The sequence below is a fragment of the Platalea leucorodia genome (genome assembly GCF_965183815.1).
Source record: "Platalea leucorodia genome assembly, chromosome: 2".
In the NCBI taxonomy this organism is placed as follows: Eukaryota; Metazoa; Chordata; class Aves; order Pelecaniformes; family Threskiornithidae; genus Platalea; species Platalea leucorodia.
Window position 1 is genome coordinate 101,446,470 of NC_138824.1, and position 71,642 is coordinate 101,518,111.

Consider the following 71,642-nt stretch of genomic DNA (forward strand, 5'->3'; position numbering starts at 1 on the left):
ATGTAGAGTTAAAGTTCCTGAAAGCCTTTCTGGCTGTGCTGTTCAGTGGGACTTTCTAGGACTTTCTAGCTGGGCAGCCAGTAGATGCGGATTTGCGCTCTGCAGCCAGCCAGCCTTCCCCGATGCCTCCAGGACCTGCTGGGGAGGGAAGACACCGAAGTTACCAATATGGAGAGATAAAAGAAAAATGTGGAGCTGGTGGGCGTTCGCATCCCTAGTCCCTTGGTTGGCCGTGGACTCCGGTGTTCCCTTTCTCCCTAAGATGCTCACTCCACTCCCTTGACCGGAACCTGCTAAACTCCTGTTCCTTCTCTTACTGTCTTACCTTATTGCCCTCTTCTATAATCTGTTTGTGTTCACCACAGGCCTAGACTGCTCTCCCTCAGTTTTCCCTACTTCATTCCTTAATCGTCCTGCTCTGCTTTGCATTTCTTGTCTAAAATATTTTTCCAATAACTCCCAGGTCTTCAAAGTAGTCTGTTTTACTCATCACTTTGCCAAACCCCTTGCCACGCTGTGCCAAAGTTAGCAGCATACTTCCGTACTTTGCAGTTTAAATCATAACACAGTTAGAAGTTCACCTATTATTTCAGTGATTCATTTTCATTGTACTCTCCACAAGCTTATCTCGAGATCAACTCTTCTCTAAATTATTGCTTCTCTGAAGAGGCAGTAGGTGCCATGTGCTGCCTGGGGTACCTGTGGGGCCAGGCAGCCTATGTGGGTACAGCCAGAGGCTGCACCTTGTCCCCAGGCCTGTTGGCTCATTTTACACATCCCAGCGAAGCTGTGGCTTTTGTGGCTGAAGAAGAGGGCTCTCACCTACGAATGCTTTGCTGTGAGGACTCAGTTTGGAACAGGAAGGCTTCTGAAACAACCCAAACTTCAGGTCAATCTGAAGAAAAAAATCTGAACTGCTTTTAGGAGCTCTTAGGAAAGGCTGAACTTTAAAAGTAAAAGTCAGCTTTAATTCCTCTCAAGTGGCGCTGAGATATCTGACCTTAGCCATGCCTGGCCTCGGTGCCAGTCACGACTAGATTCCCGACTGCCCTGCAGAGCAGTAAGAAGGAATACAAGATGTCTGAGAGGTATTTGTATGGACTAACCTCGCCTAAAAAGAAGAAGTAGCCTAGGGTTTTTTTGTAGTCATCAAGGAAAAAGATGCTCTTCCAGAGAAGGATTCCAGGCAGTTGCCTTCTGGAGGAGCTACTGTCTTGGGAGAGCCCGAGGGATTGGCCTTATGGGGCTAGAGTTAGAGTTCCTGAATACATCACCCCTTGTCACTTAGTCCTTTTATCTAACTGTAACTGATTTACTGGGTCTTAGCCCATTAAATAACAAAACACTGGGAAAACCCGAAATCCCCAGGAGTAGCTGCTTAGCAATGTGTGAGTAATGGCTTAGCTGGGTTTTAGTCAGGTTAATATAAAATGAGGTGAACAAAATTCGTCAGAGGTGAGAAGTCAGAAATGAAAAATGAGCCAGGCTTTCCCTTTTCGGAGTGGTGTGAATTCTTCCTGTCCTTGTTGCACTGCTCTCTATTTGCGTTTTGTATCACGTGCCTGAAATTTTACATAAAGTTCCTTCTATGTGTGGAGGAAGAACCTCATTTGTCTGTGGCGGCTTCCCTCAACTGCTATGGATCATGTTCCACATTTACCGCAAGTCAGGTCTCCGTGAGCACCACATGTAGGAGCTCTGAAATACAGTTTATCACTATCTTTTTAGTCATAAACCCTCTTCTGAGGTCAGAAGAGTGGAATTTAGCAAAGAAAATAGGAGTCATCCAAGAAATGTCTTGCCTTGTTCAGCAAGCTAAATCTGTCTTCTAACAGTCCCTGTACGTACAGCTTCCCCCGTCCTCACGGTGCATTGAACAGCCTCGCTGAGGTTTCTCAGGTGCTCTATGCGTTAGCTACAGGCCTTACCCCTCTCCCGCCTGCTCTGTCACTACGTGCACAAAGTCCGTCTGCTTACTCAGGGGGCTTCTGTCTCTCTCATCACTCCAGTATCTGAACACTATAATCCTCATTTAAGAGCTGAAGGAATTATAAGGATAACGCAGCTAAACTATTTAACCTGAGGTGAGAAGTCAGCAATGAAGCATTAATCACAGTCCTCCACAAGGTCAAATCATTATTTAACATTACTTTTGAATTCCTTTATAAACAGGAATACAAATGATGCTTTGCTACACTGCACAAATGCCCGTGCTGGATGCTTATATGACTGAAGGGAGAGCAGACAAGCAAGCAGACATCAGCGTTAGAGGATGCCCTGACTACAAGGTTAGCTCTACATGAAGTAAGACTTCTGGCACCAGATAATCGAATCAAGATTTCCCAGAATGTCTCTCTGCCCTTTCAGGATGATCTTTATTAAATATATTCTGCATTGGAGCCTTCATTTCTGTTCCGTGTGGCGTATAATCTCCTAACTTTATTTACCAAGTTAACTGCATTAGAATAACACTAGCAATGGTGTAGTCTAACAGCTCTGTCAGCTTGATGCCCTCAGACAACTGGAGCGTGGTATGATTGAGGGTTGAACCTTTGCTAGGATCCTGCAGGTCTTTGGACTTTCTGGAAACTTTGGTGACCTATTGAGACGCAGAGCTGGGGAATTAATTCCTATTTCATGCTAGTCATGGTGCAGCTGGAATCTTAATATATTTTTCATTTTGGAATAAAGGCTTTTTGAAAACAATATAGACAATATGTTAAAGATGGGCTCACATTAAAGAAACAGCTGGTTTAAGTTCAAGACATCATGTTCTATATCAAAGAAAAGCTAAACAAAGCAGTCAGGACAAATTCTTCCTTCCCCCACGTGTCTGCATGTGTTGAAAGAGGAAGCAGTATTCTGAGAACAGTCTTTCCCTCTCCTCTCGCGTGATAGTAAATTGGTATTTGCAAAGACATAAGGGGAAACGCTTCCTCTTTTCAACCGGGGGAAGCCAACCTCTCGAAATTTTGGAGACTTATGTTCTCACACCCGTTCTTCCTGCTTTGATCTAAAAAGAAGGTATCTCTGAGTAGCCAAGGTTATTTTTTTTCCTCTCCCCCAACCTGTAATGAACTGGCACAGCACATGGGACTGCCTTATCTGTGCCTTTATCATAATCTTTGAACCAGCCGATTGATTTCAGCCCCATTTGCTAGACGGTAACTTCCTGCTCGGCCATGAACATCAGCCGATGGATAGATGAAAGCAGCTCTACTGGAAGAGTGAGGAAAGGGCAGGGAAATATCAACCTTTTTCTCTTCTGACAGGAGCTGGCCAGCCAACTAGCACATGCATTGGTCATCTGAGCTATACTGTGTGTCTTTTGCCTTTCTGAAAGCCAAAAAAACCCCAAAACAAAACAGAAAAAGCTGCTACTGTGGACGGAGGGTTAGGGAACACACAGGGAGCTGAATTTTTACAGTGGAGAGGTGCACCAGACAGAGGACATTGGCTTTCATTAGGATCAGAACTCACAGAGCAGCTTTGGTGAGAGATGAAAGCACCAGTGCAGCAAAATGCCTTAAAAAACCAAAATGTAAATGCTTCCCCATTTTTCCATATTCCACATTAAACCAAAATATGATGAAAATTAAAAAGTACAGACAAAACGTGTGCAGATGACGTATAGCTGAGCGGTACAAAGACTCAATGCCTGTTCTCCTTATGTTTCCTTCCTGCAACAGTTCCCAAGAAGTGAGTATTTATGCATTAATTAACAAACCTCAAAACTATAGCCAAAAATTTTGCAATTCCCACATCAAGTTATGATTTACAGACAACTCCACTCGCGGCAAGTTACTTTTGCTGACTGAATTTAATTTTTCACTCTTATTTTGATGTAATAACACACACAAAATAATTTGTGTCACTCAAAATTAGCACACAGTGCAAAGGTCGCACTTTATGACCTGATGTTGGTGTGGACATAGCCTTCATATGCACAAACACGGCTACGCAGGCGAGATTGTATTACGTAGCACGGGAGTCACATCAATCTGGATTTACTTTTTTTCAATTGAGAATATGTATCAGTAGATATATAAGATGAACCTACCTTTTAACTCCCACTTTCTTCTTCGCAAAACTGCGAAGTTTTCCACAGACTTCAGCGGACTCTGGATTAGGTAGGCAAAATTTAATTAGCCATAGAAACTGCAGGGCAGAGGCTCAGGGGACTGAGGAATACCTGAACATAGAGGGCTCTCTGGCAGTGCACTGGTACGTTCCCATTATCCTTAGCAGTGAAGTACGAGTAACACCTTGCAATGCAAAACACACTGAATATCTGTGTTTGCTTTATTCATACCAAGTTCATACTACCATAACAACTTTACAATTTCACATCAGGTAAAAAAATATTCAATAGAAAGATTTTGCCACTAGGGATATCCTTAAGAAATACACACAATTTCTCATTAAAAAAAAAAAAAAATCAGATCAAGTCTTTCTTTACAAAATACGATTGTCTTTTACAAACCTGAGACAATATGCCATTTTGATTAGCTTTTGCAATAAATAGTTCAAAGTTAAATTAACTACTATTATATATATATATTTTCTTTTTAAATGAATGTCATAATACAGTCCTAGGTATTGCTACAAATTAAGAGTGAGCCACTACAAACAGTGGCAAAAATTACGTATCATTTAATTCCTCATTTATAGTCAAGTTTCTTGTGCTTTAAAAAAAACAAGACGACTCTGTCAACAAGTCCGTGTACACATCTTCGTATATGAATTTTTACTGTCTTAAGAATGCAGCAATAAGAAGATAAACTCAACAGCCCATTTGCTTTTCTTTTGGTCTGAGTGAAGCATGAGGAGTGCATTTAGGCCTTTTCTGAAGCTGGCAGTATTCTTTAATCAGAATCTTGTTCAGAGTCCTGAAGGTGCTCTGTTGTCTTGCTGGCCTCATCCCCTGTCTCATCACTTTGATTTCTGGATTCTTCTGAAATGACAGTTAGCTTGTCGTAAAAGAGATGTTCTTCTTGTGGGAGTGGAGAAAAAAACTGCGAACCACTGGGAGGCTTGCTCAGAAACTGTGAGGGAAAGAGGAAACAAGAATTAGGCTGCACCAGCCATCCATCCTGTTTGCCTGGAAATATGTTTTATATTGTTTTCCACACATCGATTGGCTTTCTCAATCCTTAGAAGTCCCAGAGTGGCGACAATGTAATAACCTCTCTGCTCGCTTTAACATCCTGTGTAAGGCTTGGAAGCAAGTCAGAGGTGCCTTTATTTGGAAGAAGATACCCCAGGGCTTAGTGACTTCTTTGGAATATAAACTTCCTTAAAAAACCAAAATACCTAGGTTTTGTTTGGAAACAAAAACTAAAAACAGTGACTTGACTGTAGGTGAAGGAGTTCACAGAGAGATTCGTCAAACAGCTCCAAAAGATGTGAATTGTTCCTGCCATCTCAGAGACCTGTCTGCTCAGACAGCAAATAGTGACGCTTTAAATGTCAACATAAACCATAACCATTTAGTCAAGCAAAGGAGAGGGAGGGAGACTGGCGGCGCTATGCAGTTCAGTGAGAACAATGACTTAATTTGAGTACCGAAATATCACAACTTCCTCCCACTCCCTGTTCTATTAATAAGATGGAACTGGCCTCAAAAATCAACATGGACTTCGCAGGGTGTCATGACTGTATTTTGAATGTCAACACGAGAACAGCACACCTACTCAACACAGTAATGACATGTCAAACACTCATTTTGGCAGCTGAAGCGGCAGTTCATTTTATTGGTAGCGGCTGGAGGAGTACAACTGCGTTTTGTTCTTCTGACCTGACCCCTGTCTATTACTTTAGTGCATTTTACATAAGAAACCAGCTGCTCTATCAGGAGTCCTGTTCCCTGTAATTGCAAAAATAAATACTAATATTATTAGACCTTTTTCTAGCAAACTGTGATTTGAAACATTCTGTCAGTAACCTGCAAGCTCAAATGTTCATGTAGTGAAGCCACTGCCTTTGATAATCATCATTTTAGGTAAGCACGACTGACCTTTGATTACTGATTAACCACTACAACCTACTAGCACAAAATGAAAATTCCCCCTTTCTTGTGAGAAACCTGTGAGCAAAATGAAATTTGACCATATCCTGTACTGATCAGAGCAATGCCACCTTCCCAACAGCCAAGCTCCAGGCTCAGCAAACGACTGTGTGCTGAGCATGCGCTCAACTTAAAGCACACGACAATTGCCGAGTCAGCTGCAAAGCCTTAGTCCGCTGAATCTCTAAATGAGTCAAAATGAAAGACCCAGAGAAACTGCAGGAAACTCAGAGGAGTAGAGGTTGCTGACTTTAGTGTACGTAAAGCTCTGTATAGCCTTGTTTCTTGGAGGAGGTTCTGATACAGCCCTTTTAAGTTGCTCTATGGGTAACAGGGTCAGGGGTATTCCCCAACAGTAATGGCTAACATTCAGTGCTCTCATTTCATCGTGAGTTTTCAGATTTCACTACATTCCTCACTTGAGTTAAAACTCGTTATTATATTTGCCAAAGAACTTTGTTTCAGGAGAACAAATGTGCAATTTTAAGTCTAAAATGAGATAGTGGAGACAGCTCAGTTGTTCACTATCTATAAGGGGGAACTGAAGGTTAACACCTGTTATTCTCTCACTTTAAAACAAAAGAAAACATCCTGTTTCTAAGCCATATAAAGCTTCATATTACAAATTAGGCAGTCGCTTTAGGATTAAAAGACCATGCCAAGTTTTAAAGTATTTAAATATTTTGGACCATTCTGTGCAGAACAATTCAGAATGGCAGTATTTTAGAGTTTATTATACATCAGCATACCGCAAAAGGAAGTCAAACTTCACTGCTTCTTACTTATGTCTATGCAGCGCCACAGAACAGGATGAAAAAAAATGAGGTAACATTCATGCAAAATTTAAGGCCTTCTAATGCCAGAATTTAAATACTAAACAAACTAACTTCCACTACCTTTCTCACACTGAAAAGTAGGTTCCTTTGCCAGCTTTTTCCAAAGTTCACGACTTCATCATTTACGCTTATTTGAACAGCTTTTTACATTTGGCAGAAGAGTGAGTTTTACCATCCACAGCAAGTGTATGACGACAGATAACAAGCATTGCTCCTTAGAGTCTAAAACCCCCTCAGAACAGTCTGTGCTTTACAGATGACTTACAATCAGGTGCAAATGGAAGAAGGCAAAATAAAAGAAGCTCTAAAGGTTTGGGCACCGAGAGCCTTTGAAAGGCAGGCGGTTCTGCTGAAAAGGCTGATTTTAATTGTGCTAGGTAGAAAACAAACCTCTTTCAAGTGTTGTGGGAAAATATACGAAGGGCAGAAAACATGTTTGGTGAGTCGATATAGATACAAAAAGGAAAAGAAACAAACAGGAACGGATATTACAACGACCAACATCGATCCTATAAGGATGGTCACGATTACCCACACAGGAGTTACACCTGCAAGAGACAAGAAAAAAAAAGAAATTTAAACTGTGATTATTAATTTCTGAATATATTCTTTCATATTATCACTTCCTCTACGGAATTAAAAAAAAACAAAACAACAAACTATTACAAAATTGTAACTGCAAACATAAGTCTTTGTTTCCAAATGCAAAATACCTCTTAGCTCTTAAATTTTTAGTCTGAATAGGCTGAGGAAGTTGTCAATAAAGTAAGCTTTATTTATATGTATTTATTATATATTACATATTTATAAGCCATCATATTTAGACATTTACAGTTACACATACCAGTGATTCTACATGCAATACTAGGCAAAGGATTAAAGGAAAAAAGACGAACAGAACCATCCATAGGGTGATATCATGTAAAAAGCTATTCTACACTCTTTGGTGTTTCAGGAGTGTAGGAGCTGACACATAACACTACCAGTGTATAGGCTTCCACTTCTCTTTTAAAGAAATCTGTAAAAATGTCAGCAAAGTAAAGACAGCAAGGGAAAAAGTCTGTAAAATTCTAAACTATGGAGCCTTTAAAAAAATTACGTCATGCACGGGGATTTCACAACAGGAAATGGGAATGAAGATGTATCCATACATCACTGTATGAATGTTTTAAACCAACCTATGCTTGGTAAGCACTGTTCTAGCCACGAACTAACAAGCAACACCACCACCAAAACTCACCTGCAATTCAATTACAGTGCATGCAGATAATACACGTGGAAAAAAATATATGAGGAAACCTTTTATGAGGAAAAACATGTGAGAAACAGGTTAACCCAGCAGCTTCCTCAGGCTTCCCCAGATGGCTTCCTCATCAACTTTCTGCAAGTTATCCGAGGGTGTAAGTTACTTGAAATACACATTATGCCTGTGAAAAAGACACTTTCTAGGACTCTATTCTTTCTTTTAACTAAGGACTCCGATAACAGGGTCAGACTACGTGGTGGTTATTGCTGGGCTCCACAGACAGCAGCTAAGGTAGCATGGCGGGAAAGGAAAGCGCTTTTGGTACTTAACTGCCTTCAAAATGAAAAGGAAAGCATCGAGACAAAATAATTGTTTATATTATTAATAACTGCTGTGTATCACAGAGAAACAGCATCATGGCCTAGCCTCATGACAGACACTGGCAATATCGCCACAGATGAAGCAGACTGCAACACAGGGTCCAATTCCCTTCTCAGTTACAGATACACGGAACAAAGGCTTTCCCAGGATAACGTATACAGCTAACGGTAAAAGAAATTCAGGCACGCAGTGTGACCAGTGAAGAGCCTATGCTCCATGTAACTCTGATTATCAGGCCTCTGCACCAAAGTAAAGCATCATGCCATCAGTGCTACATTGCTTGTAGTTTTCACTTCCACCAAGCAATACTAAAGTAACAAACACATCCATTTTTGGAAGGTTTACACCTTACACCAATTTTCGTTTCGAATGGCTTTGCACACTTCCTAGTCCCCTACAGCACGTGTCCCATTGCGATGCACCAGATATTACCGTTGTGGGTTGTCTGCTCACAAAGCTCGCCGCTCAGTTCCCCTGTTTTGTTCCACTCGGGGATAACTGCTTGCACTTGAATACAATATGTGGTCCATGGCTCCAACAGAGATAATATTTCAGAGTTATGTTTAGTATCTATGTGAGTTACCTAATAACAGAGGAGAATACAAAAAAATTTGAAAAGCACGAGTCCAGCGAATGGGCTAGCTGAGTAATTAAAATTACATTTAGTAGGACAAATCCTAGCAGTTGTAGCTGGAATGTGAATAAGGCTTTTAAAGACAGCAGGAAATGCCCTGCCTGTGTCACATAACTGGTAACTCTACATTGATTTCACCTGTAGTTAGACTGTGAAACCACTCAAACCACTGACTTTCTGGCTGCTTTTAGCAGCATTAATGAAGTTTCAGGCTACAGAGGCCTACAGAGATGTGATAAATGAGATCTGCTTGCAGAGAGAAACAATTGCCTAAGCAAATGAGATCAACTAAGAGTGCTGTCACAGATGAACATAATTTAATTTGAGATGAAGCAAATAGGATGGATGATCTAGACAAAAGAAAGTAAAAGACAGAGAAAGAAAAAGGCCTGTGGAAGCTATTAGGTGACCGACAGCAGATGCAACTTGCTGTTTAGAGGCATAACTGGTTATGTCCTTGTAACTATACGGTCCCTGCAGAGTATAGGAATCCCTACAACATGCCCCATTACATAGTAACAGATTCTTTCTCAGCGTGGGAAGACTCTACAGCTAGGTTTCAACATTTTGAGCAAACATCCACTTCAAAAAACAACGCATGAAGTTACATAGTCTATGCCTTTTTCTTCTTTGATCCCTATGGAAATTTATAAAATCCTAGAATCAATCGTTTAGGTTGGAAAAGACCTTTAAGATCATCAAGTCCAACTGTTAACCTAGCACTGCCAAGTCCACCACTAAACCATGTCTGTAAGTGCCACATCTACACGTCTTTTAAATACCTCCAGGGATGGGGACTCAACCACTTCCCTGGGCAGCCTGGTCCAGTGCCTGACTGCCCTTTCGGTGAAGAAATTTTTCTCATATCCAACCTAAACCTCCCCTGGAGCAACTTGAGGCCATTTCCTCTCGCCCTATCACTTGTTACTTGGGAGAAGAGACCGACCCCCACCTCGCTACAACCTCCTTTCAGGTAGCTGTAGAGAGCAATAAGGTCTCCCCTCAGCCTTCTTTTCTCCAGGCTAAACCACCCCAGCTCCCTCAGCCGCTCCTCATAAGACTTGTGCTCTAGGCCCTTCACCAGCTTCATTGCCCTCCTCTGGACACGCTCCAGCACCTCAATGTCCTTCTTGTAGTGAGGGGCCCAACACTGAACACAGTACTCGAGGTGCGGCCTCACCAGTGCCGAGTACAGGGGCACCATCACCTCCCTGGTCCTGCTGGCCACACTAGTTCCGATATAAATACCATAATTTCTTTTAGTTTGGGAATTGAAAACCAGTCTGGTTTTTGGGAAATGATGATCCCTCATTCTCTGGAACTGAATGCCAAAGAATTTTGCAGGGTAACAAATACAAATCAGAATTATATGTAGTAGAGTCCTATTATATGAAAATTGTACTGATGTACAAAGCACTAATTATACTGTGACTGATACCTTCCAGTAAAGAGCTTCCTTTTTTCTGTAATAGAACTCATGACCCTATAATTAATATATTACTTATGATCTTTCTCCATGCATTTTGAGCTGAGTAACAGATCTGTCTGTGGAAGAGGCTGTCCATGAGAGGAAGAAAGTGAATTACAACTGATAGAAATTGAAGAGGTGAAGGTGACCACAGTTAATGTAAGGCCCCAGTCATGCTGGTATTCAAAGCCCAGAGTCTCACGAAGAGCACAAATACTTGAATGACATGAAATTTGAATCCAAGTCAGCTTATTGCCATGATCACAGATACTGCTGATGTTACAACTTCTAATTTACCCTTGCTTGTATATGTGAAATACAGAGATTTGGTGGGGCAGACTGCATCACAAATAAATCATCACTAAACTGAGGGAATAAACACTCATAACCTAGCAGTTATTTCTAATTATGAAAAGAGCAAATTATATCCATTCTATTGTTTAACTACACACCTATCTGCCATTTGCTCTGAACACCAGTTGTCGTGACTAGACTTTATTACACTGTAATTAATAGAGAGGCATTTTTACTTCAGTACTGTTAGCTTTCAGAGCTTCATCAGTACGGTATTTTACCAAGAAAAGCATTTATCAAAGTCACGGAGTCACAACATCCAGGAAGCCCAAGTTACCTTTGTATTGCTGCCTTTCTTCCGGTACAGTATTCTGTACTTCCACGAGCCGTAATATTGCTTTAGAGGCCACTTGTCATGTTCATGTTCAGCAAAAGGGCCTAAGAAATCCACATGCAGGGACCCAGACTCAGACTTCACTTTTACATCAGGTGGCCCAATGACTGCTACATATTAGAGTGGTGGAAGAGAAGAAAGAATGGAATTCAGTTTGACGTTCTTTTCAATTTGACATTTTTATACAACCTATGACAATTCACGTTTTAAATAATTTTATCTATTAGAAGAAAGTAATTTCCTTTCATGGGTCAGGCATAAATAAATCCTTTCCTTATAGAACTGGTCTTGAAAGGGATTTATTTTTGCAGTTAAATAACAGATATTTTTGCAGACTACTTTTCCCATACACTGAATTAACTCAGTTCTCTTTTGCCACCTGTGGTGACTCCTGGGAGAGGAAGGACTATTTCTATAGGTTATTACTCACTTCTCTTTCTGGGCCAAGCTGTTGCAACATCTGTCTTTTCTGAGGAGACCCTCTAGTGAAGTGTTTTAATGTTTCTTTCACTGTGATCACTTTGAAAAAATGAAACATTTGAATTATTTCTGCATGTCTTAAGGACCGAGCTCCTTAGACTGAATATTAAATTCTCCTATTTTGAAAATGGCTTGTCCTTATTATGTTTTTGTGCCACTAACTAAATTAATTCATAAGTAGCTTAGTTATCAACTACATTGTGTGTGCAGTCAGCTCTCCATTAAAGTCTGCTGTAATTCCAACAAACAACTCTGCCTTGGCTGCCTCTACTGAAGTTCTGCCTGGCTACAGCCACACTATCAAGTGTCTAAGAAAGGAAGAGCTCAATACACAATTTTGCATTCCTCTAGAAATATGTGTTTCTTTAATTAAAAATAATTTAAAAAAAACCCATCTACTTGTTGGACCATGCCTTCATATAATGCTCATGAATATGTTGTTGAACTCGCAAAAAATAATGTGAGGATGGTCTTGGTGACTCTGATTTTCTTAGGCAATTCCTACAACACAGCATGGAATTTCTTACAAAAGCACTAGCAGAAATAATAACACAGAAAGGAATATCAGATATTTTTATCATGATGCCCTGCTCAGATCAGCTATGACAACATTAAAAATCCTCACGTCCTCCTCAGAGATTTGGCCAGTTGGCCAGTACTCCCAGGTCTTTCTTTCCAGGTAGTTTTATATCCAGATTTTCTCAGTTCAGGAATAAGCTGCCTTTCCAAAGCCAAGCCTGCTCTGAAGACCACATACTCTTCCAAATATATGTCAAACTACAACTCTGTTAATGATTTACACGTTTGCTCTCTGCTCTGAAAATCCATCCATACTTTTTGTGTTACACTTTCTTTTGGCCGAAATTTATACTTGCAATGTTGTGTTTTTTTGGATTTTGGGTATTTTTTTGAGCTATGTTTCACTGCTTCTGTTCTACGCAGATTAAATTATATCAACATTATGCTTTTGGAGAGAGATAACCAATAAAAGCATTCTGAAAAACAAAGCTGTAAACTGTAAAATGACACTCTGAAATTCAAGGAACAGGATGATGAAATTCAAACAAATAAAGGCAGAACAAGAAAGAAAAAGATTTTTAGAAGTTTTTTTTCTCAAAGATGAGGTGTGACAGAAGCTTCCTGCATGGTTTTGTATTAACAGCTGCGAGGAGAAAAAAGCCTTGGGTAACATTAACTACATAATCTAAAATAATGTCATTTTCGCTTATGAGTGGCCTAAGAACATAGGAAATAAAGGACACTCGTTGGTAAAAACCACTCCCTCATTCCCAAGCTCAGGTGACAGCAGCATGATTAACACCTCTGTTGGGCATTCTAATGCAAGGCAGTGTCTAAATTACCTCTCACAAAAGACTGTCAAGCTTCACTAAGGGAATGGCAATAGTGTGCACTGAAGATTTCTTGACTAAAAATTAATCTTTCATTGTGATTTTTTTTTTAATTAAAAAAAAAAAAAGAAAGCTTTTTGCCTGACACAGCAACGAAGAAGAAAGTAATTGAGCTTATTTAGATACACAGGAAGTCTGAATCCTTGAAGAGAAGCTCTCCCAGGCTGAAAAATATAAATGAAGCCTTATTTTAAGGGGGAAAAAAAAAAAACATTGAACAAACCCTCAAAGGATGTTTCAAGTACCAATACTAACACCTACTATAATAGTGAACCTACTATGCTTTCTGACAGCAACTTCTGCCTTCAAAAAATGGAAGTGTTACAACCAAGATTTTATAGTTCCATGTAATTAAATTTAAAAATGATCTGCATGCTCTCGCTTTTCTTACGGAGCCAAATTGTAAAGGTGCATTAATAGCAGGCAATATCTTTTGTGGAAGGTTAGCAAAAGGCTTACTGTCATCCATTGGTTTAAATCTGACGGTCACCCAGTCTGAATGGTTCTCTTCTGACTCCGCTCTGACTTGTACGATGTAGTCTCCATAAGCAGACAGAGAAGAGACATCGCACTCTGTGAGTCTCAAGTTTGTGCTCATATTTTCGTATGTGTTTTCAGGGAAATTGATGCTGTATGGAAGAGAAACAAAATGTACGTGATGGGCAAATTATAACTGACTAAATGTCTTTCCTCTCAATTAACTGGAAAAGTGGCCCATCTGTTTGTTAAGACCAGTTATGACTCATGAACAAGAAAAATTAAATCCAGTGTATAAGAAATATCATTACTAGTGCATACACATACATTAAGCATTTTATACGCATCTATAAATCCGTGATAAAGTTAGATATTTGAATTATTATTCAGCGAATAGATGCCCTTTTCTTGACAATGGCTACAAGACTTTATTCAACAGGCAGTAGTTATCAGACAAGTCTGCAAATATTAAGACAATATCGCTACGCACGGCTTTGCTGTCTAACTCGGACTTTGTTCAGAATTGTCTAAGATATGTATATAAGGAAAAGCCAGAGAAAATAGAGCCTGAGAACTGACTGGGAACCGTACAATAAATGACATTCTTTCTGTTTTGCATCAAGAGCCCACCTAGGAACGTAGCGATCAACAGGTAATTGCCACAAGAACCCAGAAAAATCTTCTTTTGACTAAGATGGCCCACACCCTCAGTTTGGGGATTTTTCCCCAGCACGCACCTGCCTGCAGGTGCCATCATCTCCGCTTTACATCCTACCCCGTCTCGGCCACAGAATTCAACCTGCAGCAGGGAAGCGAGACCGCTGGCCCATCAGATGGTTTCCCTGTCAAGCACGGGGGCAGGCAGGGAGCCCACCGCCGGGCTGGGGAAGCGGCCGCCTGCCTCGGTGCGGCCGCACAGACCACTTTTTGCAACAGGAAAGACCGACTCGGAAGGACAGAGCGGCAAAACGAAATCAAAGCTAAATCAACCCACCAAAACCGATAAAAGGAGAACTCAGAAAACGTGTCCTAGGTTTAAGGAACCAAACAGACGAGCCACCAGCCTGCAGTTCGTCGGGCGTTTGCACCACGCGTGCAGGCAAGCTGGCTGCCTTGGTGGCAAAGCACAAAACGCTACTGGAGTGAAAGATCGGGTAAGGTCCTAATGTTCAGCAGGACTAAGTCTCTTGAATGGCAGGTAACAGCTACATGATAGAGAAAACACACAAACAGAGCTAATAACAGCCAACCTTAAAATGTGTTTCTGGTTCCAAAAAAAGTATGTACAAAGTTGCCTTGGGTGTGAAATGCATAGAAAATGCCTCTGGCCTGTTACTTAGCTCAGAAGATAAGCCTCTCACAAGCCTAAAGAAAGGGACAGCTACTCATCTTCCTATAAAAAAGGAAACAAATCACAAACACACGCAGCTGTAAAACGTGAACTAAAGCAAGCACAACTACCCCAGAACTTACCTCTTCGATTGGACAGTGTAACTTATGTTCCCTTTGTGAAACTTAGGTGCGTCCCACTGTAAAATGCTACGAAGATTAACTGAAGTAATTCTTACATTTTGGGGTTTTGGCACTATTCCAGATACTGAGGGAGCAATCAAAAACAAACAAACATTTTAGTATGTGTTCCTCCAGCGATTTCTCAGTCATCCAAAACTTAAATACAACCTTCTCTCTCTTCCTTGCCTCAGTCACTTTTTTTAAAGCAGACTTTAATGTAACTAATTTAAATCCTGATGCTTATTGTTCCTTCTGAGCTTATGCAACAATACCAAATTAGCCAGCATCAATGACTTCCAGTAAGTACAGTCTTTATGATATCATCATTTATTATGCATGACCGACTTGTTATTGCCTAAGGCTTAGGGCCCATCAGGCTACGTGCATCAATTCTCACCGAGACTGTCAAAATCAAATTTTTCTAAGTAGTGCTCCAGTAGCACTATGGAAATGACATGGGTGTGTGGATTGATTTGTTGGGTTTTTTTCTTCCAAAGAGGAACACAAACAGCCTTTCTACACAGACCTGGGTATAAGACTGAAATAATGAAGAAGAAAAAAAAAAAAATTCCACCATAAGCGTGTTTATATCATCACTGCATGGATTAGCACTGCCATTTAAAATGCTTTACTCAGTCTGTTATTAAGCCACCCTTTTGAAAAACAGAGAAAAACAAGACGTACCTTGGAAGGCAAGAGAGCTATTAAATACGCCATACAAATAGACGTATCATTAATTAGCACTCTTCACGAGTAACTAAAACACAATTGGTTTGCTTTATTGAAACTGAATAAAGGAAACCCTAAAGTACTATCGATGAACAGTCCATTACTATTATGATTTAATTATTTTAAAATAATTGTTGGTATTGAAACTAAAATAGAAAAGATTTTGGCCTGTTATTGCAACATAAACGACCAGTGCAAACAAACCCTGTCAGATCAGATTAGTGCTCAAATGCCACAGGAGTAAAACCTAATGAGATATGTTGTAAGATAAATAACCTATTTTATATGCCAATATTTGATGTATAAATACATTAAATGAACGTGCCGGCTACCCACCTTTAGCAGACGAGTTTTAAATCTAAACCCCGCTTAAATAAAAACGATTTCACAAACTCAATTCCTACAACGTTACCCTCGCACCCAACGAATCAAGTCAACTGCGCTTCACACGGTGAAGGCAGGGGCTGCTCGCTGCCCGGCACCCAGACCTCCTCCCCGGGAGACACCGTCCCCGGGCGCCCGTGGCCTCAGCGGTACCCGGGCACTCGCCGCAGGGGTCTCCGCGGGCCCACACGCCGTGCCCCCACACGCCGTGCCCCCCACACGCCGTGCCCCTTGGCGGGCATCTCCGGCCTCCTTGCTCCCACGCTTTCTCCTACCTGCAAAGCCCCCGGTACGCAGAACGCTAAGGAAGACGGGTGCAGGCAACAGACTGCAAAGACCCAGCGTGAGCGACACAGCTGGAAAAAGCCCTGGCTAGGACACGGCCTCCGATTTCTCCTCTCGGGCTGGACGTGGCCCTCGCTACCAGGGACCCTCTCCAGGGCGCTGCCCGCGCTTTGAGGAAGCTCCCTCGGCAGGGCTGGGGTAGGCTCGCAAATGCCCAGCACAAAGCACGATGCCTGTGAAGGCTCCCTTCCCCGACGGCGTTTTCTGCTTGAAAACCCTCCAGGGAAAGGTTTGTACTCGGCACCGCGGACCCGAAGGGATGACAGGACCCTTCCGTCGTCCTGTGCTTTGCAAAGGGGCGGCCTGCGCGCAGCTCACACCACAGCCTCGGGAAAGGCGCGGCCCGGGCCAGTTTGGGTGCCCGTGTCGGGGGCTCCCCGGGGCACCCGCGCCCCGCAGCCGGCGGCCGCGCTGCCCGCAGAGCGCGGGGCCGCCCCCACGCCCGCCGGTCGCCGCTGGGGCCGGCACGAGCGGCCAGAACCGAAGAGGAAAGCGCCGGCTCCCCGCCGCGGCCCTCGGGGAGAAGCAACGGCGTGGGCAGCGCGGCCCCGCCGGGCGAGGCCCCCTGCGAGGGGCGGGCGGCCGCCGGCCCTGCCCCGCTCCCCGTGCGGCGCGCAGGACGCCCGGCCGGCCGCTCACCTCCTCCGCCCCGAGCGCCCCTTGCTCCCGCCGCCGCCGCCGGCGGAGGGGCGGGGATCGGGAGGACGAGCCCCCGGCCGGGCCCCACCGCCGCCCCCCGCCAGGCCCGGGGCGGACTCACCGCAGAGCAGGAGGCAGCTGCAGAGGGCGCAGCGGAGGGCAGCGGCCATGGCGGCCCGGCCTCGGCAGCGGAGGCGCCGGGCGCTGCCCTCGCAAGCCGGGCGGCGGGGCCGCCCCGAAACCCTTCCGCCTCCCGCGGCGGGGCGGGGCGGGGCGGGAGGCGGCGGGGCCCGGCCCCCGCCGAGGGGCCCGGCCGCCCCAGCTCTTCCAGAGCCCCCCCCGCTGGCCGCGGCTGCGCTGCCGGCTCCGGAGAGCGCGGCCGGCCCTGCCCGGCGCGGCGGGGAGGCCGTCCGTCCGGGCTGCGCCCTGAAACGTGCCGGCTCCCGGCACGCAGCCTGGCAGCTGGGAGGTCAGGGGAAAGTGGATCAATAAACAACGCGTAAACAGACGTCAGATGACGCATAGCGTCACACCTGCTCCTGAGCGCAACTCCCGCCGCCGGCGGCAGGGACGTGACCCGAGGGAAGGTTCATCTCCCGGCTCCAGGGTCTGGCCCGCGCCGTGACGCTGCGTCCACCAGAACATTCGGCACCCCCCAGGGCTGGGGCGGGCTCGCGCGTTCCCAGCACAAAGCCCGATCACAAACAGCATAAACCTGGGGGAATTACTCACATCGTTCACGTCTTACTCGCGGAGTAAAAAGCGTTCTTTCTCACGCTATTCCTGTCGCCCACTGAAAACGCCACGTCTTTGTGGGGGTTGAATACGTTTGTTTCCGGCCCATTTCTGGCCCCCCTGCTACTGAAGGAGGCTCCACGGCGGGTTTGGCCTTCCCTGGGCTGGACACGGTCCTGCTGCCCTCGCTGCCCTGTGAGCGATGCCCCCGGCTTCTGCCGCTGCGGAGAGGCGCGCGCCAGCTGCGCCGGACCAGCAGTGGGGCGTCGCGGGGCCGCCGTGGGCCCAGCTTCCATCCGCTAATTCTACTGATGCCCAACTGTGCCAATAATTAACTTGTCGAGATGCCCGCTGTCAGGTGCTTACACCTGCTTAGTTCTTAACGGTCGTGCAAGCAGCAGAATACATTCCAGCACCTTAGAAACTACGCTCAGCTACCCCGAGCGAACGAACGACTGCCACCCCTGGCAGCCAGACGCAGCTTGTGGCCAGAAAAGTAGTACCTAAGCAGAGCAGCACGAGGTGAAACAAGGTGTTTTTTTTCAGCTAGGTGATACCTAAAAGCCATCCCATACGGAGTAAATTCTTAGCAGGCTAACTCATGTAGCTCTCCAAAGGCATGTAGGAGCCACAGTAAAAAAAAAAAAAAATCACACAGGCATATGAAAAATTTTTGTTTTATGAAGCACGAATGTTAAAGTATAACTGTACACTGCAGTAACTTTTAAATGTCATAAAAAATGTTTTTTTAAAGTGTAGCATTTAGTAATTGCACAAAATTATATTATAAAAACATAAAAAGGTGTGTTTAATGCCTTGATTCACAGTAAGGAGAACACTTTTGTAAGCTGAGTATTCTTATCTCTACCCCCATTATTTCACTTGATCAGCTTTCTCTGCACAACTGTAGAAACCGGTTCACAGATGTGAATCCAGCAATCCATCCAGCAAAACAGGTTTCAGAGTTACCATCAACAGAGCTAAACAACAACAGCAGAGTCCTTTCCAATTAAAAAAAGCGGTCTGCTTGAGAGACCAGCCACTCGGAACTCCCCTGTAACTATAAACTAACTTCTCACTTGAGTTACAGAAAAGATTTACTTTGTGACAGCTAAAAGGTATAGTTCACTCTCAAACTGCAAAATGAAGTAACTACTCTTTCTGCTGCATCTGAACGTCATTTTTGTTTCTCTGTGGATAAACCAACCTGAACTATACCTGGAGAGATGAGAGAAATGTTTGTTAAAAATGAATGTTGCATATTTTCAGTTTTCAGGTATGTACTCACAGAATGATAAAAATAGAAAAAGGCAAGATCTGTATGTTGAGTCCAGAAATAAAGTTGGACAATATCAATTCGTATGTTATAAAATAATAGTGGTTCTCCCTTATTTATCTTCTTATGTATTCAGTTTTTTGGTCCATATCTGAATCTGATGAGTCACTTTCATCAGATGAATGAGAGGAATTTTGCCATTCATGAGAGCCGTTATGACAGTGTGGTTTCTGCACACTTTCTGTGTCATCCAGGAGTTTTGCTTCAAAAGCACGAGTACACTGCCAGTCAACTGCATCTTCCTGGGACAAAAGGAGAGCTGCAGAACTATCCACGTTCTCTTCACAGGCTCCCAACAGCACAGTTTTCAAGTTAATGGTAAAGCAAGCACTGTTCCTTTGCCTAGAAGAATAGTTACAGTTTACCTCAGGGAAAGGACTAAGTAACTCACTACTTGTGTCTTTGTCTTCTTCAACATCCGTCTCATGCTCTTCAAAATCTTCTGGCTCTGCATCTGGATTTTCACTTTCCTGGCTGCTGCTGTCATCACATGCTCTATTGGTAGAGTACTGCACGAATGCACTTGGCGTGTCAGAGGAATGAGGTACTCTACCTATCATATCACGCTTTGTATAGTCATGATTACTTATGTCATCGCTGTCACTGTCATCACTGTCATCTTCATCACTGACACCACCACTGGATTCATTTGCCTTTTTTTTGATCTCTTTGTAAATGATCTCTACAGAGGCTATTTCTTCAGATTCAAATGTCCAAGGTGAATATGCTAACATCCTGATGAATACCTAGAAGAGCAAAGTGAATAAAAAGAAAAAAAAAAATCAGCCAAATTTGCAGATGCGCACAGAGAAAGATGAAAAAACATCCAACCCCAATCATGAGGTTGTCAAACAAACAATTCCTTCTGTGACACGTTTCTGGCTTTTTCTGCAGAGTTCAGGGCATCTTCTCCATTCCTGTAACTATGTTCACTACAAATCAAGGCACACAGCATTGGACAGCCTCAAAGAAATGACACTAGTCCCAAGCAGCGTCGGGTATGAAGTGTTTTACTTCAAATTTTTAGGTATCTTTCTAAGACTAATAGCTCATTTTAGAAATACATCTTAAACCTGAGGTGAGTTTTGCAACTCTCTATTAGCTCTTGCAGTTAGCGTGCAAGAGAGAAGCCTTACCTGGACAATCAACTTCAATGTCCTGTAGAAATGTACCATTTGAAGCAATGAACTATATAAAATCCTAAGTCCCATTTTCTCAGTTTTACTCTGCATTTCTGAGGATTATTGAATATTTGAAACATTGGGGGAAAACATTGACAATAAAAAAAATTAACCTCAGACACTACTTGGCAAAGTCACATTCAGCAATCTTGGGGATATGAAGGTAATGACGTAGCAAAGGACAGATACATGAGGAAAAAAGTCTTAGAAAAAGTTGATGCCAATCTGCTCTGGATATGTTTGTAGAAAATGGAAAATATTTATGCTGAAAAACCCCATAGAATTAAATGTAAAAGAAGTCAGAGACTATAAAAAAAAAAAAGAAAGCAAGCAAAGATGGACAGAAACAAGTCCCAGGAATCTTGTTATTTTTGCTTGAAAATCAGTGGCAGCTCAGTCTCTTCTCTATTAAAATAAAAAATTAGCTGACTTGGGACTGGCTTCCTCAAGCGCTAAAACATGACACTTGATCACAGAAAAAGTCAAAGAATGATTATTTTATTCAAAATGGCAGAACAATTTGAGTGATATATTACCATTACCTTTCTTTCTTCCTTAAGTACTCTTCCTTAATCATGGACTTTTTTTGCTGGACACTATATGTGACTACTGAGAATAGCTTAGCATTTGGAAGGCGGTGCAGGCACTGTCTGCCTTGTGTATACGCCCATCCTCCCCCTCACCCCACCACGAGTAAGTTTTCTTCCAGAGCTCTATTGTTTCTTTTCTTTTTCTTTGCTTTTTGTTTTCATTCAACTCCAATATTCAGGTAGATTATGACAGCCTGGTCCAGGAGTTAGTTTCTAAGATACTGTGCCAGCTCTAGATTCTGGCACAGAAAACTTGCATATAAATATCCTTTTTTTCCTACTAAGTTTTCCACTATCAGGCATCCTTTTCACTAATCCCTGTTTATAACAGAATACAGTAATAAATCATTACTGAGACTGGAGAAGGAAGACAGACATCAGGCTACCCAGAGAAGTGATCCTGAACTTGCTAGTAACAGTTCTGGGACTAACAGCTAGGATACTTTTCTGTCAGGGACATATCTGCCCATAACTGCATCCCAATCTACGGTATGGGATACATACGAAACCGGAAGGTTGGGGACCTGCAAGGTATATCTGATTTCAGTAAAGAGAAAATTTCCTTTGACTGAGAAGCTACTGTTGACGTTATAAAGCAGACCCAGGAAACCTGAGAAACAACATGCTTTAAAGACTGCTTCCTCAAAGCAGTGTCTCATCTCTACCGAGGTCTTTGATGGTCTGTCCTTTGTCTCCTCCTTGCTGAGGTGAACTGAGAGTAAGTTCTTATTTGTTGTGTGTGAGATCATTTCTAACAACCATCCAGATCTTGCTCTTACCAGGCTGCTGAACTTTTACTTTTAGCACTTCTCACATGCTGTCCTTGACTCCTTTTGTGGACAACAAACATGAAGCATAGCTTTAGGAAAAAAAAAGGTCTTCGAGCACTAACAGTGACTCTTTTCTTCTCCAGATGTACCTAAATAACTGGCCCTTCTTTTGGGGATAATGAGACCAAAACTCCCACCTCTAGGCCGTTTTTACACATCACTACAGGAACAATACGCCCATACCCAACTCGGTCTTAAAGCTACCTTTTGTCTTTTCAGCTAGCTTCCCTATGGAAACATGATAAAGAAAAGACCTTGAAGGCAAGTTTAAAATATTTGCTTTCAGTTGTAGAATCTCTCCAAATGTCTTTAAACTCCAGCAACCAGGGACCTGGCTAAACTATCCTCAGATCTTCAGGGAATGCTCTGATTTTTGGTGTAATAAATGGGAAAATATTGTAAGGGTAATTTGTTTCATTCTTAGAGAGGAGTACAGTGCTGCAGGGTGAAATAAGGGAGGCAAAATGTGCCAGAAACTGCTTTGCTAAGGAGCAATGTTTCCAGAGCATACTTCTTGGTGGAGAACAGGTCTTCTCCCTCTGCACTTCACTTAAGAACTGGAGTGGTTTTTTTTTTTTGGTTTTTTTTTTTGGAGTTATTGCCCTGGCTCAGATAGTAGAAGAAATTTGTCTGCTGCAGGAAGGATTTATGTATAAGGTCATTTTCAAAGGGCAAGAGGTTAATTGTCCTACGCTGGGTGCTCTGCTGTAGGACCTAGCCTGCTTCTGTGTACCATAAAGAGTTCATTTAAAGTTACTTCGGGGGGAGTCTCCCCTTCACTACTGCCAGCCCCCTAACTTCATAGAATCATAGAACAGCCCAGGCTGGAAGGGACCTCGGAAGACCATCTGGTCCAACCATTCATGGGAGAGGGAGATTATCTAGCACCCTGTCCAATCGCATATTGAAAACCTCCAGGGACGGGGACTCTACCACGTCCTTGGGGAGGTTGTTCCAGAGATTGATTGTTCTCACTGTAAAAAAAGGTCTTTCTTATATGGAGATGAAACCTCTCATGGTGCAACTTGTACCCATTGCCCCTTGTTTTGAGAGCCTCTGTCCTGTTTGTAGCCACTCTAAGTACTGGAATACTGCAATGAGGTCCCCCCTGAGCCTTCTCTTCTCCAGGGAGAAAAGACCTAACTCCTTCCGTCTTTCCTCACAGGGCAGGTTCTCCAGCCCTTTGCTCATCTTCGTGGCCCACCTCTGGACCCTCTCCAGCCTGTCTGCATCTTTCTTGCACCGTGGGGACCAGAACTGGACATAGTATTCCAGGTGCAGCCTGACAAGTGCTGAGTAGGGTGGGATGATCACACCTCTCTCTCTGTTAGTAAATTGTCACAGAAGTAGCAAGAAATGGTTTTGAAAAAGACTGAATATCTGTTCCGCAGAACAGCCAAGATTTAGCAGCCTATAAACTATCTTTGACATAGGTAAACTGCAAATCAAAACATTGTATGTACTTATATAACTTGTACCTAATGCACAGGATTAGAAATTTCAGATGGTAAACTTCCTCCTCCCAACCAGGAAGGTTAAATACGAGAATTACTACATACCAAGGTATCTGGAAGTGATTTTTTTTGAAGAATATAACCTCCTGCATGCATACACTTCAGGGCACCAGCTAACAGCAGTGAAAAACATACAGCACCTGCGATTGCACCTATATGATAATCTGCAAGTGAAAAAAACAAACATACATATATGAACGAAGTTTCCAATGATCACATTTCATATTTCACATTCAGAACAGCTATTTAGAATCGCAGAATAATTTTGGTTAGAAGGGACCTCTGGAGGTCATCTGGTCCAAAGTCAAAACAAGACCAAATGTCAAATTAGATTCAGGAATTAAAATAGAAATTACAGCATCCTTGATAACTATTTATGGAGTTAGTGGAGATTTGTACGGCTCACAGGATTAACAATAGATTTGTAGCCCCAAAGCGGATGGGTTTTTATAATTCAGTTATAAATCCCCACAATTTTTATCACTCAGAAGGTACTTTCTTGCTTACTATTTTTAGGATTAATTGACTTCTACATCTTCCTATGCAAAAAGAAAACACTTGCACATAGTCAAGTCAGACAATCCAGTCCTGCACCACAGCACAGTTACCTTGTTGAGCTACAGAGTCTGCAGTTATACATTTCCAGGCTGATGGGATGGAATATTTGTTTAGAGATGCAGCGACTGTAACAGACACACAGTAATTTCTATTTGGATACAAGTCTTCAATGACAGCATTAAAAATTTCTTCAGTGGTTTTCTCATGTGGTCTCTGCCATGAAAGACAATGTTTTAAAGTTAGCTATTTGCCTAAAAAGAGATCCCCAACCACTGATAAAACATTATGGCTATTTCAGAGAAATGCAGTAGCACATGAATCTGCAAAAACTGACGCAGTAACTCAGTGGTTTACCTAGACAACTGCTTCATCTCTAGTTCTAGCTGATGTCAAGCTGCCTACCTTACACCTGTTTGCGAGATATCGTATTATAAACTGCCTTCTGTCTCCAACTGTTGGTCACTGTATGTCCCCTTGAAGTAGCCTCACATAGATTCTACGGATTTGAAACTGCAAGTGATATTCTCATTCAGAAATCAGGGGAAAAATATCCATGGCAGGCAAGTTGTGGTCCTTCTTCTGTGACTCAGGGCAGAATGAGTTAGACAGATTAAATTCCTAACAGGTCTGACCTGCTGTTCAAAACTTCCAGTACAGGTAAGTCCATGCTCTAGTTCGCCAACTTATTCCAGCGCTTTGCCAGCCCAGGTATTAATGTCTCTCTTGGTGTTTAACCTAAAGTCTGCACAACTGCCAATTTCACTTCACTGTTTTTGGTCACAGTCACAGTGAATGGTTTACTTCCTCCTTTTCTGTAGTAAATGTTTACATACTCAGAGACTCCGGCCTCTAACTGTAGCTTTGCTTGCTTACACTAAGCGGTCCCCTATTATTTCAGCATTTCCTCACAGGTCACGTGTCAGGATCCCCCCCAGTCCTCACTGTTCCTTTTTGGATCCTGCTCAACTGGTCCATGCCTTTTCTCAACCCCAGACTGGTGCTGGGCGGGCTTTACAAATACTGAGTACATAAAAATATCATTTTTTTATCTCTCAGCAACATGTGAGTCATGCTTAGCTTGTAATATTATAGAATGCTCTCATCCTTTCTGGCAAAACTGCTGCCTGTGTAGCTGTTACCACTCTACTTATTACACAAACAATTATTCTTAAGTGTTATGCCTTGCATTGGTCCTTATTATCTCCTATTATTTTAAGATTATTTCTCCATTTTGTGAGGATCATTTTAAGTTCTAATCATGCCGATCTACCTCTCCATTTCAGCATACAAAAAAAAAAAAAATTAAATAGTACCAGACCCAGAATAGGTTGTTTCAGAAACTAACTGGATACATTTTTCCAGTTTGACACAAAACTACTGAACTGCTTTCGGAACTTATTTTCCTATCAGCTGTGCATACACCTGCTAGTAGTTTCTGCTAAACTGTCTTTCCCTTGTCTTCCCGGAGAATAATCACTTGAGCCAGTGCCCTGTGCTTTATTTCAAGTAAGGATACAGGACAACTAGTACTCCTCTTCTAGGTCTGCTTCTCTGCAGTAAAAGGAAGCTAAGATTACATTGGCCATTATGTTTACTTCTAAGTGTCTTCTACTGACATATTTGCTACTGTGAATTTGCTAACCATCAGAGCCAGTTTATGCCTTCTGTATTTCTCCCCCAAAACACAAATAAAACAAAAAGTTCTTTACCTTGTGCTCTCCATCAAGTGTTTTCAGTGTTATATCATAATCAAGTTCTTGATATATATCAATTAAAGACAGCAGTTTTTCATTTTTTCTGAAGTGAGAGGTTGGCAGCTTTATGGTTACATTTATGCAGTTTAGACAGGAACTGATAGTAACTTCTGGTGGTCCCAGGGATGCTATTGAGAAAAAGAAAGAGGAAAAAAATATACACTACGTATTCCGTACCAGTTCTATTTCAGTGACAGATACATAGCGGACTAATCAGATTCCAGAGTATATCACTGTTGTAAATCCACAAGGCCTTGCAACATTTAAGTTCCATGGTCAAACGATCTTTTCCCATGTGACTAGATTTTAAAAACAGAAAGCAGCAGAGGGGAGGGAAAAAGCAGAAAGGTGACAGAGGCTTTACTTCAGCTCCACAGAGATGTGAGCTTTTTATCTCTTTGAGAGGAAAGCTGAGGTTAATGCATAGGAGAAGCTGATTACTTTCTTGCTCATCATCATCTTTTAGTCACTCTCTGGAAGGAATCTTTGTAGAAATTCAGTGGTGTGTAGCCCTGCACATACTCATACTGGTTGCAAGGAAGGCTATAGGTCTAAACTTAACAGCTGAGCTCCAAAGACTAAAAACTCTACCGACAGTAGGACAGAGGACCTAGCAAAACATAGTTACACTTCTGTGAGACTTCCATTGCGTTCAAAGTAACCTCTCAAGTTCAGGTCCTCAGAACATGTATGTGTTTGAAGAGCCACGCAAACTCATTGTCTCCTCTCTCCAAAACCACACATCCATCAAGATCAGAGGAAATTCCATGGTGAATCAAGCCTAAGATCTTCTTCCCTTCAACACAGGGAAAGTGGTAGGAATGTTGAAAAATGGTGTGAGAACAAACTATCTCCGTAATCCTCCATTTCTGCATAGTACATTGCGGGGGGGGGAACCAATGTGAGCTTTCATCTGCTCTCAAACAGGAAAGCGTGTCTTAGTCACATGGTTGCACACTTACTCTTTTCTCATCTTTTAAGTTACAAATAAACATCAGCTTAAATTTGTTTACAGTCAAATGTGGTTGTTCTTCTGGCTCTGTTATGAAGCCTTTCTGTCTTTGCTCAATCCCTCTGTCAACAAGAGTGAGATTCCACTGTAGGTATTTGAAGGCAGATATCAACTCTACCCAGAAATATCTCAGAATATTGATTCTTTCCTATTCAGGCACTGTAAAACAAAAAAGGACTACAGCGTTCATCTAAGTCCCATGCCCTGGAAAACATGACTTCACTCACTTACTAATTGTTTGAACTAGAGAACTACTAGCCAAACATCGAATTTCAATTTACAAGTGGCCAGTGATGGACAATCAGTCAGAGCACCTGACAATTTGTTCCAGTAGTCAATTCGAAATATGCCTCTTTTTCCTAGCTAAAATTTATCTAGCTTCAGCTTCCAGTCAGGGGATCCTGTTACACTTTGTTTACAAGACTGAAGAAGCCTGCCATCGTATTAACTAGTGGTCAATGCACCTTCTGATCCTTCTCTTTATGAAACTAACTGCTGAAAGACTGAAGGCCTCCACCTCAGAGGGATGTTCTCAAATCCTTCAGTCATCCTTGTGGCTATCCTCCCCATGCCCTCCAATTTTTCCTCATTTCTGAGACCACAAGTGGACATAGCAGCGGCTACCTCTGTGCTGAATTCAGAGGTAACATGACCTATTTCTCCTCCATAGTCCTCCAACTGTTCCTCAATCTCTCTGTTAACTTCAAAACCAAATACTAAGCACAACTAAGGGAGAAGCCACCTCTAGCATTAGAAGATGTCACAGCTAACAAGCATCTTCTTTCAGCAAGGAAAGGGAAAAGAGCAAGGTGATGAACAAACAAGTAAATCTCTTCCCCTACACCTAATGCAGACATGGTATTTCTTTAACATTGACTACTTGAGGACATAAAAACAATAAAATCTGGCTTTTTTTTTTAAGTTATGCATCTTATGCGCTTAGAGATTTTTACTTTGTGCTTGTCAATGCTTGACACGTTATTTCCTCTATATTTTTATATATATATTCTATTTCAAAACCAGAGCCTTGTGCATCTATCAGAACTACTGTAGCCACTAATTTTAGAAAGCTGTCTATATATTCTATGTCTTGTAACTGATATGTGATAGATTATATACAAATTCCTATTCTCATAGATAAAGGAATAAGCTACTGACCAAGTTAGTTTGGAGTGTCTTACTGTAAAGCTAGCAGAGTATCATTTATACATCAGCTACGAATAAAAATTACTAAAATAAGCAAATGCAGACAGAGAACTTACTGTCAGTATATGGCACAAAATGAAGTACAGAAGAATTGAATACTTCGGTTCCTATGAAGCTCTGAACCAATGCAGAATACTGAGTGGTAAGCTCTTTAAAATCATCTGTCAGATTACAGGAGAGTTGTGTAATATCTGAACATTGTTTAGCAGTCTTCCAGTTCCTGTAAATCAAAAATTAAAAAAAAGATCAAAATAATCTATCTGGATTCTCTGATACAAGAAAACATTGGCGGGGAGAGGAAAGCATTTCTGAGTGGAAAAACAAACAAACAAACAAGAAAACCACAGCCTTAGTATTTTGAGTCGATAAACATTGAAAGCAAAATTTGTATCTTATAAAATAAGACTTGCTTGCGGTCAGTGTACAGCACACGATAGTATGTTGGCACAGTTGTATCACTTTCTGCCTGCCAGGACAAAATGTGCTCAAAATTGGAAGATGCCATTTGCAGGTTGTGAGGTGGCCCTCCCAGAAATCTTTCTAGAAAGGGGAAAAAAAAAACAAAAAAACAAAAATCAAACAACCCATCAATATGAATGGCAAACAAATGTGAGATTGCAACAATTCTAATCAATAAACCCAATTACAGCAGCCCAATATTTGCCCCAAAATAAAGCAACCACAGAACAGAGTTCAGCCCAACAGAAACAACAATGCAAAGGACTGTCCTCCTGTATTATATTTCTATTAAGTTCTTTCTGCAAAAAGCATGAAGTTTTAAAACGATGCTTGGTGAGAATATGCAAGTTTTTTGAACTGTGTTAGGAAAAAGTATTTGAAAGACAATAAAAACTCTTACCGGGCAAGCTGCAACAAGCTGTAGTCAGAATGCTGATGTACACTGGAAAATGAAACTATGTATTAATGTATTTGTATGTCTACAATATCTGATTATTAGCTTACTATTGGTGATATTAATTTGCAACCATTAGAGACAGTAATTCTCAGTATTCCCTCAGTGGAACTGTTTCTTTCTTTCACATCTTCCTACTACTTTCCCCTACCCTTCCCTCCTTCCCCAGAGTACAGGATGTCCCCTTCCAACCTCTGTCATTAATTTGAGGCTCCGAGGAGCTAGTTCTTTGATAACTACACTGTAGTTCAGGCTTATGCTGATCCCTGCCAGATGAGGTTCAAGACCTAGTGTGAATAAAAGATGTTCTTATCCAATATTGTTTTAGAGGATTCTGACTATATTTCATGTAGCTCACTCTATTAAACACCAACTTAAGTCATTACAAGAATCTTAAAACTGGTCCGGGAAAAGATACTATTACTGCTTGAAGAACATTATTGAATCATCTTCACAGATGTCCTTCTTTGCTAAACGTGGGGAGCCCTCAAGGCTGTAGTTTAACAACTTTGGTGTATTACTCACTGTCTTCAGTTACCTAACTCCTGTAACTCCCTCTCTATTTTCTGTCCTGTTTCTGTAACATTTCCCCGTGAGTGTGTAACTCTACAGCACTCTATTCTCTGCCTGCAAAAGAAAAGAAAAAAACGCCAACAGATGCTGCAGCACCTTTTCTCCTCAGGCCTACTGTCCGAGTAATCTCTTGAACCCCAGCCTTCTTGCAGATCCTGACATTCTAGAGGTCCCCACATCTTCTTGTATAACCTCTGTAAGAGGCTGTTCATTCATCCAGATTCTCACTATATCCACAATTCTTTTCCTTGACCAACCCAGTCTTGCATCATTCATATCTTTTCAGCATGGTGCTTCAAGACACTCTTGAAATTATTGTTCTGACCCTTCTGATTTTTTCTCAAGATCCTTTAGCTCCCTTCCACTTTCTGAGCGCAACAAATACAAACTTCCTGTCCTCATTTTAAAGGCATTTTGTGGCCTATCCTCCTACTGATGAGATGCCAACTCCCATACTCAGTTGGCCAACAAGTTATTAGTTTAATTTCAAACATGCATGCTTTTTCTCATGCTTTAGATGAGCTCCATGGAAATATCTGCAAAATTACTTCATTATTTTCCCTAAAACTCTTCTCCATGAACTCTCTTTTGTCTTGACATCTAAACCCTCTGCCAAAAAATATGACAATACCCAAAACACTGCTGGCTGGCTACCTCTCTTGACCTGTGCTGACTAATACTGCCTTAACATGTTCTTTTATTCTCCTCATCTCACTTTGAATAGTAACTTCTGTAGCATGAGGAACGTCTTTGACTTTACATTTGTACAGCAACTAACGCAGTAGCACTCTGGCCCACAACTGAGGTTCTCAGGTGCCACACTATGACAAATAATGTAACAGAACTACTTGATATGTCAACGAGATGTGCCGCAGTAAGAATGGCAGTGAAAAGAGAAAAGAAATCTGGGACATACCTCATAAAAAACTGAAACGATCTTTATGGAGATCTACAAATAATGGATAGGACAGGACTATCACAGAATGGTTGAGGTTGGAAGGGACCTCCGGAGGTCATCTGGTCCAATCCCTGACTATGTGAAACATCGTGCCAGAATACATATTTCTGGTAAAGTAGAGGGGATTCAGAATAGTAGTGGGTCAGCGGGAACTGTCTTGTCCCAGACACACTGGGAGAATTTCCTAATGGATTAATGCAGTTATTTTATGATCCTTGTCTACTTTTGCAGAGGGTACTGGAAGAGGAAAGGAAAAATTTCCTACTCAATTAATTAAAGAGATATCTGCACGGAATCTTTATGGCTGCAGAGAAGTGCCCTAAAAATTGCCCTTTAATTAGCAGTGGGCACACAGAGAAGCACACACTAATACACTTGGGCACCTAAGTTTGTTGAAATCATTTGGAATGCATACTTAGCCAAGTATCTCTTACAAATCTGGCTCTTTGGACACCTGTCTCACAAATAGTAAACTATGCTCCCAGCATCCCTTCTGAAATTAGATGCAAAGAGATTAAGCAGCTCACTTCAGTTGCACATGCAGCAAATTTATATTTCCATAAGACAGAAAACTCATCTGTCGCAAGCTTCATTTCACCATTCAAACCACAGACATCCTCTCTCTTGTAAGTCTTTCTTTTGCACTCGTTCTTTTATGTTATTACTGAATAATAAACGTCCCCTTAGAGAAGTGAAGTGAAAAGTAGAACAACTGATTTCTTGCCATATAGTAACAGATCACTTATCTGGAAAAAACATCCAGTGGGTATGAATAACAAAGCAATACAACAGTTATTATTCTTTACCTGAACACAACCACAGGTTTGTAATCATTTGTGGCAGGAATTCTCCCTTCTTCCAAGAGGCACACAGCCTTTAACACATTAAGGTTATTCCCATTACAGAAACACAGTGTCAGTGCACAGACTCTAGCAATGACATACTTCCTTAGAGCAAGCCCTTCGGATTAGGAGATGCAAACAGTCTTTTGCCAAAATGCAAAATTATGCCAGCCACCTCACGTGTCAGCTGTCTTGCTGATGTATTTTCTGTTGACATAAATGTTTTTCTATTCTGTCCATATTTGTGATTTTTAAATGCCTCTCCCCTATCAAAATCAAATTCCGTTCATCTAGAGTTCAAACTGCCTCAGAACTTTGTTTCAACAAACATGTTTAGCAAAGATAGCTGGAGAGTTGCAAAATTTTGCAGGTTACACTTACATAAGAGACACAGACAAGAAAAAAAAAATCTTAGACCAAATAACTAGGAAAATTAACACTGGAGAAATAAAGACCCTCTGTAAACTGTATGGGGAATCTTCTTTACCATCTTATCCTTTTTACAGAATTAAATGATCCTATCAAAACAGTTTCTCACTACAACCACAGCTCAGTCAACAAACTATGTTTGTTCTGCCTGCTAATGCAGAAACTAAGGAGTCCTGAAAAAAATTTGAACAAGAAATGAAAAACAACACATCCAACTAAGATTTCACTGGTCATTTAGAGTGGCAGAATGCAGCATGCTGTTTCAAATTTCTTTCTTATGGGAAAAATCACAGTTTATGTATAGAATGGAGTATGTAGAATATAATACACTAGATTCTTGATTCTGTGAATTATTCCAGGGAGAGCTCTATAATAAGATGATGGTATTTTACTTCAGTAACTCAGGAGGAACGTTAGTGAGAAATTAGCAGTACTACTCCTCTTACAATATAAAGGTACAGGCAACTTACCAAGTTGATAAAAATGCATTGGTCCATCCATCAGTGTTTCCACAGTTATTAAGAAATATAACCTACTGATTGCAAAATAAACATTTTGCTTCTGTACCTGCAAATACATTAAAAATAATCACATTCAGCAAATCATCTTAGTAAATTACTTGCAAGTAAAACAAGGTCTATGCACAAAGAGTTATTTTAACCTCTTCAATGTTTGGGGGGAGGCAGTGGTACCAAAACAGTTACTATGTGGGGGGTGGGCAGGCAAGGATCCTCAGATCAGACAGGCAATTTCATGACAATAGCACTTTCCTTTTTTCACATGGAAAGGGCTTTTACCATTTAAAATAAATATAGAAAGCATTGTATGATTATCTGTATTAATTTTGCATGAAGATAGTATCTGAAAATTCTATGCCACTCACTCCAACTTATTATATACAATGAAAATAAACATTGCTGGGCTTTATTTGAAATATTACAAGAACTCATCACTGTTGCAAAAAAATGTTTCCAGAAAGAATGTAGATCAAGAGGGAGGTTAAAAAAAAATTATAAAATTATTAATTATAAGGAAGTTATGAAGTTTATGTTACAATTTTTTAATACATAAGATCTATTAAAATATTCCCTCTCCTTGATGTTATTATTTTACTCTATTTATTATCCTCACAGCATTAATATTTGCAGGATCAGGTTTTGAATTACAGGCAAAGTACCAAGGAACAACTGTGAATCTATAGATGGCTGGGCAAGGGTCTAACTATTTCCAAAGAATCTTCTCCTCAGGTTTAATACAAATAAATTGCTTTTTTAATTTAAAAGGATTTTTAAATACAACTTAAATTATTTTCTCTGCAACACAAACAGCTTAAAATTTAAAATCATGACAAACCATACTATGGTCAAGCTTAACACAGTATGTTAAAATCAGATGAATTAAGAAAACCCTTATCTGAGATATCCATCTTCCTCTGCTCAAAGTTTTAGCATGACTACAGGAAGCCACTGGATAAATGTTGAGAACCTGTATCTGTGCAACTGATAATCATAATTCCACAGACAAAGGGAATGTTCTTTCCATTTCAGTTTGGTTCATTTTATTAATTCATTCAAACATGAGGAATATTTAGCAGATATAAAATACCAGTCTTCCTCTTTTCAATCAAAATTAAAAATGATGGATAAGAAGATAAGATTTACTAGTTACAAAATCTTTATCACTGATATCACCCAACTAGAAAGCAATTAAGTCACACGTATCTATCAAGTCCATTTCGTTTTGGTACTAGTGAATGTGACAGAAGATAAAAATAATTTGACTTTCTCATTCAGATCAGGCTTACAGATTACACAAGTAGGGAAAAAAAAAAATCTTTCTACTTCAACAAGGTTACTAGCTTTGTTCAGAAGCCACACAGAAACCTAATGCCAAACAATGTTATTTCACAGTCACTTTAAAGAACAGTTACACCTGCAGGATCTGATTTTTCAGGCTGTTCCAAATTTTCTTTTAAGGGGAAAACTTTGAGGATCCTGCATTCACTTAGCAAAATATTACCTTTATGTCTTAATCCTTGTAATTAACCACAAGACATGTTCAAAGCACTCCATATACAGTACTATGCAATAGATGTATTTGCGTACCTTCGATCCTTCCTGTACATGCTGTCACGAGTAACAACTATCCCACTCTTGGAATCTGAAGGGACTCGTGTATGGCTCTGTATGCTGAACAACACATGTGTCTTACATGATGCATATTCAAAGCCAAGTTATGTGTTTAGTGCCTTAGAATACATAAGAAAAATGTGACAAAACAGGTTTATCTCCAAGTTTGCACAGTTGTCTAAATCTAGATGTCTTCTGCAGACCTATCAATGCCAGTGAAATTCCAGGGGAAATTCCAGGGGAAAACCATTTGTCAGAACTCTGATTTGCTTTTGCTGCTCTTCCTCTTCAGAGCTTCAGCAGTCCCTGGAAAGAAGCCATGGAAATACTAGTGAGTCCAGCCCCCACTCACCTCATCAGCCTGGGCTCACAGTAACTCCTCTGGGAGTCGCCTGAAGCCCCCAGTGCTTTCAAAACTCAGCTTCGCACTTCCGCATCATCTTCAGTGGCAGCTCATTTTTAACTGGAGTCCAGGCTGGGTTGTTTTGTATTTGCTTCCAATCAGAAAAAAAACGGGCTTTGAAGTTTTGAAAGTCACTGGCTTGTATTTCAGAAAAGCGCCACATCAGTAAAGCAGAAAACATGTCCTATTCTTTGAAACAAGCAGATGGCATATTTATTTATAGAAATCTACTTATCAGAATATCGAGAAAGAGACAGACACCACAGGGGATGTTTCAGGCAGAGAAGTCAGCAGAGGAATGTCCTAAGCCTACACAGGTTAATACAATGTATGGATCAACTTTACCACTGAAACCATGTGAACTAGGGAATCGCACTGTGGGTTGCAATGTTATGCCCACACCCTATTCCAGGCTTTGTTGGGGAACTTTGGATAAGTCGCTTCTAAGGATATCGAAATCATTTAACCTTAATAATCCAAGTCCATTAACCAGAAGTCCATTTTCCATGCACTGCCCGCAGCGCTCCCGCTGAGCCGGACGCGCCGCTGGAGGAACCAGGGTGGGACACGCAGCATTAAAACACACCAAGAGGCTCCTCGGCTGCCCTGTGCCACCCCGGCAGGGCGAGGGGGACAAGGAAACAGCACCCACGACGACAAGCTCTGTCAGAGCCTACCGCTACGTGTTTTTCCCTTACAAATTTCTGGCCTGGAGCTACACGACTACCTGCATCAAAACCAGCTACACCGCACCTCGCTGACTATGGCTAGGGTCGATTTTGCGTTCAGTGACACAGGCTTAGAAACAATCCCCATAACCCGCTGTTTTTACGTGCGATTCCGCCGGTATTAACGCCAACACTTGCTGCGGGGCGGCGGGGTTTCGGCCAACAGCGGCCTCCTCCAGGCGCCCAGCGAAGCGCTAAGGGAAAGCAGCGAGCTTTCCAGGAAACCCCGGCAGCCGGCCGCAGCTCGGGGAGCCCGGCCTGGCGCCCGCAGGCGCCTCCCCTCGCCGAGGCAGAGCGGGGAGCACACGGCGGCGCTCCGCCGAGCGCGGCCGGCCCAGGCCCTGGGGCGGTAAGAGGCCGCCCCGGCCCTCGCTCCGGCTGCTCTAAGGGGAGAGCGCCAAGGCCCACAGCACACACAAGCGCCCACACCCCCGCCCCACGGGCGGCGACCCACTAAGGGAAAAGGGCGGGGGGGGACGGACGGACGGACGAACGGACGCCGCTTTCCCAGCCGTACCTCGCAGCAGGCGGCATCCCCGCGGGCTCCGCTCCGCTCCGCTCCCCGCCGCTCCCCTCTCAGGCCGAGGGAGCGGCACCGGGCGCCAGCGCCGAACGGGAACTGGCGGAGGCGGCGCTGAGGAGGAAGCCACGCGGCACGGGCGGAGCCGCGCGCCTTGGGCGGCAGCGGCCGTTAGCGCCGTTGGGCCCCGGTGTCGGGGCGCCGCTTCGTTCGGTGCGGGGGCTGCGCCTCGCCGGTGGCCGGAGGCTCCCCTGGCGAAGCACGGCTTCCCTCCCCACGCTCACCGATAAGCGGTTTCTGCCCTTGTTTCGCTTTCTTTTGCCCGCCCCGGTCTTTGGTGCTTGTTGTCGTGAAGGAAGTCTCGGCAGAAAGCTGCGAAAGCGCTTGCTGATCCCCTTCCTCGTTGGAAGGTCTCCTTGCCCTTAGTGTTGAAGGAGTGTTGAGAGAGGGTGCTGCTGATGATAAGCGTTTCATAAATGTATGCCTTAATGGGCACGACACCCAAATGGATGGGGTGTCCTCCGTCCCAAGTATTTTCTGATAGTGGAAACAGCAGTAATGTGGTATTAAATATAGCCTGTATCATGTCACGTGAGGGATCTTCATGAGAAGATCTTGGTACCTACCCAAGGCGAGCGAGGGGTAAGAAACCAGGTCTGGTTAGTGGCCGTGTCCCGCTGCACCTGTGGCCTCACTGGCTGCACCTCCTTGTCCGCCGGCCTCTGTTTCTTCACTGATGGCGACACGTGTAATTTTGGGAGTCATTTGGCCGTTGGACATGAGGTTATGTGGCATCTCCTTAAGCCATACAAGGCAAAGCAAACCTGAGATTTCCCAACACCATCTTTTAGGCTTCTACAAACTTCCCAGTTAAAAACATGTGTGTGTGTGTGTGTGCGTGTATATTGCTTTAACCCATGAATAGCTCAAAAGTAGTGAAGAACAGTTTTTGTGCATTTTACTTCATGAAGAAATAACCTTGGATCTGAGATGCAAACTGAAAAAGTCCCAGTTCTGACTAGAAACTCCAATCAGGCTTTGCATGGGTTTGTCTCATGAGTGAGTATTATATGTGGCACCATTATTTGTGTTTCTTGATTCCAGTTCCACACTAACTTTTGAAGGGCAGAACATTTACCTGGAAGCAGGGTGTGGAATGAAAATCAGAAGGACAATCGGAATTTTAACAATATTCTGCCTTGATCAGTTCTGCCACAATAGCACTGTGCTGTTCAGCATGCCTACATCTGCTTTATACCTCTGACGCTGCCTTCCCATGGCTCACTCAGCTTCTGCCTATCCAAACATAAAGGTCTCCTAAACTGTAATTTTTATTTTTTTGTTGTTGTTTCACTTGCTCCAGCACACTTTTTTTTTCCTTAAGGCTGTTTTACCTGTGAGCCTTCCTATTTTTTGCTAACTGCTTTTTCAGCATTGTCTTTAGGGAAACCTCTTTCTCATTTCCTGCCCTCTTTGCAGAAGTTCCCCCAGACTCTGTTGTTCTTCTCTGCCTATCAGATGAATTCACTGGCTCTCATGGTCTCTCAGCACTTCTTGCTGAAGATGCTGAAATTTAGCTGTGCTTTTTTTCTCTTATTTCCTTCTCCCTTTTTCTGATCATTCCTTGCCTCTCCCCTTCTTTAAACTATAAACACAGCAAAAAGTGAGATCTTCAGCTTTCTCGCCAGCCTTCCTCATTGTCTCCAGTGATAATGCTGTCACTTGGTCATCCAGTGACTCTTCTGTCTGGCCTAGGTACAGGAGGGATGAAGCAACCTTCACGTCACTGGCTCCATTGTATGGGGGAGAGAGAGCGGTGAGGGGGAAAAAGCTTAAGTGAGCAACAGCAGGAGGGGAAAGGGTTCAGCAGCTTTGGCTCACGCAGGAATCAGCTACTTTGCCTTTGACTCTTCAGATGCAGGGACTCCTTCACCTGCCTACCTTGTGATGAGGAAGCCAGCAAAAAGGAGACCATATTATGGGAGACTGTTATTCACCAATATTTGTAGGGGGAAAGGGAGAAGAATTTTGCTGGGAGGAGTAAGGACACCAGCCTGAATGATTGGCAAAAAAGCCTGAAAAACCTTGAAAAATGTTTCCAAGGAAGCCTTTCGGAAAACGTGTAGCAGAAGATCCAGTGGAACATGTTCCCTTTTTATAGGTCCCCAGCTAGTGGCTGTTAGCAAATACTTAATCAAGGCTTTGAATATTATTGTGCATTTAAGAATAGTTATTGTATAGGGTAATTTAGAAAAGATAAATTACATGAATTGTATAACTACAGGTGTTTTATATTAATCTAAGTCCATGCTACACTGCTCATTTTGTCCCTGTATAGCCCTATCCCATGACTGGATTAATTACCAGCTGAGTTAATCAGTAGATAAAGATAGATGTAGTAAGAAAAGATGAATAATTGAACAGCTGATTAAGACATTTTAACTGATGTAGACATTAAATGAGAATAAGGGTAAGGTAAGCATACATAATATAAGTTAAGAGGTCAGATTCTTAGAATTTAAAGACTGTTTTAAATAAAGCATTGTGATACTAGACATAGAAGGGAAATAAATTACTTTTATGATCTTGCATCGGACCAGTGATTGAAGTGGTCTATGTGGTCAATAAACAAGAACTGAAATGGAACGCAAAGAACTGGTTTACCGATGGGAAATCAAGAACTGTCTGCTGACCAGAAGAATGAAGAATTGTTAACACAGTGGAAACCTTAGGTGGACTTTGATAATCATTTAATTGCTATAGAAACATATATAAGGTGAAAATTGTAACATTTAGTTGCCACTCACTGAGGTGATGGCCCAACTCTGAGTTGTTAATAAAGCAAACCTAGAGATAGATACCCACTTTCTGGTGAAAATTCTTCAACACTGGCTACAGGGAACTGTTTACATCCATGCAGTGACTACTGAGTAAGCTTGTTTGTAAAACTCTTACAATAAAATTGCAGTTTGCGATACCAGTTGTGTGCTGGTATCTGTGTTATCCTTTCCCCATGCTCAAAGCCAACTTCACGATCTCTGGTATCACTGAATATTTTAACTTTAGGATATGTCTTTTTTTGCCTTTGCTTTTTCCTTTCCATGGCTGCTGGCTTATTCTTTTTGCTGCGACTAACACCAGACCTGAATTGTTCCCTTGGCTGGTAGCATATCCTTGAGCTGCAAGGTTGCTGAATTACCTGAAGAGCACTTGATCCTTTTCATAAGTTAAAATCCCTGTCACTTATATGCGGTATTTGTTAACGTTCTGCTTTCTTCCTCCACGCAAAATGCTTTTCTTTCTAACTAGCGTCAGGGTCTTTCTTACATTGCTTTCCAGTCCTGGAGTTACGCCTTTCCTGCATTTGTTTATTTTTTAAATAAGGAAACTTTTTCCTTATTTGGGCTGATTTCTCATAATATCATACTTGTTATTTCTATTTAAGTAGAGTTTTCCTTCCATGGGCTTCAGAGCCCCTTGCAGGGGATGGGAAAATATTATTTCATAGGTGAGTTGACTAAGGCAGAGAGGTAAGAAGGTCTGTTTTCAAAGGTGCTTGACCCTTCCTACCCCTGGGGATTTTAGGGTGAGTTATAGGTTGTTGGCAGTTCTTGTAACTAGGATTAAAGTCAGAAATTACTTGTCCAAGGTTATCCTGTATGTTGGTGATGAAGGAGAGTGAAAACTTCGTTTTCACAAATGTTTGGTCAAGTCACCAGGTCATAGCTATTACCAATATAAATATAAATTGCCTCCCATAATGATCTGTCTGTGACTTAGAGGTAAATGTATCCTTGGGTGCTGAAATATTACTTCCACTCCTAGCTGTTCCTGATTCTGGAGCACTCAGCAAAGTGCTCTCACTCAGGTATTGACCCAATGCAGACAGGGAGGAAGGTAGGACTACAAGCAAGGAATAGTGAAGATTTGGCTAGTGCAAAGTATAAAGCCTCTCGATTTTGGCAGCTCAGCTTGCATTTCCCATGAAAGAGAACTTGTGCTGAAGCCACAGGGATGCTCAGCTATACCAGGAATAAGATTCTGTAATGAAAATTCCAGTAGGTTTTTTGGGGTTTTGTTTGTTTGTTTGTGTTTGGTTTTGTTTTTAATGTAGAGAATGGCTCCATCTGCTGCACTTCACGTGAAAAATTGCCTGTAGAATTTGTAAGTAAGTGAAATGGGGAGCCTGGGCTTGGGCTCTGCCATAGTAAACACTGACATTATTCTTCAAAGAAAATTGGGAAGAAATTGCACAGACTAAATATACTGGTACTGCAGACAATTATTTTCTTAATTCTGTTAGTGTGTGTGTGTATGTGCACATGTGTGTGTTTATACATAAATATCTATTTGTGTGCATGTAACTCGTTGATCCGTTGCTCTCTGAGAGATCACCTGATGCATTACTTGCACAAGGTCAATGCTGGATGAAGAGGAGCTTGTTAGATGTGAAGCATGCCGTGTAAAGCTGATACTGGGGAGGAAGGAAGGCATTTTGAGGAAGTAACTGAGATGCTAAAGTTCCTGTTCAATGAAGGCTCTCTATTTCTCAGTTTCTCCTGTTGCAATATAAGGTTACATAAAATAACCTGGCGAGTTCACTGTGATTCATCTGTTACAATGAATCTAATTTAATTTACAGTAAAATTATTCCTCAAAATTAAATGTGTCACTGCTAACCCATGAAATACATGATTGTTAAAAGAGCAGGAAGTTTTAAAACTAGACTGAAAACTAACATAAGAAAGGCAAAGTTTACAAAAAGTTAACTAACATAGAAGAAGTCACTGTCATCCATTTGTTGCGTTCTGGGCAGAGAGAGGTGGTTGCTCTTTCATTAGGGCAACGGCAGAAACATTTCCTTCTGTGTTTTAGTACTTCATGTCTGAATTTGGAGCAGGAATCTTAACACACAGCGCCTGGGTTAAAAGTTAGATTTTTAACACTGGTAAAGTAAGCATGCTCTCTTTTCAGTTGTCACTTTGCTTTTCAGTTTTTGAATGCAGGGCTGTCTGAAAGGAAAGTCTCATCAATCTAGACCGACACAAGGTCAGACCGTTGCTGTCTCTGCAGGCCAAAGCTTATGGAGAAGGTTCAGAGGTCCAAAGTATTCTAAGCGTATCACAATAAACCAGGCTGGGACACGACAAAAAGATCATCCCGTTCCTCTCTGGAGGTACTGTGGTATCTAGACAAGCCAAAGAATTGCCAGCTGTGGGCAGGTCTGTGGGTGCAACTGCTGCTGTAGAACTCGAGGAGGAAGCACAGCAGCTAAACACACATGGCAGTCCCCATGCTGTGCTGCACAGAATGGTAGTTCCCGACCTTTTTGGAATAACAGACCACTGTCACACCTCCTGTCTTCTGGCTGCTCAGCCTAATTGTGCTCAGTAGTTTTTACTATTAAAGATGATCATGTGTGTATGCCATACCTGAGGACAGGCAGTAGCATGAAAATAATTCAAATGGTAATTTTGAAATAGCTCAACAAGCTGGTATTTATCCTGAAGTTATGCACTAGTACATCTGTTTTTTTCCTCTGATAAGAAGGAAATTCCTAGTGTGCACGCAGGTCTTGTTTGGCTTGACCTAATTTCTGCTGATTGATAGCTTCTTCTGCTTGCACACCCTGAAACATCCTGTTTTCTGCCATTTGTACACCGTGTTGACCTCTTTGACTGTATTATTGTTACTGGGGGTTTCAGGCTGCAAAATGATTGCCATAGTAGTTGGCTACTGATAGGTTTGTTGGTAAAACTGGCCCATTGCAAAGAAAGAGAGAATAAAAAGAAAGATGTAGAAAGACAGGACTGAGGTGCTCTTATTTTCTTTGTGAGTTCATGGGGCACTCATTTCATCTCATACATCCAGTTGAGATATCCTCAACTTTTCCATGTCCTGCGTTATTTCATTTCTTATGCTACATCCTACATCCATACTTTCCCACTGCTGATACCTCTAGTAAGGGCTGATCCTCTATACAGGCAGGGTTTCACTGAGTATATAAATGCTTGGAATTAATTAAAACTAGTATAAAGTGCTGTGAGCCTGTCTTCCAATTGCTGTGCTTACTGTCAACATTAGTACTGATGCACCTGATTTAGTGATAGTCTTAGGGAGAACATCGTTATACAATTTCCAGGTATAGGCATCTTTGTATAACTTTCCTTAATTATTTACTTCTGACACATCTATTTCTATTAAATCTTATTTCTGTTTTTGCTATCTTTATTTTGTTCTGAGCTCAGCTGTGTGGACTGTTCTGAAACTTCAGTGGACTCAAAACTAGGAGAGACTGCCCCTTCCCCCTATTTTTTTTTTTAAATTTGTGTACAGCCCTGTAAAATTTTTTGCATGTTCATGATGTTTTGCAATCTAGGATCAGAAAGAAATAAAAAATGTGCAAGATTTTGAGAAGCAATTTTAAAGTCTTTCCTGACTAAAGAAATTGGAATGTGATCTTTTTTGGCCGGAAGGTGATGCTGTTTCTCTAGGAAAAAGTATTGGAAAAGACATTGAAGAGGAATACTTTGGAAGTCTTGTAGAAAGTACTTGCACTAAAATGAGATATACACCTATTTATGCTCTTTGACTTTGTGTTAATAAGATTTCATAAACATTTTGGAAGACTGAGACCTCTCTTAGCAGAACTCAAATGTACTTTATTAAACCGTCCAGCATATCATGGACCAGCACACTAAAAATAGGAGACATTACATTTTTTTTATTGTTATTATTTATGCATATCTTTAATCTGTCTTCTTATGTTGGTCATATGCTTTGACATGCTTTCAGATTTGCTGGTGGGAGAGAGGTGTGGGTTCTGTGCAAGTCCCCACAAGAGATGCTTATGCTTATGTGTATTGAAAGCTTTCATTGTGCAAAGCCGAGAGACAGAGTAGGTTTCCAGTATTACTTCAGTACTTTGCAAATGGCTCATTTCAGCTGGTTTTTACCACGTCTGTGTTTTGACTCAAATTGTAATATACAGGAAAATTTCTGAATTTTGGCCCAACTTCCTTGTGCCTTTGTAGGCTTAGCAAACTCATGAGATCTTTTTCCTTTTTACTAAGAAATCTTTTGTTTCTTGAAAGATTGCTTAAAATCCAATTCCCATCTTAGATGTCTCTAGGATGTGGCCTGTCACCTTCAGGTGTCACCCCCATGTCTCAGCTTGCAGGCCAATGAATCCTGATGGGGGAGAGAACTTGCCTCATCTTCAACTTGGGTGGGTGGGGAAAGGTGTCACCTACTGCCCTTGGTGGCAGGCCCTGAGATACCATACATTTCTGGTGGGGTGCCAAGCTCAACCCTTGGTTATTTTTGGAGTATGAGAGAATGTAGGACTCTAGGATAGCTTAGACAGTGGGTGCAGGATGTTTTTCTTCCACATAAGCATATGCTGGGTCTGCACCATTCAGCGCGTTTAGAATTCCCCTGGAAAAGGGAGCAGGCAGATGAAGTTTACTGCTAGTGTGAAATTATGCAGGGTACAAATATTTTGCAATGCTTCCCAGCTGTCGCTGGGCTTCTGGATAGATTAATGTGACAGATGAAATTAAATGTTGAGGTATAACTAGATGCTTAACCCATTTTTACGTTATTCCTGAGGTCTGTGCTGCTGCCTGCTGCATGAGACAGGACACGGGTATAACTGAATTCTAGGTATGATGAAGTCTGACTGAGCTTATGTCCTTACGGCTGCAGAATCGGGAGGGCAGACTCAGACTGCAGGACATCAAAGCCAGGTGTGCTTAGGGATAACAGGACTTTGTGAACACGGGCCGTTTCAATGCCTGTAAACTTCCAGAGGTTCCTTGTGGAGTTTCAGGTACTGTGAAGGCTCCAAACCCCACGTGAACCTAATTGGCGTAATGGCTCCAGGAATATAGCTGGCTTCCTGCATACAACTGCCATGTAGAAGCAATAAAATCCGTAGGCATGCCAAGACACGTGAAACTCAATGTTACGTAGACCTGGTGGCATTTCAACTGCACAGGGAAAGATTCTGTTTCGTGTTTGCAGAAAATGCATTGTCCGTCAGATCCTTTCCTTGCCTAAGCCTCTACACCTGGGTTGTGGAGGTCCTTGCTGTACAGGTTCTGCTTCTTCTGTCTTACATGCCTTGCGCTGCGCCCTGCCTGCGTTGTACTGTGAGTCATGTAGCTAACGAGCTCTCTCTGGGTAAAGATAGCTGTCAGGCCGTGTGCATACAAAAGGTGACTACTGCTGATTTCTGATCTTTGGCTGGGATTCTGAGACACTTCTGTAACAGCAATGACAAATATTACCTTTTGACACTGTTTATTCTAGAGAACCTGCTAACTTTTCTCTAAAAACTGCTTCCTTAAGTAACCTTGATCATTTTCTCAGGGGATATGCAGGTGCTAGACTTAATCCTTGCTTACTGTTATCCGCAAAATTTAATTTGATCTCTACATGCTTTATTATGTAGAGAATCACAACTGGAAACATGATGTTGTACTTCCCTCCTTGGACTAGGGAGATGTAGAAGAGGAGTGGTGACTCCCTATTGTCTAGTAAATACTTTTCACCCCGAAATCTGTCCCATATTCTTTGTCTCGCAGAAAAGAACTAAAGATGGGAAGCATTTTCTCAGTTTTATAGCGCTCACTAAAATATGATTTGTATTTGAAAATGGAGGCCTGAATAAGCCTTTCATTTCTGGTTGGATAATCAGTATGGGCAGCTTACCGCTTGTTAAGCGGTCTTAACAAAAGTTTGGTTAAATTTCTGTGCAACTTTATATGACAGATAGAAGAAGAGTGCTAGACAGTACTTGCCCATGGCCCCGCTCTTTGGCTGTCGCACTCAGTGGAATGTTCTTATGAAAAAAGGAGCACTTTAAAATATAATTCATACCTCCTTTGAAACTTTGGCTGAAGATCTAGTCCGGGATTAAAAAGAAAGTTTTAAGTAAATACAGTGAAGTATAGTTCATTCAGTATTTCACAGTTCTAGGATAGTTACAGGGGTTGCTCTGCACGAGGACCATGTATATATATATTTCCCAGATGGGTGGGCAGGAAACAGTGCTTATCCTTGCCTTATAATGGCACAGTGGAAGTCCATGATTATGCTTCTGGATGGGACACTTATTTTGGTTGGGAAGATGTGGACACTTTCCAGTGTAAAATTACCCTTTCAGGAAGTATCGCACCTCCTTTCCTAAAGATGGTGGTCTCTGAAGTCTAAACCTTGGAAAAAATTCCAAGTTGCCACTTTTTCCTATGTGTAATGACAAAGGACTGTTTCACCTGTTACTGCATATTTTTAAAATTTACTCTAGGTTCATTGTATAGAATAAATCCAAATCTACTTTTACTACTACTAGTAGTACTGATTGCATGAAGACAGTTTTTGTACAAACAAGTTCATATATGAACCCTTTTCCATGTAACTAGATCTCTGTGCTTTGAACATGGCTGTTTGCAAGCCAGATTCACAGATCAATGCTTTAGATCTCTTCTTTTTTAATGGTTGAAGCTTTAATTTAAAATCATGTTAGTGTTTTGTTACTTAATTGAATACAGCATGCCCTTTTCTATCCTATTAATTAAATACTTTCTCCTGCATGTGAGGTAGTTGTAACACAAACAGAGAAGTCTTAATTTAAAAAAAAAAAAAACAAAACCAAAACATACAAAACAAAACAAAATCAGGACATTTACTGAACATTTTCTTACGTTTAAGATGTCTACTATAATGAGTACATCCAGTAACTAAACACAATACTGTATCGTCACATAACAGCACTGAGTGTGATGAAAACAACCATGGGAACCTCCATACAAAGCCCCAGTGAAACATCCATTTCTAGGCATGGGGTAGGCCATGGATGGAATTGTTGTACAGTTTAAATATAAAATACGGGTGAGAAAATTCTGTTTTAATACTTACTAATTGTAAGATAGATTACAGAGAATTAATTTGCCTGGCTAATATTACTAACAACTTGTCCTCTTTATTAAAATGATTCTGCTAGCCTTTGATGCCTTGGTATATCCCATAACTGAGTTGGGATCTGATTTGGTATCGCAATAACAGTGAATTTGGTACCTGGTCTATAGTTTTCACTGCCTGTAGTGCAATAACTACAATAATATAGTTATGACTTGTTAAGCCAAATTCTGCATGAACTCATGGCACCTCAGTGAAGTCAGTTAACCTAGCAGGGTTTGCAGTAGGGTGGTACAGAATCTGGTCTCTGGTGATTTATATTCATTAAAAACCAGCAGTGAGCTAGAAGACTATCAAATGCTTTCTGGGGCTGCTAAACACTCAGAAATGGTTTGGTTTTTTTCAGAATACTCAGTTTTGGAAGAACTTTAATCAACCTGTCATTGATTAGCACCTGGTAGGGGTAGAGAGCTGCAGAAACTGCACAATCCTGGAGCATATGAGAACATATTATTCCCAATGTGGGACCATTAGTTTCACAGTTTTCTGTGAAACTATAAACATAGAAACATGTAATAAGTGTTACTCAAAGCAGAGCGTGCATCAGCTGGGATTTCACTGTCTGCGGGTTTTAAATTCAGTGGTGTCCCCAAGGGTTAATCAATACTGATGGCAATTATTCTTAGTCCACACACCACATGAAATGAACGCTTATATTTTTCCTGTTTTGATTTGTGTCTTCGCTAACATGTAACATAGAAATACCAAAATAATAAAAAGATTGTGTTGGAGCTGCAGCAAGCTGACAGAGTAGTTCGATTTATTTTGCCTCAGGTGTTGTTCGGTAACAGTCTCCATTGCCTTAGTCCTTTGGGAGAAGGACAATGTGTAGCAGCTCTCTTCGGTGCAGAAGAATGAAAAATCCCAACAACCTTGATTTGAGGGACATGTGAAGACTGTACCTCAGGGGGGTTCATTTCTGTTTTCCCTTTTGTAAACTTCAGCTTCTGGAAAGCTGGCGGCTTAGATCCCCAGGAAGTTTTTCTCAGTGTTTGACAGGCCCTGTATCTAACACGAAATGCACCCAAACCACGGTATGGTTGCTAAATAGAGGTGATGAAACTTAGGTGTTACTGTAGCCCTGCGAGCACTTACAGACATCCTTGGTCTTATTCGCACAAATTGCCTCAGTGAAATAAATGAGATTATTAAATCCTTACCTGAGTGCGCGTGAGTAAAGGGCCTTAAAATGGTAGAGAAAGAGTGCAAAATCTTCCATTGCCCAGCAGTGGGATTTTCAGCCTACAAAAGCTGTCAGGATCTGGACATTTTGTTTCCAAATGACCGGCCTACATGTTAGTCTGGCGCAAAGATAGCTGCTGTTCTCCTTGGGTTTTGACTACTCCTTTTAAGTTTTGAATCAGGTAAGAGTTTTTGCCTCACAGGAGTGTTTGAGTAGATGGGAAAAGAGCAAGTGAATGGTGTTAGGAATTACCCAGCTAGTGAAGGGCTGCAGGCCCCATGTGCAGAATGTGCTGTGGTGGATCTGGGACGTAGGCTTCACAGATGTGGGCAGAGATTTCTCTTTCTGTAGGTATCTTGTTCTTGAGAGTGTAACTCCTGCGGTCTCAAACATTTAGCCTCACTGTTTTAATGTTTTTCCCCCCTTGATGCTTTCCTTCTTGTAGGTAATCACTTAATGGCATGTCAGAGCCTAGGAAAATCATTGTTAATATTATAATAACGTAATTTGCAGCTCAGCTGGCAGTAACCAACTGCAGATGATGTTTCTACGTGGGATCATAATTTTTAGCTTGCCATGAAGGTGCATTTCTATTAGCTCTGTAATGGGAAGCCCAGAAAAGAACAGAGTTAAAAGAGGAGTTTGGGTAGAAGCGTGGAAGGAGTGACCCTGGAGAGTCCCAGGGAAGAGAGTTAATGTGACAGCCCAGCGGTTTCTCCCTCTCGCAAATCCAGGGCAGGCTCAGTTTACTGAACACTAGTGAACCTAAAACCCTGAGCAGTCAAATTTAAATTTTGTTCTGGGAGGTGTCTGAATGTGTTGACACTCTTGGAAAACTGCAGGGTTTCCTAAATGGCAGGGCTGAAGGGGGGAGCTGGCGCGGGGGGATTTACCCTCCGGCCCTGCCTTCTCCAGAGGCTTTTGCAGGAGGGCAGTGGGTCTGGTGTTTGTTTGCTGCAGCTGATTAGTCCTTTATTTCACAAAAGTTTGAGGTCTTTACCAACACTTTTAAGACCTGTAGCCTCCCATGCTTGTGGAGAGCAGCAAAATTACCACTTTAGCAAGACTCAGTGTGTTTCCCTTCCCCTCGTATGATTTTTTTTTTGCTAGTGTGAGCACCTCCTTGAGTATGGTAGGTAGCATTTTGCCCCAGCGAGAACACAGACCTGTCTGGCCGCTGGGCACTCAGTGGCTGCAATAATATGGAGAGTTACCTAGGAATTTGATTTTTCTTTATTGTTTTTGCAAATTACAGTACAAACTGCTTACAGCCATTGTGTGAAAAATGACATTGTTTAGTCTGATTAGTATTCTTTATTTTGGGGAAATAATGCATGGTTTTGCCAGAAGATGGCAATTGGAAACACTTATTGTAAAACTCTGTTCATTTAATTTTACAATTTGGAACACCTTATAATAAGGGGATTGGGTTTGTAGTGGGGATGTGTTGTTAATTATCATTAGACCTCTGCTTTTGATTAATGCTGCTAATTAGTTTCTGTCCTTGACTTTTTCCAATTAAGGAGTAGATGCCTTGGTGCTAAACACCTGGGCATATTATCTAATTAGATGAAAGAAACATGTACTCTCTTTGTAGGTAATTATTTTAACTTTTGGTAGTTGCTTTGTACTAAGCAGAGGTAGTTCTGTCTCTTTGGGTGATGGCACAGGAAACGTCAAGATACCGGTGAGCAGTGTGGTCGGTGTCAGCCTTTTCCTGCTGGTAATCTTCTCGATTTACACGTATGAGAAATGATTGCTTTTCTACTTCTGGCAGACATAGGGCTCAGGAAGGAGGAAACAAAACAAATTAAAACGCAAGAGAAGGAAATGTAAGACTGCAGCCCAGCTCCTTAAATCAGCGTAGAGGCAAAAAACTTGTATTGCTTTCAGAAGAAGTAGCCACGTTTAAGGGCCTGATAGAGTCTGCTGATGTATGTATTTGAAAATTCTCCACTTTCTTCTCATTGAGGGCTGGAAGAAGCAGCTCCTTGTGCTAACGGGCCCCCAGGACACCTCAGGGGAAGGAAAAGGATCAGCTTCAGGAAAACAGCCTGCTGTCCCTCAGCTGCACCTCTCCCTGGCCTCCTTCCTGAAGGAGCTGCCCAAATCCACCTGAACATGACAGTAACATCTGCCTGGGAGACCTGACAAGGGAATGCTGTATTGCGTGGATCTGGCTGTCACCAGCCCCTGTGTGGGTCTGTGCTCCCTCACTCTCCTGTGGGATGGGTTATGTGCAGTTCCTGTCACTCTCTTGCTTGCTGCCAGGATTTGCGGTGCTGTCCTTAATCTCCAGATTCTCCCCGTGGATGGTTATAGTTCTGGCTGTCTGGGGGACAAGGAAACCTCTTTACTGGTGCGCTTTACTGAGAATAGAAACCAGCTAGCAAACTATATCTATTGATCCCTAGTTTTGAATCCTGGAAGCTTTTCAGAACGGAATACTTTTGAACCAGAGGTTTGTCTCTCTTGTTAGCTTTGTAAGGCGTATTTTGAAGATCCTAGCTGAGAGTGAACCTGTGCAATGCAAGTAGTGTATAAAGCAGGTGCATCCCACGGACTGCATCTCCAAGTAAGCATCCCCACCCCACTTTATATAAGCAAATAAGGCAAATTTTCAGACTCAAATTGCTTATTAAAAAAATAGGGACTACCATATCTGGAGTATGGGTTATCCATATTCTGGTCTTAAACAAAAAAAGAAAAAAAAAAAAAAAAAGGAAAGGAAAAAGAATTGTAACTGCGTTTTGTGTGTGTTGGTGAGGACAGGGAGGGGACTGATAGATGTCAGTAAGGGACAGATGGGGGTATGGAGAGAGGACTGCAGCACAAGGAGACAGGAAGAAACTGAGAAGACTGAAGAGTATTAATGCTGGCATGTGACATTTCAGTGACTGCAGGGCTGACTGGCGTATAGGAGGGAAGGAAGAAGATTTTAGTGTTATTTTGGGAGATTTTATGCCGTGTGATTTCTAAAGCAGCACAAACAGGGTAGGCAATGATGTTAAGACAAGAGAAGCACCCAAGGCAGCATCTTGCCACTCAGAGCCGTGACGTCCTTCACATCTTTGTCTCAAGAGTAAGCTGCTTCTTAAACTGTATCAGGCTTGCAAGGCTGAGGAATTAATTTTTTTTTTTTTTTTTTTTTTTGTTGTTAGCCCAGTTTAAAACCAAAATTGTGTGTCTGTGTGTCTCTCTCTCCTGTCCCTGTAGATACAGGAACTGAAAGAATGCACAGGAAACTTTTATCAAGTGCTCTTAGAAATGTATTCCTTTGCCAGACCACCACCTGCAGACCCATGTCACGGGGATGATAGCTGGTCACTCTTTGTACTGCCATTATTTTTTGTGGCGGTGAGTTGTGGTCACCATTGTTCATTCTGTTTTTTGCAGTGTCAAAGTGATCGCCTGGTGGGGTCAACATTACAATCCTTTTTGAACTAGCTCTCATAGGTGTTTTGTATGAGTGTAAGTATTATCATGCTTATAATGCATTGCAGTGGAATGCCATGATTCTGCATATAAAATTAGAAAACTATCATTTTCCTTGTTTGCATAAACAACTCACTTTACACTTCTAAATAATGGATGGAAATCCAGAGAGGATTAAAATAAATGAACAGATCATTTTCAAAGCCTAAAGCTTTACAGCTCCTGGAGTTACACAAGAATAAACTAACCACATTTCTTAAACTTTATTTTAGAGAAACCTTGGCATCTATTTACTTTGAAAATAAATTTTACCCTAATCTATATTTATACTTGCAAACGTGGTGCCGGAGACCACAAAGCACTCAGTTCTGATAATCCCTTTGTAAAGTTGTCCAAATTATTCTTGTGTTGCATTTGACAAAAACCTGAAGTTGTACAAGAGTTCCCAGAAGTTTCAGAGACAGATAAGGTGTTTATTTGGTATTTATTGTCTTTTGTGTAGTAATGATAAGCCCAGTGCTGTGTCCTTGGACTTGAGAGACATTGGGTCTGGTCCTTTCTCTTAACTTGCTTGCTGATCTGTTCTTACATGTGCCTCAGTTTCTTCTCTGTGACATGAAAATAATGATACTGACTTTCAAAAAGAAGTTTTCTATCTATCTTTAATGCTGTTTGATCCCAGATATGGTTTGTAAATAGTTTTTACAGTTATTCTATCAGGTGAGGTCTGCTGTAAAATGTAAAATTTGGTAGAAATAAATTAACACCACTAGAACTTCTTTGGGATAAAAGTATTTCCTAGTGTCTGTGTGAGAGTTACCCTGTCTCATAAATATGTATTTGTAATCGAGGCATTCTTTTTATCATCTATTTATTTTTAACCCTCTCCACATGCATAACATAAGTGTTTCACATAAGTGTGGCCTCCTGTGTTGCTCAAAACAAAGAAACTTTATCTCATATTATTTAGGAGTTTTTTGATCATTGAAAATGTTAGTACCTACTGTGAAAGAGTCATTTCAAAACAATGCACAGCATGGTTTTTGAGAAAGTGGATATGATATAGTCTTTTTACTTGTAATACTTCATAGGATTCAAGAGAAAAAGCTCTTTTTTGAGGATAAAATATTAGTTTCACTACTTGCAGTTTGTTTTCATGGCTGTTAGGAGATTGTATTTCTTTCTTGGAGGAAAATATACTTTAATTCAGAAGATAAGGGAAGAAATAATTTTCATTGTATCATTTCTTGTTGTGCTGTAACTACCTGAACAAATCATGCCCAGAGTCTGTGTCTTCTTCAAAAAGATCACCGGCTCTAACTTGGGGATATGTTAAAATATGGTTACTCTTTAGAAATAACACTTGCCAGTTCCTTTATTGTATTTTCCATTGATAAATCTAATAGTTCTGTGTTAGCTTTAATCCACTTAATTTATCAGAGGGATTTGATGCAATTGATCTCAAATGCTTAATGATAAATCCCCCATATTTGGGATTTAACAGTGGGTCCTCCAGCAGTTCTCCTTTCCCAGAGCATTAATTTCAAGCTTTTGACTCGATGAGTTTAGTTTAACAGTGGCATGTAATAGGGACAGTGTTCAGGACAATCCATGTTTATGATGCTTTAAATCAAATAAGTTTGATACAGTACATATATTTAATATTCAGATTTATCTTTTCTTATCTCCCTGGTTTTCCTTTTCAGCAACTCTTTCCAATGGGATATACCTAAATTGCTGGTATAAATCATGGCTAAAAGCCTTAAGTCTTCTTATAGTGATCTCTATATAGCCTTTGCTAAATTCTACCTCCAGTTTGCCTGTCATGAAGTCCAGATTTCTAATGTTAGCCTTCCTTGGATCAAAGCAGAAGATGGGAAGTAGACACACTCATGTAATTTTGTCAAGTGAAATGACAGCTTATTAAGGTACTTATTAGATGTTTAGAGTTATGCTGTCATGTGGAAATGAAATACTGTTTTCTTTCTCTGTGCTACAAACAATTTGATTGAAATAATAATTTTTTTTTTTTTTTCTCAAAGATCACCACATTTTGACTTTCAGGCTATTTGTTCACTAAATACATTTCTCTGTGGCACTGAAAATAGACAGGTGATGTTGGATGTTGTTCCTAGCCAGCTCTGAGGTGGAATGAAAGCCTTTCATGTATGAGTGTGATATAGATCACTCATGAAAAAATTCCAGTAGCTTTAATCCAAAACAGATTTTCACTGAGTCATCTCTAGGAGCATGGACGAACTTAGCAATCATTAAATGAAGTGGCAGCTTCTTCTTTCTCAGACAGGCAGGGACACAGAGGAACACCTAGGAAATGAGGCACCAAGAGTGGCTTCCAAAGAGGCAGTAACCTGACTGTGCTCAGTTGGGATATTGCAAACGCCACTGCTATAATGTGTATGGGCTGGTTTGTACAGGGTCAGAAGAAATATGCCTTGAGCCCCACAGCCTGTCTCCATGCACTGGCCCCAGGCACACATGAATGTTCCTATAAGCTTTTCCAAGCACCTGCAAGGCAGAAAAGCAGGAAAAACCCAAGGGTGGTGTTGGTTGTGCTCGCAGTCCTTGTGTGTGATGATGAAGCAGGGCTATGCTGGTGAATTAGAGAGAACTGATGATCACACAGCTGGGAAAATTGTTGCTGAGCTCGCAGGCTGACTCAGCAAGTGTGATGTGGTCTGCCTCAGGTTTGGTGTTCAACCTAGGGGTTTGGGAAAGCAGCAGAACAACCTGTTGTCCTCCTGTCCATTTGGTTAGTTAGTGCTGACAGCCTCAGCTGGCATTAGGGACTGTGAGAAAGTCCATGAATACACACAAGAGGCAAGATTTTGGGGGTTCTTTTTCTAGGCTGCCTAAAATGGGTACCCCGATAATTCATCCAAACCCAGAGACCACTGTGCAAGGTCTCTTTTGATGGAGTTTCCCAGTGATTAGATTGGGTGTCTGGAATCCATCGCACAAGCAGGGTACAAGTAGTCCCGGAGGCTTCTCTATGCTACCAGGCACAGGACTGCTGCTTTTGCTGCACATGTTCTTTGGTCGTTTTCAGCACATTGTTCTAGTTGGATTATATCTCCTCATCTTCTCCTGATCAGGAATTCTTCAGCTGCAGATAGACTTCCACCTTTGTCCTATCAAGTAAAGCAAACCAACTACCCAATCAATGACTGACAATGACATAAACCCTATATTCTGTTAAGTTGTTTGGGTTACCAGCCATGGAAATGTTAGCACACTGCACTCTCATTACCATACACAACGGAATTAAATGTAGATTTCCAAGGAGGGGTAAGCAGAAGTTTGTGCACAAATCCCCATGAACAATGCTGTGGGATTTGTGCAGCCCTCTGAAACTGTCCCCCTTAGTGTATGTGAGAGCATTAACTCCTTGTGGATGAATGTGTTATTGACTCTGAGTAAACAGCTCTTTTTAAAGACTCTACAAAGTGTTATTGGCCAATAATACACAGTAAATAGACAAAGAATTACACTGTGACAGTTAGAACAAAAGAGAGAAAGAGAGGGGTACAGATAATGAATCATTAATGATCAGGAGTTGTGTGTTGCTTTTTAAGAATTGCCTGAGGGAGGTAAATGGGAAGGCTAAAACTCCTCCATGTGGTATGGACATCAGGCTGGCTGTGGGGAACACTAAAAGGCGGTTTCTTTTTCATCTAAATTCATCCTGATATTACCAGACCCAGAGCGGTCTGTCCAAAGGCTCTAACCATAGTCTTAATGCTATGAGCTTATTTGAAATGCAAGGCCAATAATAGAGATCTGAGGAAAAGAAAGGGTCTCAGAAATAATATATTCTCCTTTCATGATGTTTTCTTCATATTTTTGGCTGACCGCAACTTACCAGAATGTGTTTGGCCTACAAGTACTGGGCTTGACTTTCTTGGATGGGGAGGAAGACTATCTTCACATTGCCCTGCTGTCTGCTCATCATGTAAAAGAGAGCTCTGCTCAGCTACATTTAACAGAGAAGAGGAGGGAATAGTCTTCATCTTTTAAATGATATAAAAAATTAGAAGCTGATTAACTTTTTCTCAGCATATTAGAAATTTCCTGATTTGCCTTAACAGAAAATCCCAGACATTCAAAGAGAGTTGACACTTTCCTAAACGTGAAGATTAGCTCAAAATCCAATAGTCTGATTTCCGTAGGGAAAAAAAAAAACCTTCAGCTAACTGGCTACCCGTTTATGACTATGCAAGTGACTATAACTGAGCCATCCATAAGGAAGAGAGAGTCTGAAATCACCGTATTCGTATGTCATGGAGATTAATCCAATAATCACAGAAACCAGTGTTACCTACTCTCAGTTTTGCTTTGGCTGTGTGGATGTGAGCTTTTCGTATTGCTAAGCAGAGTCTATAGGAAAAGATGTACTCTGACAATTAGTGTGCTGGGAGCAATGGTTTCCTGCTGCTTTTAAAGGTTCCACGTCAAAGGGAATGTGACCCCTCAAACGTAACCAGACGTGGCATAGAGAAATAGCCTCCTCCGAGACGAACATACGGCACTGGCAGGATGGCAACACATGGTAGGGTAGAGATGGAGAATTGTACTTGCTTTCTGGATTATCTATAAATTAAGTTATAGATAGCCCTGTACTGCACGGTCAGTGATTCACTGGCTGAATATACAGAATAATCCAAGTCTACTCTGCAGTGGTTTTATGACAGTTTTTAAAAACGTCTTAAAATTGGGGGAGGGAAAAAGGGGAAAAGTAGGATCCTCAGTCTCCATATGTGTTGAGTATACAGAGCTAGACAGACACGTGTATATACAGAAATATATATAAAAGATCAAATTGTCTTATTTGTGAACCAATGCTGGTCCCTTGTCTTTAACCTACAGTTGCTCTTGGGCTGTAGTTCCCAATAGCAGATTCAACAAAACCCTGTGTAAATCCCAACAGGTCCCATCCATAGATTTCATTATTTACAATTTCACTCTGTGCATAGCTTTAAAATTTTAAATCTGACCAGTTTGAGTTGTGTGCAGAAAAGGAGTATTTGCCATCATTTTAAAGGCAAAAATACACTGCTTTCCTTGTCTAGGAATTCAGATGTGTAAGGGATGCTTTTGAGATTCTCTTCAAACAGATTTATTTTTTTTAAGCTGAGAAAAAGGTTAAGGACAAGAGTAAGAAAGTGAGTGTGTGTCTGAAAGCCAGCAGATGGACAGTCTGAAATGGAGGCACTGTCTCAGCCAGTCTGATAACCAGCAACGTTTACTGTTACGAAAGGAGCACATGGGGACTCACTAATGGTTCTCAAGCCCAGTGGGAAGAGCTGCTGAGGAAGAACCATGTACGGGCTGGAAAATGAAGAGAAAATTGTTAATTGGTCAAGTGAGAAGGCTTCCTCCAGCATCGTGAATGCAATCCCTTTGTGCTCCTTCCCTTTACCCCTCTCCATCTGCCTTTGAGCGCTTCCGAATTAACTTTGCAACTCTTAACTTCTGATAAAACTGAGAAAATAGATGGCACAAGGCACCGCAGGTGACCTCTTTCGAGCAGCCGGGGAGGGGGCATTTTCCTGGCAGGCTTTCAGGTTCGGCGCCGCAGCATGCCGCTTCCCCTCCCTGTCCTGAAAGGGAAACGTCCTTGGCCTTTTGGGTTGCCGCCTCTCCTCCCAAGCGCCGGCCCCAGGCTGCGGTGTCAGCAGCGTGATATGGAGGAGCAGCAGGGAGAGCAAAGAACAAGTGACATCTTTGACTCGCCGGCTGCCCCTGCGCTGCTGTGCTGAGTCCAGGGCTTTTCCTGGCTCGGTGCTTCTTCGCTGGCTGGGCTACTGCCCTGCGCCGCTCCGGCGAGGCCTCCGCGATGCGCCGCGGCCGGAGGCTGTTAAGTTGTCTTGTTGGTTAATTAAGGCTGGCTGCCTAGGAAGGCCCATCTGTTCCCAGGTAAATTGTGTTGCTATTTTTTCCCTTTGGCAGGCATACAAAAAGCTCCCATCAGTTCTTCCAAAGGATGGATGGGTAGTCTCGTGTGCCAAAGTTTGCATTCCTTCTCTGCTTTCCTGGAGGCACAACAGCCAACATGGAGTCACACTGAGACTGCCATGTGTTGGTATAAAAGACAGGGTAACACCCTCCCCTATGGCTGCACGCTGAACGCTTGCAAAACATCCGCTCCTCTTGCTCCGCTTCTGGCAGCTCCCGTGTCCTTTGCTTTCTCTGATGTCTCCTCTGGCTGCAGCTATTTGGGCACCTCCTTATTATAAACCCTGGTCTCTCATCTGCTATAGGTCTCGTTCAGTGCTCCAGAGAGCGACATGGGAATGGAAATGTTTAGTGGTGTGCAAGTATGATAGCGAGCTCGGCACGTCACACGTATTCACATCTGGGTCACTTGCTTCAAGAACTACAGGTTTATCTTTGCAGCGTCTGCCCTGGTGTGTAAAGAACCACTCTTTCCTCCATTTCAGGGGCCAGGTACTATAAGGGCAGATAAACAACTCTCCCTAAATCTGTGACGTGTGATCCCGGTCTTCCCAAACCCTAAAAAATGCCTGGGTTCCCAGCCACCTTTGCTGTTGCTCTGCTCATGTGGTGGGGACATTGGAGGAGATCATAACCGTTGTGGACAACCGAGCACTTGTCAGCTGCACTTTAAGAGGGCCTTGGCAAGGCCACAGCGTGTCTGTGTTTCCCCTCTAAGCCTCTTTCTCCCCTCCCAGCTGCGACTGCTGTTAGCAGCACCTACCAGTAAAGAAGAGGGACTTTATGGGGGAACGGCTTGGGGACTCGGTAATACTAAATAATGACTTCAGTGCAACAAGTCCTTATTTAAAAATTGACTTTATGATGTGTACCCAGATATTTGGGCTTGTTCCAGCAGTAATTAAACCAAAATAATAAGGGGGAGCTAAGAAGAGCAATCTAAGTCATACAGAAATTAGATAGGAGCGTGGAGACTGTGCAAGGTGGGAGTGCTGGGACGGGGATGGTTGCAGCATGGTTACCCTGAGCTAGGGAAATGTGGCCACCCCAGGAGATGGGGAGGTAAAATAAAACAGATTTTAATGTTTTATTTCATCCCCGGTTTGACAGTCTTGCCTGGGACTTGTCAACCTACTGCTGGCAACACAGCTCTTGGCCAGAATGCTTAAGAATATGCTGGAATGGGAGAGCTTTTAGTCATTTTTCATTCTTAAAAAATTATTTTCATTCTGAATAAAAGGTAGGATAATATGCGAGGGTACTACTGTTGGTCCCCAGATTGAGCTGGAGATGAGAAGTTCTCCACAGAAACCAAACACGGCAAAGGAGCAAATTTGGAAGAACTTTACTAGCACTCCTAAGTAGGGAGTGCTGTAAACAGAGGAAAATGAAACACAAATATTGCATGGAAGGAAAAATACATGGTATTGCACTTATACAGCTGACAGAAAGAAAACACCTCAGTTCTAAAGTTTTAAGTAGCATTGAGAAGGGACCAGCCCTGTATGGGTAATGCTTCCCAAAACTTCGGGGACTGTGCTCTGAACAGGGCAGGCCTTGTTGCATCTGCACTTAGAAACATCAGCTCAAGTTAAGTGTCAGAATAACTCTGTCTCGGGGCAGAGCTCTTCCCACAGAGCGAACATGAGGCTGCATTTCCGCAGTCGCGGTGAGCACGGTGTGTCTGGTAAAACAAGCTCCAGCTAGCCTGGGCTTGCTCTTTTTGGTTAAGTGCCAGGGATTACGTAAGTCCTAGGGCTGCTGACTTCCCTTGACTAGGCTTCCTGCGACATCAGCTATGTTAGGTTTTAAAGCATGACTTATAAACCATAAACCATTTGTTTCTACAAAACATCCAGCAGCTTTCTAGAAGGCCTGTAGAAGCACAGCAACTGCCTGTGGGTTTTTTTGCGTATATCCTCTGCTTGCTGTTTGGAGGAGAGGCCATTGCTTTGACCTGTCTTGTGCCACACCTTGTGCAGCGTGGTGCTGGTCCGAGCCTGTGCTTGGAGGTGCTGCTTAGGTCCTGATAAAAGCTCTGCGGCGGGGAGCCCCTGAGGCATGGGATAAATCTGCCCAAAGCAGGCTCGCTGCCACGGTGCGAGAGTGCAGGGATCAGAGTGTGGACTGCCCTGGCGCCAGGGTTGTCCTTGCCTCGGAGGGGCGTGAACAGTAACCAGCCCCATCTGTCAGGACAGCCACGAAGCCTTTGCTTTGAGCCTGCCCTTACTGATGCTGTTACAGCCTCCTTCCTCTGTCCTGCCACCTACCTCAGGAGTGGGGGGGGGCACAGCGGGGAGGAGTCGTCTGATTCTGTCTTTCCCAAAAATACCCTTTTGCATCCACCTACACTACAAGCTGCTCGTGAAGGAGAGGGTAAGAACTGGCTCCTTGTGTCCCCAGATAGCTGGATCCTCCCCTTTTCTCGGTGAAAATAATAGTAATAATAATCCTGCTTGGAGAGATCTGAGCTGGCACATTTTATGTTGCAGCAAGGACCAGCTAACTATTTGCACACCAAAGACAAGGATGGTCATTGGGCTGGCCTGCGATAACTTGATAAGCTACCAGAAGGCGGCCAGAATTCACCACGTGCCGTATTTCCCACAGAAAGACACAGGTATTGCTTCTCCTGGGCAACGTGATTCTGGTTGATGGTGCTGTAACACAATTCATGGAAGTCACATGAAGTAGAGAGCTTAGGCTAGTGGGGAAAGGCGAGACCTACTGAGAAGAACAGATCAACAAGTTCACGCAGTTGTGTAATACAAAATTGCGTAAACCTCAAGGCCTGATATACTGTCCTCCTGAGGTGCTGAGCTCAACAGATTCTCACTGCAGTTTCAGTGGCATCAGCTTTGTGGTCTTGCTGTGTGGCAGACTAGGTGGTTTACGCTCAGAAAGGAAGGTTTAAGTTGTACGTTGCTGAGGCAGTCCGGGGTGTAGCTGGAAGCGTCATGTACTCTTTGTCACACGTGTTTTCCTTTTGCAAACTACATCCACGGTCTCGGTATCCTCACCTTTCCCCTGGAGAGCCAGTCGCGAGCTTAGGTTTTGCAGTTTCCTCGTCCTTTCTCTGCCAGGAAAGAGAAAATGCTTTAATTGAAACATCCCCCGTCTGATACACAGCACGTCAAAGAGTAATGAGCAAAACAGGTATTAAACTGAGACAGAGGGCTAATAAAGCAAAACATTACCAGCCTAGTTAGGAAAAGATTCGAGTCTGAAATGCATTTGCTCAAAAATAGAACAATTGGTTGGTTTGGTTTTTTAAAGAAGAGAGACTCTGGGGGAACACAGCTTTAGGGCTAATGTAGCTGACCATTTTCTGCGATTGGTTTCCTTCTCCCTGTGAATAGGTTGGAAATGAAAGACAACAATTCTGTCTGAGGTGTTCAGATCACACTGGCAACAATCAGCACATGTTTTGAATGAATAAAATAAGGACATTCTTGCCAAGTAGTTTCACAAATGCTCAAATATAGTCAAACAAAGACTTAATCTGGGCTCAAAGACACGTATCTCAGCAGATGTGTGTAAACTAAATCAAATCCCCTGGGAACAGTACTTAGGAGTTATTCTTAGGCGTTGGAAGGACAAGGATGGTCCATCTGTGAATTTATTACAAGAGATGAGAAGCATCATATGAAAGTCATTGCTGGACTGGAGGACAGCATGGTTGATTTTTCAGGAAGTTTAGAGGTCATTCCTAAAATCTCTGTTTAATTAAAATAGAAGCCCTCAGAATCAGAATAGAATATAATGCGTGAAGACTCTCATTTACTGAGGTGTGGCTGGTTAGCAGGAAGACAGGTAATTTTGCTACTGGATTCAGTGGGGCCAGGATTTTGCGGAGTGATTGGAGTGATACAGAAGTTTTTACTGACTCTTTTGACGTTTCCTCACTTGTCAGAATAAATCTCTTGAACGGGCAGGAGCATAAATGGTTTAGGACTTTATGATTTAAAATAGTATGCAAGGGTTCTGGTGCAAAGATGCCAGTTCTGTGGCAGCTTGTTACAGTTACACACCAATAAGAAAGCCAAACCGAAACACTGAGTTCTTAAAAAGCATAATACAGCCCTTGAGCTTAAACCTCTGGAAGAATGTATCTCCACGAGGCCTTAGCTCCTCTCTCCCCATAGATGAGCTTACTGAAATAGATGGGCTCTGCCACATGCAGAATTCAAAGCCGTAGGACTGATCCAGTGAGAAGCAGATACCGAAGCTGAGAGGCCCTTATACTTTCCTGGTAGCTCCAATATAAATGATGCAGTGGATTGCAACTGGGTCAGCATGGCCTGGATAAAACATACTGTCCTTCAAAGAGGAATGCCCCAATCCATGAAAGGTCTTACAGACCAAATTCAACACTTTTTAATTTTAATCTGGGTGCTCAGCAGGTGCAAATCTGAAGGCATTGGAACCACTCCTATGGAAATTTATCTTGTACTGCAAACAATCCTTCCCTTCAGCCTGCAAGCAAACAAGCTTCGTTCTGCAAAAAAATCTCTGTGATAGTATCTTCTTGTTGATAGTGGGGCAGCTTGTATTTGGAAAAGAGAGATTAAAAGATGTTGGATTTCAGTCTTGCTGAACTGCAAGCTTTGAACAGGTTTTTGTGTTAGCCAGTTGGAACAATTCTTGTGCTCTGCAATGGTCTGAGCACTGAACAGTACAGACCTCTCAGATTTTATGGGTGATTTTTTTACCATGCAAGGTGTCAGACATGAAAACAAAATAAGAAAATACCTGGAACAGCAGGCTGTAGCAGTTAAAAATCCTCTTAGACCAGAAGCTTTTTTAGAAACATCTAAAAAGAAATAGTTTGAAATAGTGCTTCCTTCTGTATCTACAAACCATGGGTACCTGGGAGAATGAAGGAACTATGAAATGCTTTACATATGTCAGAGGAGTTCTCCACAGCATGTAAATGTGAAACATAACATAATTTTAATCTGATTGCAAAGAGAAAGTGATAATGGTGTTGTTGCTATAACGCCAGGGTGTTGCCTTTGGAGGCTACATCAGTGCTAAGAGTCCAGGCAGAGATTTGTTAGAAGAAATGAAAACAGAAGATCCATCCTAAACAAACCAGGCAGACAACCATCGCCACCCACAGATAGTGGCGACTGAATTACAGTTTGCTAACCGAAAGAAGTCAGCAAGGCTGGAGCAAAACTCAGAGTGTGAATGGTTTGAATAAAAAATGTTTGAAAGGAAACGATATGAGGTCAGAAGGCATTTGGTTCGTGAAAGTCAGACCCACAGGAAGCTTTGCATGTTGCAAAATCATGTTGCAAACAGCTGCGTGAACTCCAGCAAGGCAACTGCCTGTGTGGGGCTGGAAGCATCAGCCCAGCACACGCGATGTGAGCAACAGCTCCGAAAGCACAGGTGGATTCTCTACTGGAAACGTGAATGACATGACTACTGAGGTTGAGCGAGCTGCTGGTCTGAGAGCAAACAGGGTCATGACTCACATAAAGTCGGACTTTGGTACCCAGGCACTCATCAGCGTGAGTGAGCGAAGTTTGGCTTGTGCTGGTGAGCTCCTCCTCACACAGGTGCATAAACGGGCTGTGAACAGCCATGACAGCATGTAACCCTTAATGGTGCTCACTCTGAACAGAAGATCTATTCCCTCGTTAGGTGGAAAAGAAGTACTAAAACCAATTTACATATTAATAGTTAGCTGTCACCTACAAATTATTGGGATAATTTTTGAGAGACCCATTCATCTGTGTATTTGCTTCTAGGAAATGTCTTCATGGACTATTTCAAATTATTCAGTTTCCATCCTCAAAATGTATACTGGGTAATTTCACTGTTCTTCACTCCTTATTGCTAAAGAGACCTTGTGATGAAGAAGGCAAGCTAGATATATTAACAGATTAATTGAAGAGCTTACCTCACTTTCACTTTCAACAAACATCTGAGAGAAAAAGGTATCTAGGCTTTTTTCTAAGGGATGTAGTTTAGTGGTGGAATTGGCAGTGTTAGGTTTACGATCGGACTCGCTGATCTTAAGGGTCTTTTGCAGCCTAAATGATTCTATGATTCTGCTCTGATCCAGACGATGCTGTCCCCAAATCTCTGTGCTTAACCTGACATGTTGAGCTGAGACTCATGAATCCGTCATTCACTCCCAGTCTTGCTTCCTAGCCGTGGTTCACCTGGCTTCCTCAGACCATAGCTACTATTTTCCTTGCAGATGCTGTTTTTCTAGTAGCCAGCAATTTGGTTTAACTTCCACTTGTGCCCAAAGGAATTTGAACCTGGGTCTTCCACCACTCTGATGAATGCCCTCAGGACAATACTGTAAGACCTTCCAAGACTGGGGCTAACACGTGAATGGAAAAATGAGCATTAATATATTTTGTTAAAGAGAAGGCTGGCAGTGGATTACATTTGTATTCTGGTACAAACAAATATCTGAATCCCTGTTTCATTTTTTGACAAGTGCTCAATGAACGAACATCATGAATATGGCCCTCTCAAATCACAGGAATCTAGTAAGATGGGGTCCCAGGTGAATGCATCTACTGCACCTTCTAAAAGACCAGACTTAGGCATTCTGGGGAGGAAAGCAAATAATATAAACTATGAAGTAGAGCAGGGAGAGTTATCCTCTGGCCCAAGTGCTGTAACTACACTGAGAAAGCCCTTCTCTCCTCCTGCCGATGCGTAAGTGTGTGTGTTGTGCAGAGCAGGCTATCATCTGCCATGCTGAGTGCAGAGAAGACTGCAGGACGTGGCAGCGCCTGGTGGCTTGAGCTTGCACTCGGCGGCCAGAAGAGGTGCGTCCCCATCCCTTTCACTTGTGGAGGTGATTATCTTGGGGTGTCCTGGGTTGGGAGGGAGTGTTCTGGGTAAGGGACCATCACTGCTGTCCTTGGCTTTATCTGTGGGTGGGCTGCAGTTCAGGGCAGCTCTAATTCTGGGAGGTAGAGTTGACTGACAGTGGGTACCACTCAACAAGAGAGAGGCAGGGCTCATGTCCCAGATCTTCCCTTAGTATGTCCTGCTCACTGACTTCAGAGCTGTTAATGGGATTTCTAGTCACAATTCTGTCCATAACATGTCTAAAACTGTTCAGGTGATTGACTGCTGTTTGCGTGCTTATTGACAACTGACTCAATTGCATTTTCAGTGTAGGAGTGGCAGCATTTACCTTAAATGTCTGTTATGCTGGTGAGTTACCAAGGATCAAGATTCCTTTTCTTTATACCCTCTGCCTAGCTATGGAGAAGAGGAATTTAGGTCAGTGTCCCGTAATCATTTTTAGACTAATGTCCTCAATAATTTAGCATCAGAAAGAAGCAAAAATTAGCAGCATACTTCATTATGCCTGCTCCCAACTGTAATTCTTCAGAGTAATTTTTAAACTGAGAAATGGTAGGAAAGGAGTAGGAGAAGCTAAGGCTGTGGGAATAGTTACTTTATACTGAAAGAAGTATTTTTATTTTGAAAAAGTTTTTTCAGATCACTGTCAAAGAAAGAATCTAAATTGTCAGCAGTATTTTACTCAGAGAGATACTCGTGACCGGGACAGAAGTTTTGCTGCCATGCATAAAGGAAGACTTGAAGGAAACTCTGCTATATTTTGTGCTTTTTTTTTTTTTTTTTGTTTCCATTTAGGTAAAAGGAGTAATCAAGACTAATTAAACTTTTCTCAAAGGCAGAGGCTCGGGAGTCAGCACTGTCTGCAGCCAAGCTGCGGGGACCAAGTTACACGCAGCGCAGCACTGTTTTTCTCACAGGAGGGCTGCACCAGTTGCACATCGACTGATGCTCTTGACTAAGCCCAGGAGCACTCAGAGCACGCTGAGCAGGGCGGTGCCGGGACCTGCCTCCTGGGAGGCTCGGCCCGTGCCTCTAGGTCTAGCACTCTCTTATTAGAGTGCCAATTTTATTACTGCTTTGAAACTCTCATTGTTGAAGACAAAATTATTTTCTGTCGAAGAGATTCCTGCCTGTGGTCCAGGGGCCGTCTTTAAGGGATGAATGGGAAGTGATGTGTCATGGCAGCAATCAGCACGGGGGCTGATGAGGTGCGATCGCTTTCTTGGTAGATGGAAAGATACCTGGGCCTGATCCTGCAAATTCTTCTTGTGATACTGAAACTGCAGGACTGGGCCCTTTCCCTTCCTCTCCAAAGAGGTGGGGAGGAGGCATTTGCCATCCTTGTGATAAAGATTTACTACCCTGCCGTATCGGGGGTTTCTGTGTCATCTTGTGCATACCCCTGCTATATGGCAAGCTGGCCTGAAGAAAGTGGTGTTAGCTCTTGCTATTTGTAGGATGCGCAGCATGCCATCTGATTTGATTAAGACTACGCTGTTGCAAAGCACCACAGATGATTTATTTTTAATAAAAAGAGGTTTTAAGGTGATTATCTTCAGCGGCTCTCCCAGAGCCTCGCTCCTTTTCCCTGCTAGAGAGTTTTTAGCCTGACTTCCCCCATGCAAAGAGGCTGCTCGCTACGATGCTTCGCCGGCTTCACTTTACAGCTCGCGGAGCCGGCAGACCTTTTCCCAGCCTTCCCAATGCACTGGGCGTCCTGCGGCGCCGCGACTGGCGCACGTCGTCGACATCTGAAGCCCCGCGCCGGAGCACGGGGCTGCGGCTGGCTGCAGCCCGGCCAGAAGGCTGCGAGGGGCCGAGCGTAAACAGAGGCAGCTGGTCACACAGCATGGTGTGGCGGGCCCACGAAACGTGGCAGATGCAGCTTCAGCTGTTATTGGGTACAGAGCATCAGCCTCCAAGCCTGGGTCACATGAAGGACCCGCTTTCACTGTGACAGTACGGTGTCAAACTGCCATTCTTCTTCTGAAGTCTGCCACATCTCCCGAGCAGCAAAGCCCCAGCCTCCGGTTCACAGGCCAGGGGACAAAAAGATCATGTATATCAAGGATTATGCCTTTACACTAAGCTCTGCAGTTACGGGAGAGTTCTGCTTTTGGAGTTTAAGACTTCAGTCAAAGCTCTTTTAAAAAAAAAAGATAATTCCACTACAGAGTTAGAGCACACAAAGCGTGGCTTATTATTGCTGATATGAGCTCTGTGATACAGCAGAAAAGAAATCAGAGTGAACTAACGCTCTCTACACCTTACACTCTCTCAGTACATCAGTTTATTAATTTATTTTTTAAAATTATATTCTGTCAGGTGATCAAAATGATTTAGAGAGAGCTGTTAGTGTTCTGGAAAACCTGCCAGAATTTCAGGCAGCAGAGTGATGCTAATAATCAGTGGCACCCCACTCAGTTCGGCGCTGCCTGTTACAGAGACACTTCATGGTGTTAAATTCCTTTCTTGCGTTGCTGTCGCCTGCAGAAGCCAAACTGGGCTAAAACTCTTTGTGGCTATCAGTGTAACATAGCAAAATTCAGATTTGTTGTGACATAATATTTATCATTTTGTGGCATGCAGGACATATAGATTACCCATCCAGATTTTTCAGCTGCTTATTGCTGTACCTAAGCACCACGCTGCAAAGAGTTAAACATTTTAGGACAGTCCTGGAATTATAAAAACAGGTTTTGACTTCAGCATTTTAAAACTTTCTCCTGTAGAAGTTAATCAAGAGGCTTAAAAACATCCCAGTAGAGTCTTTCTGACACTGCGTTTGCACCACAGGATAGTATACAGTGAGTACACTCTTCAGGCACAAAATGATACATCCATTCCTATCCTAAAAAAAGAAAAATAATGTTTCTAAAATTAAATCTCGTTCTTTTCCTTTGTCAGGATAATCTTTAACTGAGTAAACAAAACCACAAAAGGAAAATAGAGAGAAATCCTAGTCAAGGCATCAAGAAAAAGCATTGTGATGGGCCAGCTTTAGGTCTGCAACTTAAAAGGCAATTTCTTTAGATCTTTTGCATTCAAGGGACTGTGGTTCTATTTACTGAGGGATCAGTGGCAGGCATTTGTGAATCAGTATGAATTGAAGCCTGAAGCAGCATTGCTTCATTGCTGGTATGGGTGTCTATAGAAACAGATGTAAAAAGAAAAAGGAAAAAAAGGCTAATATAGTATGATGTTGAAAGACTATCCAGTAAGAGATGTTCTCGTTCAGCCCTGACCTTTTCTGAAAACCTGGGCTCGTGTGAGCCAGGGAAGCTTGCGCTTGTGACTGTACAACGGGGGTCTGTCATAGGGATTACTTCTTAATCCTGGGTGCACAAAATGAAGCACTGAAGTTGCTTGTATTTTGATGCCCAAATAAAAGCTGTCTGATTTTTCAAGGTGCAGGGGGGACTTACGCAACACTGCATTTTACCTTAGCACATCTGGCAATCAGGCTAGTGTTTGAGATCACCAGCATGGTTCATTCTTACTTAACTACTGTGTTTTAAGCTACCACAGCAACTGGAATTACGGCTTAAGAGCATCACCCTCCTCTGCAGATCATATCCTTGGCTGTTACTGTTTTCCTCCCTGATTATCATCTAAGAAATGTGAGGGGTTTGTTAGTAAAATGAGCCAGCAGAACTGATTTTTAGAATTTGTTTGCACTTCACTGCAAAAGAAAACGACAAGAAGTAAAACTTTTGAGACAGCCCAAGCACCATTTCTTTCTAAAATCCCTTGCAATTTTGCCTTGCTGTACTTCCACCTGAGCTGATTGCATAGAGTGCTTGATGCAGTCTTGGAAAAAGACCCGCTCTGCCAGAGAGGGATTTGTCCTGTCTTAAGGCAGGGGCTTGAGACGCATGAGGCGGTTCATGCTCCGGTGGTGCCCAGTTCTTCCACTGACTGTGGAGGACAACCGCAGTCAGCGTAGATGCTGAACGTTCAATAGGCTGAAGTAAAGTGAGATGCCCCCATCTCTAGGACTGCCAGCCCTCCCGAAGATCGGTGGCTCACAATAGTTTTTTTCGCTGAATCCTCCACTGAATTTTGCATACCTGGCCTACCTGGCTTGTAACGTCCTGGGTGGGTTTTATCAGAGGGTTTAATTTAGGTTGGAAAGGTTTCAGGAGGTCTCTGGTCCAACCCCTGCCCCAAGCAGGGCCAGCTCTGGGATCAGACCGGGCTCTGCTCAGGGCTTTGCTCAGGTAGGTCTTGAAAACCGAGGATGGACCCTGCACAACCTCATCGGTCAATGGCTTAACCCAGCAAAAGATGGCCAAGGGCAGGAGGGAAGGAGTGGTGGGGGGCGTGTGGAGTGCCCTGAAGTCTGCAGGCAGCACCTGGAAGCCGTCTTGCAGTAGGGAGCAGAGGCTTGGGAAAAGGAGTCAGAAGGAGAAAATTGTATCGCAGGGTATGCTGCCATGGGAAGGTTGTTCCTGAGAGAGCAATTGTCTCACCATTGCTTTAATGTCTGTTTTGTGAGAGAATTCCCTTGTTTTCCGAGCTGCAGGGTCTTCATGGAGAATCCTGGATCAGGATCCAGGGAAAACCCTGAGCCCAAGCACAGGGAGGTGCCGGTGGAAAGAAATTGATCCCGACGGGTGGAGGGGGCGTTGTGGGATCGTTATGAGGTGGTCGCAGTTTCAGTGCATTCAGTACGGATCTCAAAGCCCAACACTGTGCTGCAACTGAGTATCAGATGGCAGAGTTTATCAATGTTTAAATCAGGTTTTCACATCATCAGACTATACTCCCTTGCATTTACAAATGTAGCTCAGAAATAACCTGGTTTTTACAATATCTGTGTATTTTTTAAAAAAATAAATCTCAGAATGCATTCACAGTATACCTGGAAATATCTTACCACGTGGTACAGGAAAACTCTTTTACAACTAATGACACTAATGTGCCGTGCACAGAAAAACTCATTCATTTTGCCCTGTTTTTCTTTTTTACATTATTTACTATTGTAATTTACCTGGTTTTCTCTTTGACATTATTTACTATTGTAATTTATCTGCTTTATTAAGATGACTGTAATTTAGTATCTGCTCTTCTAAGACCACCACTCCTCAGGACAGGGAACTGTTTTGCAATGTGTGGACAGCCTGCATATTTAAGAGGTCGGTGGAAACACTTACACCGCCGGATCCTCCAAGGTTAAAGACTGCGTCCATTTTGTATTTGCTCAGAACAAAATGCCCAGCAGCACCGGTTTAGGCATAAACGTTGGGAGATGTCAAAAACATAGTAGGTCAATTTGTCCACTCCCTCTCACAGCCTCGTCCCACCGGACTACCTTTTTCTTCGTGCTTTGTCCTATCTCGTCCTAGCAAGTGATGGGACTTCTGCTGCGGGATTTACGCTGTAGATTAATGAGCTGCAAAACTTCACATATGTTTAAATCATTGTACCTGCTCCCCCCCCCCGCCCCCCGTTTATATCTCCGTTGTCAATAAGGCGGTGGAGAGGCTAGCGCCAATCCATTTATCAAGTCGCCTTACCGGTGAGATGCGGTTCGACTTTGCGTCCGACACGATAATAAACATCAAAGCTGTAGCACCTGATGTTAGCACAAGGTGCCTTTCCTCTCGAAACATCTGGTCCCCTGATAAATTGTTACACTCGCCACCGCTCGCTGCACCGCCGCTCCCTGGATCGCGGGAGAGCCCTGCCGGTGCGTGCTGCTACGGGTCTGTTCTCAAGTTGTCGCGGCGCGCCGGCCGTATGATGACAATTAGAAGCAGTTAGTGCGCAGATGAGGCTTGCGAGTGGCAGGTGGTGGGAATGGGGCTCAATTAACTAACATGCACAAAATCCTTTGCTAATGAGGCTGGGCCACCCCAGATGAGCAGGAAAGCATGTGTCGCTGACAGCAACAGAGGATTTGAAACTGAGAGGGAGAGAAACCGGTCAACAGGTATCATCGGCAAGCGAATAAGCCTTTCCAGATTAAGTGATGGGTTTAAGTCTGCGCACTGAAAGTCAGCAAAGGAGATAGATAGCTGTTTGCCGGAGTGCTGGGAAGAATTTCATTTCCCCTATCTCTAAATCTGCTGCTGTGTTTTCTCTTCCCTGTGTCCTCCCTATTAACCTGCTCTTTTGTGAGAGCTGGGGAAGCGATTACAGTGCAATGTAAATTTAAATATCATCCATCTGTATTGCCAAAATACCAATACGAAAGGCAACAGAGGTCAGAAAAATAATTAGTTTGCTTGGCTTTCAAATTAGATAATTTTAAAACAATGCAAAAGCTGTGTTTGGGACGTGTTACTTAAGCCCCTGGCTATTTTACGTGGTACATTCTATTATTTTTTTGTCTTTCTATGTTAAGCAGCAGTTTGCAGTTAGACAAGAGAGTCATAGATAACCCCATAAAGGATTTTTAGTTTTAGCAGGTCATAAGTCAGCATTTTTCTTTGGACTGACACTTACTGTGGAAGCTGTCAACATGACCATGATACCACTTCTAATCCAGGTCTTCAAATGCTGCCTCCTTTATCCCTGATCATTTTAAATTGGTTTGCAAGGGGATCTATAGCCGTGAATATTTTTGCGTGTTGTGTACACCATCTAAAATTTTGCAACATGGAACTTTCTGCTAAACTTCTCTTTTCCTCAGAAATGTTTTTAAAGTAGAGGATGGTTTGGTTTATTTTTTTGTTTGGGTGACACGGGCAGCGTATAGTGACTTGTTTTCAAAATGTATCCATAATGTGAATGAACCTGAGAACATGCAGACATTTCAGCTTCAGTGATCAGAAGTCCCCAAAAACTGTAGCACTCCATACCCAGAAGCAATGAGGGGAAGCCCGGGTGGAGCACAGTCCAGGCTGTGAACGTCCCTGGAGCCCTTGACGGTACTTCAGTACATCAGGGGTTGTATCTCTTTCTCTAACTGTTTGCAAACGACACAGTGTGATGAGGCTTGAAGAAAGGAGAACTCTCTTTAAACTCTTTCACTGGCGCAAGTTAAAAGGGAAAAATTTGCTCCTATGCTTGAAGTCGTAACAAAATTTTACACATTTCACATAGTTCTGAAAAAAAATCCAGTTTCCTCAGAAAGTCAGACATGATTTCTACTACATTTTACACTGCATGCTGGTACAACTTGTACCAGTTTTACTTGTATGTTTTGCCTTGCTTGCAAGACATCCCTTGTATCAGACAAGAAATAGCCCGTAGGTTTCTATAGTGCCCAGCCCTAGCAGAAAGTCGTGATTATTATAATTCCATTGGAAATACCAGCTTTGTAAGTGTCTGTAAGTTGCTTTGAACAAAATTTTCCATGCTTTGTTTCTGACTTCCGTCTCCCCAACCTCCATGCGGATGCTTCATGCTGTTGAGCTATTAAGAGCCGAGCAGCTTCTTCCATCAGTCTTCTGACAAGTGGCATGTGCTTTTTTTACTGGGAGATAACGGTTAAAGCTTGCATGTCCCTGGGTCAATGGCTGTTACTCTTTACGTGACATGCCATTAAATTATCTTGTGTGGCAAGCTGACTCAGTATAAAACCTCATGACTTTAAGGGATTCTGCACTCGGGAATATTTTTGGCTCAAAAGCCCTTAAGCATTGTTGTTTGTGCAAGGGTTTCATAGGGATGTAACCTTAGCGTCCCGGGTAGGCTTTAAAATAACCCACTTACTTACCCTAGTAAATGGAAGTGGGGGAGCAGACTGATGGGACCTATTTCTGCTCCTTCCCACCCCGCAGTGGTGTTTGCTGTTCCTGTGGGTTTCAGAGCAGCTGCTCCGCGGGACCCACCTCTGCGCAGGGTGGCACACGCAGTGGGGTCGTGTGTAAATGTGTGCCCGCTTAAAATGCTGGTCACCTGAGGACCCCGTGAGCATTAAATAATGCATGAATATGCAGCTCTTTTGTAAATGATAACTTACTATGAGGAAATGAGAAATACTCTAAAGACTTTTTACATTCTGTGGACAAAAAAAGGTGATGTGCTAGTTTTCCAACCCACCTGTAGGACCTGTTGCAAGAAGATCATCAGAGACTTTGCTTTTTTGCTGGAAAATGAAATTATATGGAATGGTTTTGAAATAAAAGCCCTGGTTCAAGACTCCTTAGGTTTTAGATAATCCCAGTATAACATAATGTCTTTGGCCCTAACTTTAGGAGAAAACAATACTCCTGTCTTACCTTTCACCCATGACCGAAGAGACTATTTTGGTTCAATATAAAATTAAAATAATGAAGTAACTGTGGGAAAATACTGGAGGATATACATTGCTGACCACTGCTTTTGAGAAGTAGAGGGAAAGACTCTGAAAGGGAAAACTGCCCCATGGAAACTTTATCACACGTTCGTCCCTGGCGTGGCAGCTACCTACTGTGTAGGCCCCCACACAACAAGGACAGCGATGGAGAGCTTTTGTCTGGCTTTGAACAAAGCTCACTCAGCTGGCAGAAAAGGGGGTGTTTTGTACGGACAGCCACTAGGGCAAGGGAAAGACACTGGAGGGGAAAAAAGGCTAAAAAAAAAATCAGAAAGAACAGGTTCCAGAACGAGTGGGACGAGCAAGCGTCAAGCAAGGAGACAAAAGGGAAAAAACCCTCAAAGGTGCCATGTGCATAGCGGTGCCGTCGACTTGGTGCCGGAGAAGGCTGGTGGCTGCTCTGCTGAAGCCTGCCTAGAAGAAAAGCTTGCTGTGTGGAGGAGGGCTCTGGGCGGGCCGTCCTAAGTAAA

General features: G+C 42.5%; 2 protein-coding genes across 4 annotated transcripts; both read right to left on the reverse strand.

Moving 5' to 3' along the window:
- Positions 1-4,284: 4,284 nt before the first annotated feature.
- On the reverse strand, positions 4,285-17,562 carry IL10RB (interleukin 10 receptor subunit beta). Its single transcript, XM_082303817.1, has 7 exons — positions 17,417-17,562; positions 15,160-15,283; positions 13,669-13,838; positions 11,264-11,430; positions 8,963-9,113; positions 7,294-7,451; positions 4,285-5,045 (listed from the first exon to the last, which is right to left on the reverse strand). Exons 1-7 carry the CDS (start codon positions 17,463-17,465, stop codon positions 4,866-4,868), a joined length of 999 nt encoding a protein of 332 aa, XP_082159943.1. The 5' UTR covers positions 17,466-17,562; the 3' UTR covers positions 4,285-4,865.
- A 1,151-nt stretch (positions 17,563-18,713) lies between these two features.
- Positions 18,714-35,608, reverse strand: IFNAR2 (interferon alpha and beta receptor subunit 2). Of its 3 annotated transcripts, none has more exons than XM_082335830.1 (11): positions 35,504-35,608; positions 34,059-34,161; positions 33,832-33,974; positions 32,197-32,293; positions 28,871-28,912; positions 28,422-28,551; positions 28,068-28,231; positions 25,749-25,921; positions 24,090-24,252; positions 23,527-23,645; positions 18,714-20,112 (listed from the first exon to the last, which is right to left on the reverse strand). In XM_082335830.1, the coding sequence occupies exons 4-11, from the start codon at positions 32,225-32,227 to the stop codon at positions 19,423-19,425; spliced, it is 1,512 nt and encodes a 503-aa protein (XP_082191956.1). In that variant the 5' UTR covers positions 32,228-32,293; positions 33,832-33,974; positions 34,059-34,161; positions 35,504-35,608; the 3' UTR covers positions 18,714-19,422. The 3 variants fall into 3 exon arrangements, with proteins under 3 accessions (XP_082191956.1, XP_082191957.1, XP_082191955.1); XM_082335831.1 differs by lacking the exon at positions 34,059-34,161 and adding an exon at positions 34,208-34,349; XM_082335829.1 differs by having other exon boundaries at positions 33,832-34,161.
- Positions 35,609-71,642: the final 36,034 nt, after the last annotated feature.

Excerpts from the sequence above, each read along its gene's own strand:
- IL10RB (XM_082303817.1), bottom strand. The coding sequence starts at position 17,465 with ATGGCCGCTGCCCTCCGCTGCGCCCTCTGCAGCTGCCTCCTGCTCTGC. Across the intron at positions 15,284-17,416 it reads CAGCTGCCTCCTGCTCTGCG|TATCTGGAATAGTGCCAAAA; the intron begins GTGAGTCCGCCC and ends TTGCTCCCTCAG. Across the intron at positions 13,839-15,159 it reads TACACTGTCCAATCGAAGAG|CATCAATTTCCCTGAAAACA; the intron begins GTAAGTTCTGGG and ends TCTTCCATACAG.
- IFNAR2 (XM_082335830.1), bottom strand. The coding sequence starts at position 32,227 with ATGGATGGACCAATGCATTTTTATCAACTTG. Across the intron at positions 28,552-28,870 it reads AGCTTGTTGCAGCTTGCCCG|AAAGATTTCTGGGAGGGCCA; the intron begins GTAAGAGTTTTT and ends TCCCCTTTCTAG. Across the intron at positions 25,922-28,067 it reads TTTTGTGCCATATACTGACA|CATCCCTGGGACCACCAGAA; the intron begins GTAAGTTCTCTG and ends TTTTCTCAATAG.